Raw genomic sequence first — 72,089 nt, 5'->3', positions numbered from 1 at the left:
TTCCAAGCACACACACTCACCTAGACTATGACACACACACACACACACACAGTAAACATATAATTGACATAGAAAATCTTGTAAGGGGATGTAAGAGATGTAGACTAGATTAGAGAGTACACAGCAAATTAACCATAGCTTAAGAGAGTAGAGAAGAGAATCTGCAAGAGAAAGGCCTAAATCTAGCCCCAAACTCCACGGCACCTCTCTTGTGGAGTTGGTATTAAATATATTATTTTGAGTTTAAGGTGCCAAAAATTGAGGCCCCTCTTTTACAACCACTTTACTTTTGCAAATGAGTGAAGCTCATTAGTTCTTGCATGACCCATAAGGGGAGTTCCCACTACAACTATTTACAGAGCCATAGTGGCTTATTGAAATGATGTTCTAAGATACTGTGCAAATATAAAGTGGCCAAGAGTAGTTGCCGTCGCCTCTTCATCAACTCCCCGCATTCCACTCTACAAAATCATCATCAACTCAATTAGTAAAATAAATAGACAGCACATAATTAACCATTACGCCCAGCTATCCCAATTGCAGCTAACCACTACAACAGGAGGGTGCCCAGTCTTGTAACATCCCTCCCACTAGGGATAGCAACTGTCCTCAGTTGCTCAATAGAGAAATCAACTGGATCATGAGTGATGGAAAGTGTGGAGAAGGTCAGGAAAGTTGCGAAAAAACTTTTCAGGCATCCATTTGGCATCCTCTCTAGGGTGGCCTTTGAAAGTCAAAAGATAACCGTTATAAACCATTCCAATGCGTGTAGTTGTGGTCTCATGGTCAACTGTTTTGTCAGGGATGAGTTGCTCTTCTTGGTCTACAAGTGAAAGTCAAAAGATAATGGTTATAAACCATTCCAATGCGTGTAGTTGTGGTCTCATGGTCAACTTTTTTGTCAGGGATGAGTTGCTCTTCTTGGTCTACAAGTGAAGGTGGGTCTTCATAAATGTGGTGTGTAGGTAGGGAATGGGCGTAAAAGACTAATGTGAAAGGCATTGTGAATGTGCCAATGTGCAGGTAGGTCTAAACGAAAAGAAACATCGTTAATGACAGCTGAAATTTTGAAAGGTCCATAAAAACGAGGAGCAAGCGTAACAAAGACATTAGTATCAACACTTTTGATCCTTCGTTTTTCGATGCGAAGTAAAACATGATCACCTTCTTTGAATTGGTGTGCCTTGCGGTTCTTGTTAGCAGTCTCGTAACAGTGGTATCAGAGCGTCAGGTTCGAGGATTAATCGGCACCAGATTTCCGTTCTAAGAAGGAGTCCCTCTAATCGACAAAATTTCAATTGCAATTCATCAACCTTGCAATTCAAAGATTCAAGGATTTGTGGCAATTCCAAAACTAATTGATCGAATTTGCAAAAGAAATTTTGCTTGGGCATCAATTGTTGGCCAATCGGCAACTCATTGGCAACCGGCTTCTAGTTTCCACTTCAGGACGATCAAGAACGGGTATGTTCAACAGCTAAATTCAAGCATTAGCTAATCTTGAGTATATTTGAAGATACGGACGAGAAGGTGAACCTATTCGGAATTGAAAGTAATCGAGAAGCTTCAATTACGACTTTGAAAGAGAAGTTGAATTGGGTAAAAAGAAATCGGCAAAGCTTTGAAATCGGCAAGAAGAAGGTAAAAAGCTTGGAGAATCGGATGGGTTTTGGCTTCGAACAATTGGAAATTTCCAAGCTTGGTAATTTGCCTTGCCTTGAACTTCCTCATCCCCAAAATCCACCGGTTCAATTTTGTTGTGGGAAGGGCTGCCTAACAGCAAGTTAGCTTGAAGTTTCCAGCCGTGGGAAGGACCTCCAGCTCATGATGACGACCTGCATGAAACTAACTATAGCTGCCATCGATGTGGTTGCCTAGACCTGTCGGGTAAAAGCCCTCACCTCCTCGCGGTCCGAAGCTTCCCCTGCACGGCGTTCTGAGCAAAACCCCCTGCAGCGCGCTGCCCGCAGCTTTCAAATTCGCCATGCAGGCTATTAAAAGCATGTCCACACCTTTTTTTTTCAAACCAAAGGTGGAGGATTAAAAAGTTGGCCGGCCGCCCACTGCACAATTTGTAACTTTGGCCATTTACATTGGCCAGCCAACCAAATTAAGCAAAAACCCCTCTTCTTCCAACTCCAATTTTATTGGTCAATTTTCGCCAATCGAATTATTAGAAGACTTCAAGCCACCGACTCCTTCGGCCACACAAGCACTTTCTCTTGCTGTTCAAAGGAAAAATATGGGATGTCCATTCCTCGTCAACCGTATCGGACTCCAATTGGTGGTTCGGATTTTGTTATGATAATTTTCAGAATCATGCTCTCATTAACGATAGCCGATTTTACGAACCACAGTTTACAGTGAAAAGCTCAAAGTACCATTCTCTTCTTGAGGATATGGGAGGTCGAGCATTACAAAAATTCGACCAGCTAGCCGATGCACCGTCGGACTATCTACTCTCTGGCAATTTCCTAGCGCATCGCCATTCTGGACTGGACGCCACAGCTCTTTTTCAGCTAACCACTACAACAGGAGGGTGCCCAGTCTGGTAACATATGTAACGAGACTGGGCACCCTCCTGTTGTAGTGGTTAGCTGCAATTGAGATAGCTGGGCGTAATGGTTAATTATGTGCTGTCTATTTATTTTACTAATTGAGTTGATGATGATTTTGTAGAGTGGAATGCGGGGAGTTGATGAAGAGGCGACGACAACTACTCTTGGCCACTTTATATTTGCACAGTATCTTAGAACATCATTTCAATAAGCCACTATGGCTTTGTAAATAGTTGTAGTGGAAACTCCCCTTATGGGTCATGCAAGAACTAATGAGCTTCTGTGTGTTGTGAGTGGGAAACCAGTAACAAAATCCATGGAAATATGTTCCCAAGGTCTTTCAGGAATGGGGAGAGTGTGTAAAAGTCCCAATTTCTTATCGGTAGCTGCTTTGATTTTTTGACAACTCAAACAAGTTGACACATACTGTTTAACATCCATTCTCATATTAGGCCAATAGAAATCATGACATAAATTTTGAAAAGTGGCAGCAAATCCTCTATGTCCAGCATAAGGTGGTTTTTGCAATTCGTCAATAATTAATGTACGAAAAGGTTTAGTCACACACAATTTTTGTTTGAAATAAAGGAAGTTTTCTTGAATAGTGTATTCAAGGAATGTGTGTACAGAATTATCAAGCATGTGCAACCATGTCGTTTTGAAGTCATCATCATGTGCATAAGTGTCAGGCATAGTGTCAAAGGAAGTTCGCGTAATGGTTGATAGATGATTAAGTGAGGGTCTTCTACTCAAAGCATTAGCTACAACGTTTTCTTTACCATGTTGGTATTGAATGTTGGGCTGGAAACTTTGAATAAAAACGACCCACTTAATATGTCTATCATCTATTAAGGGCTTAGAAAGTAAATATTTGATACTTTGTTGATCAGTTTTAATGATCAAGTCAGTACCCATTACATAGTGTTTCCAAATTTTCAATGCATGTACCACAACAGTCAACTTTATCATAAGTACTGAAATTTGTTTCAGATGGTTTGAATTTACGACTTTCGAAATCAATGGGATGGTTATCTTGCATAAGGACTGCACCGATACCTTTCCCACTAGCATCCGTGACTACAACAAAGAATTGTCTTTCAAAGTCAGGCAATTGCAATACAGGTGCATTAGTCAAAGCATGTTTAAGTGCATTGAATGAGCTTTCTTGCAAATCAGTCCATTCATAAGGCGTGTTTTTCTTCAACAAGAGAGTCAAATAATGTGCTTTGTAAGAAAAATTACGAACAAATTTCCTGTAATAGCTGCAAAGACCAATAAAAGATCGTAGCTCATGCAAGTTTTTGGGTCTAGGCCACGATTGAATGGCTTCAACTTTCTTTGGATCGACATGTATTCCCTTACCCGATACAATATGTCCCAAATATTCAATTTCAGATTGGAAAAATGAACTCTTGTCAGGATTCAAATACAAGTGATTTTGTGCAAGCAGATCAAATACACTTGTTAAATGTTGCTTATGCTCTTCTTCAGATTTACTGAATACCAAAATGTCATCAAAAAATACAATCACAAAATCTTGATGGTCAATGAAAATGCGATTCATCATGCATGTGAATGTAGCTGGTGCATTTGTCAAACCAAATGGCATGACAAGAAATTCATAGTGCCCAGTTTGTGTTTTGAAAGCAGTTTTGTAGACATCATGTTCAAACATTTTGACTTGGTGATAGCCTGATTTAAGGTCAATTTTGCTAAAGATGTGTGCCCCTTTCAGTTTTTCTAGTAGATCATCCACTCTAGGAATAAGAAATCTATTCTTAATGGTGATCTTGTTTAAAGCCCTGTAGTCGATACACATACGAAAGGTTCCATTTTTCTTCTTAACAAGAAGTACTGGAGCTCCGTATGGTGAACTACTGGGTCGGATTAGGCCTCGGTCAAGTAAATCAATGTTTTGAGTTTGTATTTCCCTGTGTGCGGTAGGATTTACACGATAAGGTGCTCTACAAGGAGGTTCACTACCCGGTATGATGTCAATTTTGTGGTCTTCGGGGCGTGATGGTGGAATTCTAGGTGGCAGATCATGCATGAAACAATCTTTAAAGTGTGAGAGAAATTCGTCGTGTGTGGAATTACGTGAAGTTTCAGTTTCAGCAGAAATTTGATTTACCAAGACTAAATATGTTTTCCCCTGTTTTCGAGTTGCGCGTTTGGCTTGAGTGTGAGAGAGGAGTGGAAATTTTTGTTGTGCCAGTGTTGCTTGGATGGAGAAAGTTTTATTATTATGAATGAGAGACATTGTACGTGTTTTATAATTAATCAACGGGTCAAATTCGTGACGAAATGGCATTCCCAAAATCATATTGAGTCCATGCAATGGTGCTACTGAAAATGTACGTGCTTGTGTGAATTCACCAATGCAAACTTCAAAAGTGACTTGAGTTTTACAATTAAAACGGTGATTATTAAAAACAGTTTTGACCATGTGAGGTGATGAAATTTCAGAGAGTGATAATTGCTGTGCCAATCGTATGGAAATGAAATCATGGCTACTACCATCATCTAGCAGAATGGTGACATTTTCACCCCTAACAGTGCCTTGCACTTTGCACATGATCCTGAGGATGGGTTGTCATCATTATCATAATCAGGATCATATCCCTCACCGTAGTTAACTTCCACTTCATTGTCGTCGGGTGTAGTATCTTCGATGAGGTTAAGAGTAGCTCCGTTGGGGCGGTTGTTGTTGAAGGGTTTCTGATTTGAATTCCTGTTGACTCCATTTGAATGGCCATTGGATTGACCATTGCCCTTAGCATGACCATTTGGGCACTTGTCTGCATAGTGACCATACTGAAAGCATTTAAAACACTTCACCTTTTCGTTACCATTAGAAGTTGGAGGAGAACGTTGATTGAAAGAATTTTGGTTGCCTCGTTGCTGGGTGTTGTTGTTGTTGTTGCTTGTATGAGGTTGAGCAGTGGTAGGAGGATTGTCAAATCTTCGTCTTTTGAAAAAAGTACGGCTTTGGTGTTTACTTCTGTCAAAGTTAGGAGAAAAGGGAGGTCTTTTGTTGCGGTTAGTGTTAGCAGGTTGATCAGTGTGAGAGGAATGTCACCCTTTCTTCTTTTCTGCGTTGAGAGCCAAGTTAATGGCCTTTGACAGAGAATCTGGTTCGAACATATCTACCTCAGCACTAATTTGTAGTTCCAAGCCTGATATGTACTTTCGCTTCAATTTCCTGCGACTAACATGTTCAATAGCTTGCAATTGAATTAGACAATTCCAAAAACGGTCAGTGTAACCCTGTACATCTTCATTTCTACCCTGTCGAATTAAATCCCATTGACATCGTACACTTTGTACTGTGTGGGAAAAAATTGGGGCAAAAACACTTTTTTAAATGCATTCCATGTGCGTGGTCTTCTTCCATGTTGTTTGGTGGCGTTCCACCACAATGCAGGGCTGCTAGTGAGATGATTGGATGCACACTTTACCATTTCACGCTCTGGAAAGTCTTCATCATGAAAGTAGTAATCTAACTGACTAACCCATGCTAGAACCGTGCTAGCATCTTTAGTGCCATCAAAATCTTTGAAAGTAAAGGCTTTTCTGCTAATTTTGTTTTTCTTGAGTGCCAATGCAGATTCGATGCGTGCAGAATGCAATAATTTATCTTAAAGTTCTTGCATTCGCATGCGTTCATATGTGAGTGACTGCTGCAAATTTTGAAGTTGCTCTGCAATCGTGGGTGCATGAGGAAGATGTGCCATGATGGCGTGCTTTTCTTTTTCTTTTTTTCTTTTTTTTTGCTTTTTTTCTTTTTAAAAAAATAAATAATTAAATGGTAATGCTTAAAAAGGCTATTTGGTGATATTCACAGATGCAATATGCGGAATAAAATAAAATAAATAACAGAAATGTAAGGTACTTAGCTGAAAAAGAGCGGTGGCGTCCAGTCCAGAATGGCGATGCGCTAGGAAATTGCCAGAGAGTAGATAGTCCGACGGTGCATCGGCTAGCCGGTCGAATTTTTGTAATGCTCGACCTCCCGTATCCTCAAAAGAGAATGGTACTTTGAGCTTTTCACTGTAAACTGTGGTTCGTAAAATCGGCTATTGTTAATGAGAGCATGATTCTGAAAATTATCATAACAAAATCCGAACCACCAATTGGAGTCCGATACGGTTGACGAGGAATGGACATCCCATATTTTTCCTTTGAACAGCAAGAGAAAGTTCTTGTGTGGCCGAAGGAGTCAGTGGCTTGAAGTCTTTTAATAATTCGATTGGCGAAAATTGACCAATAAAATTGGAGTTGGAAGAAGAGGGGTTTTTGCTTAATTTGGTTGGCTGGCCAATGTAAATGGCCAAAGTTACAAATTGTGCAGTGGGCGGCCGGCCAACTTTTTAATCCTCCACCTTTGGTTTGCAAAAAAAAGGTGTGGACATGCTTTTAATAGCCTGCATGGCGAATTTGAAAGCTGCGGGCAGCGCGCTGCAGGGGGTTTGCCTCAGAACGCCGTGCAGGGGAAGCTTCGGACCACGTGGAGGTGAGGGCTTTTATCCGACAGGTCTAGGCAACCACATCGATGGCAGCTACAGGTAGTTTCATGCAGGTCGTCGTCACGAGCTGGAGGTCCTTCCCACGGCCGGAAACTTCAAGCTAACTTGCTGCTAGGTAGCCCTTCCCACAGCAGAATTGAACCGGTGGATTTTGGGGATGAGGAAGTTCAAGGCAAGGCAAATTACCAAGCTTGGAAATTGCCAATTGTTCGAAGCAAAAACCCGTCCGATTCTCCAAGCTTTTTACCTTCTTCTTGCCGATTTCAAAGCTTTGTCGATTTCTTTTTACCCAATTCAACTTCTCTTTCAAAGTCGTAATTGAAGCTTCTCGATTACTTTCAATTCCGAATAGGTTCACCTTCTCGTCCGTATCTTCAAATATACTCAAGATTAGCTAATGCTTGAATTTAGCTGTTGAACATACCCGTTCTTGATCGTCCTGAAGTGGAAACCAGAAGCCGGTTGTCAATGAGTTGCCGATTGGCCGACAATTGATGCCCAAGCAAAATTTCTTTTGCAAATTCGATCAATTAGTTTTGGAATTTCCACAAATCCTTGAATCTTTGAATTGCAAGGTTGATGAATTGCAATTGAAATTTTGTCGATTAGAGGGACTCCTTCTTAGAACGGAAATCTGGTGCCAATTAATCTTCAAACCTGACGCTCTGATACCACTGTTGGGAGAAGAGGGGGGAGATCGACTGCTTATAATATTCAACACAAGCTTTCAAGCCATCACCATCAAACTGTCCACCTCTTCTTCCAATTTCCAAGCACACACACTCACCTAGACTATCACACACACACACACACACACACACACACACACACACACACACACACACAGTAAACATAGAATTGACATAGACAAGCTTGTAAGGGGATGTAAGAGATATGTAAGAGATGTAGACTAGATTAGAGAGTACACAACAAATTAACCATATCTTAAGAGAGTAGAGAAGAGAATCTGCAAGAGAAAGGCCTAAATCTAGCCCCAAACTCCACGGCACCTCTCTTGTGGAGTTGGTATTTAATATATTATTTTGAGTTTAAGGTGCCAAAAATTGAGGCCCCTCTTTTACAACCACTTTACTTTTGCAAATGAGTGAAGCTCATTAGTTCTTACATGACCCATAAGGGGAGTTCCCACTACAACTATTTATAGAGCCATAGTGGCTTATTGAAATGATGTTCTAAGATACTGTGCAAATATAAAGTGGCCAAGAGTAGTTGCCGTCGCCTCTTCATCAACTCCCCGCATTCCACTCTACAAAATCATCATCAACTCAATTAGTAAAATAAATAGACAGCACATAATTAACCATTACGCCCAGCTATCCCAATTGCAGCTAACCACTACAACAGGAGGGTGCCCAGTCTCGTAACATTAGTCGAGTGTGTTCCCTACGCCTACGACTAGTGTGTCCCCTACACCGATGGGTGGTTCATCCTCGAGACGAGATAGGCGTCGTTTTGGAGGTGGTGGTTTCTATGGTAGCGGTTCTAGCGATGCGTCCACATCACCAAGAGATCATCCACCACCCTCTTTAGTAGATAGTTCACAGATTGGCACACCACATACACCTTGGGGATCACATGAGCATGATCCTAGCAAAGTGTACAAGAGCAGGGATGGGGCTGTTGTGGCGGATATGGTCGGAAAGGCCATGCGATCGACAGAGGACGCGGCATTTCAAATTGGTCACTTTGTGATGTAGATTTGGGGTAATCTCGACGATGAAAGAAAGAGTTATATCATCGAGGCCATTCACAGAGAGTACAGGTCGATAGAGGGGTATGATGCAGTCTCGAATGGCTGGATTTTGGGCGTGGCAAAGGCCACAATGTCACACCATGAGTGAGAGGGGAGAGATAAGTACAATGTCACAGTCCAAAGCCGGTATGGTTGGACGCAAAGGAGTGGGCGGGGATCGCACGAGAGACACAAGACAATCCTGACAGATTTCAGCAACAGAGATGCAGCCAGAGCACGTTTGGAGTCTGCTGAAGCGTCACATCTTGGAGTGGAGGCTATGATACACTTTGACATGATTTTCTAAGTATTATATATATGTTTTGTATTTTTGAAAATGTATATGTTATTTGAAGATTATCTCATGATTAAACCATAATTTTGCAAGAAGTTATCATGAAGCGCCTTCCGACATGCTGAGAGGAGAAGTATGGGCACAAGCATAGACTTGTGGCCTTTTTGACCCAGCTACAGGAGGAGGGAGAGGATGTCAACTAGGAGGCATTATCATGAGGGTCTTCTTGATACAGTCTTTTTTGTAGCTGTGGTCTTCTTGATACATTCTTACTCAGTGATTGTTTGCATGTACAGTTTTGTAGTACTTATGTTTATGGTTTTGAATTTCATTTACGATTATGATTGTGGTATGACAATTAGGTTATGGTTTTGCAATTATGGTATGGCACAAAGATTATGGTTATGGTATGGCAGCAGAGAGGTTTTGGTCATGGTTTGACAATTAAGTTATGCTTGTGGTTTTGCAATGATGGTATGGCAATCATGGTATGGGTAGGGTTTGACAATCAAGTTATGATTATGGTTTTGCAATGATGATATGGCAATCATGTGATGGTTATGGTTTGGTAATCAGATTATTCTTATGGTTTTGCAATGATGGTATGGTTGTTATGGTTATAGTATGACCAACAAGTTATGGTAATGGTTATGGTATGGAAAGTGGGTTATGTTTATGGTTTTGCAGTTTTCGAATCATGTTTTAATTATGGCTATAAAATCTTTATGCCGTTGTGCTTATGGTTTGGGAGCCGACGTCATGGTTATGCTTTTGAGAACTTGTCATGATTAAGCTTTTGATTTTGTGGTTTTGTTCTTTTTACAGTTTTGCTAATCTGTATATACTCACTCTTTAGCGTCAACTTCTACGTGTAGGTGGGGTGCGGTTACTTGTGCACTCTTCCTTTGGGCAGAGAAGGATGTCTTCTTTTGCTGCAGTACATGCAACATTAGTTCCCAACCCTCTCTATCCAAATTTTTTGTGCAGGTTTGGTCGTCGGTACAGAACTGGTACATGCGCCGGTATGAACCTTGGAACAATCATTGGTATATTAAAAAAATACTAACACATGTAACCGCGTGTGTTTTGGTGCATGCATTTCGGCGTTCATTCCGACGACACGATATCGGTGTGTATCCCAATGCTTATTACTTTAAAACAAAGCTTTGTCTCATCGATATTTGCGTCGATTTTTGTGCGACATGTTGTAGTGTCATTTGTATGATTGTACTTCAATGGATGATAGAGGGCTGGATTACTATGGAAAGTTACATTTACACATGTGCAATAGGAGGCATTCCAATGACCGAGAAAGTTTTTTGAGCAATCCAATAACCGAGAAAGACAAACCAATCATCATAGCTTTACTAGCTCAATTTCTATTTTGCAACATTCAAGAAAATATAAGAGTTTAGTGAGAAATGACCTTAAAAAGCATTTAACTCATTGGACATAGAGAGGGAATTTTAATGGTCAATCAAGATTTCTTGAGTAAATATAATGAGCCTGACAGGTACATCCTCCACCCTTTTTGCCACTTGCATGATTATTTTACCTGTCATGCGGCAATAAGCCCACTTCCACAAAGCAATTTCACAATTTGTAGGTGCCATGCACTAGATATACTAATTAACACTCACAATATCTAGAGAAACTTGCATTGAGGAGGTGAAGTTTTTGAGATAGTGATAAAAAATAAGAGTTGCATCTCTTTCAACCTCTACAGGAGTTGGAGAAGAAATTTGAGTCATTTGCTCTAAGTTTGGTGTGGTCCCATCATGTTTATAAATCCATATTTTTTTTGGAAAAAGGGATATATATATTATCTTTTTTCATTAAAAATTTTTCTTGGATATTACAAACCAAATCATGGGAAGTTTGAAGCATTTAACCCTTTGATAGTAGCTAGCAACAACGAGACTCAACTCTTTGTGGCACTTATGGGGGTTTTATTGACCCCCCACAAGTACCTCTTGTTAACACCTTGTTTTTATTGCCTTTTAAGCATTGAGCTCTCTAGACACTTGATGAGGCACAACTCTAACTTGCCGCAAATCAGAGCAATCCCTTGACGTCCATGTTTTGATTGGTGTAGTCAAATGTACATGGTTCTCATACCATTGTGCTATGAAATTTCACTAGCACCTTACGTTTGCACTACTTCAAAGCTTATGTGGTTCCCCTACCCTAATGTGTTGTAATCTAGACTTGGAGGACTATGGCTCCAACTTCCGGGCGCTTCTAGAGCGTCAAACTACTAGGTGTGACTTGGCACCTAAAAGCCTCAAAAATAGTTCACACGCCGTCGTGGACTCTTTTTTGGAGATTTTGCTATACAACTCATCTACGTCTAATGGTGTTCAATTTTGGTCTCTTTACGTTGTTGTTCTACAACCGTGATGGTGAGAATGTGTCTACTAGGTGTGCCTTGGCATCTAAAAGCTTCAAAAGTAGTTTGCGGCGGTGTGGATTGCTTTTGAAAGCTTTTACTATACAACTAATCCAATCATGAGAGTGTGGTGTTGGATTTTGTTCTCTTTACATTTTCGTTCTACAATCGTATTCATGAGATTGTGGCACTTCTAGAGCTTCAAAATACTAGGCGTGACTTGGCACCTAAAAGCCTCAAAATCATTCTGTGCCATCACAGACTGTTTTTGGGAGCTTTTTTTATACAACTCATCTATGTCCAATCATGAGGGTGTGGCGTTTGATTCTGGTCTCTGTACATTGTCGTTTTACAACCATGCTCCCTATTGCATGAGTATATATTGTTTACATCCTTGAGATAATATCCCATCTCTCCGCATCCATGGACCTTGCCAGCATTAGCAGTTACACATTGAATTTGTGCTCCAAACGAGTTGCACCTCCACTTTGCACTTCAAATCATGAGCATCTTCAAGTCTTCCATTGGTTGTGGCCCACCTTGCCAAAGCGAGCCAAGTTTCCATGTTGTCTGGTCAACTAGTGCAAACCAATATCCACTGCCAGTGGCTACTTTCTCCTCTTTGTTGCCTAAGCAACCCACCTCTTGTGCCTACCAAAAAATATCTCTCTACTCAATCGTTTTGTTATTGCCACTGGCTGCTAGTTCTTGCCATGGCGGCTTTTTCTTTAATGTCCATGTTCCTTCCTTGCATTATCTGTTATCATTTAATACCCTTCTCCATCATTAATGCACTTTAACTGCACCTGCACCTTGTCTAGATGTGCTCTATCTTCATCAACTTGATTAGGCTTCAAGTGCCCTTATGGGGTGTGATCTCCCTGACAGTCAACAAGGATGAAGTTTCCATATTAAGGAAGGAAGAGTAGATTGTTTCCATGCAACAAGGGACCATCTCTCTCCCACATGCAAGTCACTGACTCACCAAATGGGGAAATGCAGCCTTGCACCAAGTTGATTTCCTAGATACTACGTGCTACAACCTTGTAGCTTCAGTCTACATTTGTTTGACATGCGAGTTGTTTCCTTGAGACAGAGTGCAAGTGCAAAGGATGGATGTTTATAAAAGGAGGCGGCCATAGACTGAAAGAGAATGCTATTGAAAACATTGTCTGACATGTCTAGCAGCAAGCAGGAAGTGTAGATGTCTTGAGGTTGTCCTCCCGTGTATACACTCAATGGAAGTAGTGTCCAATGATAATGCTTCATGAGGCAAGTGTTTAGAAAGTGTGTAGGCAAGCCATGTGTTGATAAATTTTTTGCATGTAGTCTCATGTCCATGTCATAACAACCCAATCACCCCCATGTTTCTTTTTCCCAAACTTTTTGTAGACAATGTAAAGGCAATTTTCATGCCAGGCTTAGTTATGCCCAGTTTGAGTTAAGCAAAACGTGAACTTGTTGCCACATGACAGGTAAAATAATCATGAGAGTGGCAAAAATAGTAGAGGATGTACCTACTAATAGTATAATTTTTATATGAATCATTGTCCCTTGTTTCTTTTTGAATACAAAAGACATGTACAATATTTGTGTTCCTAACCGCCAAAAGAAGATCTTAGAGGTTTTAATATTTCATACAAAAATTGAGACATGAGATAATGAGGTAAGGGAGACATGCAAGTATGTTCACTTCTCATACAAGAGGTGGCGACTCCACACACCTTAAGATGCAAGTAGCAAGATGATATGAGTATGAGGAGCATTAGGAAAATTTTGAACTCATTTTTGGGCCTTTTAAGAGTGCCACATCATCAAAGTTGTACAAAAGAAAGCAACCCGGTAGACCCCTCTAAATATTGCTTAGAACCCCATGATATGACCTATCATTGGAAAGTTCTTGAAAAATGGATTCTAAAGAGCCAAGGTCCAAAAAGTTTGGATGACTTCTATGAAAGTTATGCTATTTTTTTTCAATCAGCCAGGTTTTGTTACCGTTACGGTAATCTAAAATCACCTTTTTCTAGATCTACATGAAGGCAATGTCCAATACATGCATGCTTTATATCAATAGATAGCATTTGAAGAGTAGATTCTAAATATCCAACCTCCGACAAGTTTGGATCTTATTTGTAAAAAAATTTACCGATCCCCACTTTTTGAAAGCTATGCCACATCAACAATTCTTACAAGGCCCATTTTTGAGTCCAAACTTTTCCTAATGGAGAGAGTGTGTGTATAGTGGCGAACTCGTACACCTTAACATAAGCAAAATGGAAAGAGCAAGCATAAACCATACTCACAATGAAGTGTATCCCAAACGACACAAGGCATGGAACCAAGATGGAGTGTGTTGATTGCTTGCAAAAGATGAATACAATAGGTAGCATAGGGAAAGAAGATGAGAAGGGGACAAGACCGTATGAAGCATAATGTAGGGATGGGAGTTGATGGTGACGAATATCATGAGTGTAGCCATCATTCCTCTTCTTGAAATTGTGTCTTCAATCCTTCATTACAAGTGAGTGGAGATATGGTGCTCAATTTGTGCATGGTGATGGTGATGGTGATGGTGTTGTGATTATGTGATTAGGGTTCATGCTATGTGTGTGTGTGTAGTGTGTCTGTTTACAAAAGAGGAGGCCTCCTTTTATAGTCCAAGAGAGTGATTAGGAAAGAGATTATGAGCAAGAGGAGTTATCACAAAGTAAACTCAGTTAGAGACATTCCCCCAATAAGAGAGCTCCATGTGCCCTGCTTATTGACCAATTTCCTCATAATCGGCTTCATCATGGCGAGCTTTGTCTCCATGCTACCTTCCATAGCTTGAGTCCAAGAGCTTCCTTATAATATTTGAGAGAATCTTAATAAAATAAGAGAAATAAAGAAACCAATAAGAAATTGTGTGTATAGAGTTGGATAATCATGACTTCTTTCCATGTGGACAAATAGGCTCCACCATTTTGGCCATATCTCCCAAACCATAGCTGCAAAAATTATATAAAAAATAGGGGTAGAATGAATAGCTCAACGCCTACAACTTTGCTGTTGGAAACTTTTTCCAATTTGGAATGAAAAAAATAGAGAAAAATCCCAAAAAAATATGCGTCCGTCTTTTCCCTTCCAAAAGTCTTCCAGGTGGTCCCCTCTTGACTCCATGTGCAAGCCTTGTGTCCACAAGTGAATTATGCTTGAATTTGATAACATTTTGTTGACTCTAACTCAATAATGCATAAGATTCTCCTCCCTTTAAATATTGACTCTTATTCTTCACCTGTAGTGACCGCAAGGTAGTGACCGTTAGGTAGAATCAACATCCAGTGATATTTTTTGGTTTCATAGGGTTTGTTCTTGCCTCTCCTTATTTTTGAGATCCAAATGTGTCAAAACAATAGCTAGGTACAAAATATACATAGATTACTTTTATGATTTTCATGCATCAGGTCCCTCCTCCTCTGCAAAGCCTTGAAGCCTTGCCATCAAGTGCATACCAAGAGAGAGGTGGAACAAAAATTTGAAAAGCGGCCCTCATTAGCCCTCCCTCTGAAACTAGAGGCATTTATGTATCTAGCTCTGTACTTGATTCTTCTTGAGTTGAGTTGGAGGAGTCTTCCTCGTCAAGGATTTCCATCATAGGTGCTTGATCAAACCTCAAAAAATACTTCTTCAGCCTCCATCCATTGACACATGTTTTGTGGAGCCTACCATCTGCATCCATCAACCGGTAATTGGCATTGTTGTAGCGCTTTCTAATGACAAATGGCCACTCCCATCTAGGTGAAAACTTTTTATCCTTTCTAGTGTCAAACCTGTTATCATACCTTAGGACCAACATACCTTTCTTGAGACCTTTTGCCCTAAGTCCCTTGCTGAAGGTAAGTTGATGTTGCTTTGCCTGTGCTGCATAATAGTTGATAACATCTTCTTTGTCTAGTCAAAGCCTCTCTAGACCAAGATTGAGGTTGTGATGATGAACATTAGGGTGTTCCATCTGCCTAGCTAGCACCCTACGACTAGCCAATTGTACTTCAATGGGTAAAATGGCCTACCATACACCAAGTGATATGGCCTGAACCCAAGGGATGTGCGAAATGAAGTGTGATAAGCCCAAAGTGTAGCCATAAGATGCTTGTCCCAATCACTTTTGTGATTTTTTACATGTTTAGTGACGATCTTGCAGATCATACTATTTACCGTCTCCACCAAACCGTTGCATTGTGGGTAGTAGGGAGTTGAGTGTCGTCGTGAGATACCCAGATTCTCCATCAACCCTCCTACTAGGTCTTTTCTAAACGTGGTCCCTTGTCAAAAATTATTTCAAGAAGAGTGTCAAAACGGCAACAAATGTTTTCAATTACAAACTTAGCCACTTCCTTAGTTGTAATCCGATTGGTAGCAGCTGCTTCAGCCCACCTGGTCAGGTAGTCCACACTCATGATGATATACAATTTACTTGATTGGCTCCTTGGTAAAGACCCATTGGCTTCAATTCCCCATTTCTTGAATGATCCATGAGAGATTATAGGAGTTTGTGTGGCTCATTTGTGAGCCTCCTATCCCCAGCCTTCTGACACTCTTTGCATGTTTTGCACCAATGATGCACATCTCTCTGTAAACTAGACCACACAAACCTCGCTTGTAGAACCTTTCTATTGGTGATGTCAAGTGCAAAGTTCCCTCCACAAACACCATCATGGCAACTTGAAATTATTTCTTTGATTTGTCTAGAGAGAGGTACATGTCTAAGAATTTGATCCTTACCCTTGCAGTAGAGGTCATCATTGATAAGGTGGTATTTTGTTTCCTTGCACACAAGACACTACTTTTGGCCCTTAGTAAGATCTTTTAGGAAACTCTCCTGTGTCCAAGAAACTCATGATGTCAGGCATATCATTGCAACCTTGGAAGAGAGGCAGCTTCAATTTGATAGCACCCACCACTGGAACATCTTGTAGCTTCTCTCTAGCTAGAGCATCTGCTTCTTGATTTTGTGCTGGAGGGACTTGATGTAATTGTAGAACTTGAAACTTCCCTAAAAGTTCTTTAACCTTGCACAAATAGCCTAGCAAGCTATAATTTTTACAAGCCCAAGTTCCTTGTATTTATTTTATTAAAAGCATGGCATCACTAAATTCCTTGTGTCACACACCACTCTAACCCAAGAGTTAAGGCTGCATATTTTGCCTCATTGTTGGAGTGGAAATCCAAGAGATGCCCAATGGAGAATACCTTTTCCCTTTGTTCGTTGAAGATGACAATGCCCGCTGCAGCTTTGTCCACTGTCCTCTTACAAGATCCATCAAACAAAAGAGAGTGAGCCCTCGCTATCTTAGGGAATTCCAACACAGGTGTTACTTTCTTGTCACTGGTCTTGATTTTTAGCTTCTTTTCATAGTGGCGATGGGTGATAATGCCTCCTAGACTAGCTCTTGTGGAGCTCTCCATTTGCATTGTGTAGTCAAACTCTTGCAACCTTGTGAGCCATTTGGAAATCCTAGAAGAAACATTCATGTGCTGCATTACATAAGGAAATACTCTATTCCATTGTTAATATTATGAATGATCTAGACAATAAATAAGAGCGACATTCGGTGGTAGCAAACATTAATGCAAGCACCATGAGCTCCACTGCCCTGCATCCGTTTTCTGATGGAGTCATCATGCGACTAGAGATAGATAGGACGTATGAAAGAAGTTTGAGGATCCTTTTGCATCAATACCGTCTCAAGTGTGTCATTGCTCACACTAGGGTTAACATAAAATGGCTCGTCCCACTTTGGAGGTGCAATGGTGGGAAGTGAGGCTAGAATTGATTTTACCTCATTGAATTGTTGTTCATTTTCTTCACTTCAAGTGAAGATCTCTTGATGGGTAACTTGTTGTACAGGGAGAACCACTTGAGAGAGTAGGTGAATGAACCTACTCAAACCTTCAATGCCCTTGGCAGAGATCACATGGCTAAGAAGAGAAACCTTGCTTTCACCAATGTGGCATTTCTCCACATTGAACTGGCCACCCAAAGCTTGCAGCCTAGCTAGACCTTCATAAACTTTCTCCATATAAAGAAAGAGGGAGCTATAGATACAAAAGTCATCAATAAAAACACGGAATGATTTTCCGAACAATGGATAAGAAACAAATTTCACATAGCATTGAAAAGTGGCCGGAGCATTAGTGAGACCAAAAGGCATAACTCTGTAAGCAAAACATCCCCATGGTGTGATAAAGGTTGTCTTCTTTTGATCTTCTTCAGTGATGCTAATTTGGAAGTAGCCTGAGTAGCAATGACATACCGTGTAGCGCTCATGTCCTGCTACCCCATTGAGAATTTCATCTTGGAAAGGAAGAGGAAAATGGTCCCTCTTTGTGGCTGCATTAAGGGGCTTGTAGTCAACACAAACCCTCCACTTACCATTCTTCTTTGGTTTGACTACCAGAGAAACCCACTCTGAGTGTTCAACATAATAGATGAAACGTGCTTCTAGCAGTATCCTCACCTCTTTGAGCAGGGCATCTTGTTGAATTACTCCTAGCCGCCTGAGATTCTACACTACAAGTTCACTTCCCCTCCTTGAGCTTAATGTGATGCTGAACTACTGTGATGCCAGTGATTTTATCATATTCATCAATGAAAAATATGGTAAAATTATTTAGCATCAAAATATAATCTTCACGCTCCTTCCCACACAACTCACTAGAGAGCATTCAATGTAGCTTACTTGCTTCTACCAGAGGTTGTATACCTGGTGTCTCCCCTTGGTTTGATGATAATGCATCAGGTTGCTCCATCCTCTTAGGGTCCTTGAGAATGACCCCCGTCACCTCAATCCTACTGTCGCTTTCCTCAGTCACTGTTGACTCCTCCTCTGAAGTGGTTGAAGAGTCACTACTAGAAAACTCATCCCCATAGGTTTCTAGATCCATGTCGCGTTGCCGACCTGTCTTCATGTCATAAAAGTATTGGCTTCCCTTTTGCATCCTTCATTTGGATGATGCAGGTGTCCTCGTCTTGCTTAGCTCTCATAGCCATAAGACAAGGCCTCCCTAGGATGATAGGATAGCCCTCCCCCTTGTGTGGCATGACAAAAATGTCCACTTCTACCTCGGTGTTGAACGCCTTTATCCTAACTGCATTTATAACACCAACACATTGAACTTTTACATTATTTTCCATTTTGGCTCGGCATGGTGAATGGTGCATCATTGTTTCACTCATGATGCATATTTGTGCGCCACCATTGATGTAGATATTGGAGATGTGCTACCGTTTGATGTGAGCATCTATCACTGGTAGTATGTCATCTAGATTCCTCCCAGAGATAACTCCAGCTATCTTTTCCTTTTTTTGTCTCGTGCTAACCATATTTGTCCATTGTCTCCTCACCCTAGATGCTAGGTGGAGTAACTGAAACCAAATGATTTTTGGGCCCTGCACAGAAACATCTTGAACCAAATCACATGGTTTAGAACATTCACCCAAAAAGAAATCTACTGTCAATTTTACGTCGTGACTTGGACGGATTTTTTCTAGATTCCCCTTTAGTTTTCATCTTTTCTTCCTTTTGGGAAGATTCACCATGCCTAGCACGCTTTACCTCCATGGCATCTACTCCTTTAACCTTGGTCTTACGTTTCGCCACTCCCTTGATATCCTCTTCCACTTTCTCTTTTCCCTTACCTTGAAGACTGAGATGACACTTACTGTCTGGTTGTTGATTGGTGGTGGGGGTAAGGGTGGAATGAGAGGTTGTGGTGGTGGTGGTGGTGGTGGATATGGTTGAATGGGTGGTTGAAGGATTTGCATGGGTGGTGCTTGTTGTGGTGCTCTCGATGGTGAAACCTAGTTTTGTCTGGCTCCTCTGTTGAAATTTGTTTTCCTTCGGTGTGGGCAATAATACATACCATGGCCATCCTCCCCACAATTGTAGCAATGGTATTCTTGGTTTTGCCTTTGTTGTCCTCTCCCTTGCTCTTGATTGCGGTTGTGTGCATGCCTTTGTTGCAAAAAATGAACAGATAGATTCTCAAGCTGAGTAGTGATGCACCCAACAAGTCTTGCTGCTCTTCTGCTGCCTCTTGTCGTTCGGTTTTTTGAGCGGTTGTTGCAGTCACTGTGGTTAGTTGAACTAAGCTTGATTTCTCTGACTCGTTGACTCTTGCTTACATGTGCATCTTCTTGTCTTTAAGACGGGCTACTTCTACTGTCAACTCATACATTGTAGGGAATCTCCCCTTCACCTTCTCTTTAAGCGGCAACCACAAGCAGCAATGAAACGGTCTTTCTTGAGGAAATTAGGTGCTCCTTCACCTTCCTCAAGTGAGGCAGCCCATCTCTCCCACAAATCCAAAAACGTGGACTCATAAGTGGCATACTCTAGTAGAACTCCCTGCTTTAACTCTATCAACAGCTCTTCCATAACTTTGCTGAGGTTGTGCCTCCACCAAACCTCTTCAAAAAGGCAACACGTAGTAAGTCCCATGCATCCTTGGTATCTTGGGGCAAAGCATTGTACCTAGACTTGGCCTCTACTTTCATTAGTAGAGGAAAGATTCATAGCCCTGAGGCATCGTCATCCTTGTTGGAAACCACACAAGCGATGTCAAAGTTATCCAAAAAATCAGTGGCAATGTCTTTTCCCTTCTTGCCCCACTGAATGTGGGAAAAGAGATACTTGTCATGGTAGTAAATCAACGAGCAGAAAATTATATATATACTTTTTTGAAATGACTTAGTGATTTATACAGGTTTATACATGGGTGGAAAACTTGAGTAGGAGCTAAGAAGAGCAAAGGCTAGAATAGAATAAAGATGCTTACATCAAAAGAGTGGTAGTAATCAAGAATGGGCAAGATGATGGAATGTGGGGATCTAAGGATTTCATCAAGCATCTCTTCTCCGAATAGGAAAACAATCTTTTGTTGGAAAAATATCTTCCTATGAATGTACACATTTACATGCATGTGTTGCAAGAAACGGAAAGGAAAGACTTCTGGCCTATTTTTATTATCCATGTTGGGTGTAGGGCAAGGCTTTGACCACAAGAGTTGTATACCTTAAGTATTGACAAGGTGACACCTTCAAGACTCTACCTCTTGTTAAGGTCCACATAATCCTCCATATTGGGCTCAAAACAGGTTGGGCGAGCAGTGTTTACCTCAATCGGCTTTCCATTTTGCATGCGGCGGTGACGCTTGGGTGGTCGTACTTGACTTGAACTCTCTAGGCCTAGAGAGAGCGTAGGTCCACTTGCTTCCACCAAATGCTTTAGGCTTTCTGGCTTGGACTTTGTGGTTGATGTAGTTAACAACTCTTGTCTGACCGTTGGAGAGAAAACACTGGTGCTACGCAGAATTTGACTGATGTGAGAGTGCTCATACGATTCTCAAAAGCAAAACTCATTGTTATTTCTTCACCTCCCCTATCGGAACTCATTGACATAATGCTTTAGCTGATAGCAGTGATGATATTTTGTAGCCCTCCCTCTTGATGCTCTTGATTTGCAATTAGCATGAGCAATGCAAGATGAGGAGCTTACCTCTTGGACATTGACGACACTAAAACCTTACAGTAGCACTTCGATGAAGGCCTTGAGTACTTCGATAGTCTCCTCTTCTTCAATGAGAGGTGGAAGTGCAAAACAGACCTGGTGGCCTCTGCACCAAGACTATGCACAATGGACTCATCATGGGAGGTACACAAAGGGGGCACCACTTAGCAAGATATGCGGCTTAGGATGCATACATATACACAATCAAACATGCCATGGAAAACAATTTCAAGATCCACGCCCAAGTGTGGGATGGGGTGGTCGGAAACAAGATGAGAGGAATGGTGAGTGAGTGAGAATGGGTTTGCTACTAGTGCATGTAGTAAGGAAGACGATGAGGTAAGGGAGACATGTAAGTATGCTCATTTCTCATACCAGAGGTGGCGAATCCACACACCTTAAAATTCAAGTAGCAAGATGATATGAATATGAGAGGGAGAGAGAGTGTGTGTATGGTGGAAAACTCGCACACCTTAACATAAGCAACATGGAAAGAAAAAGCATAAACCATAATCACAATGAAGTGTATCCCAAACGACACAAGGCATGGCACCAAGATGGAGTGTGTTGATTTCTTGCAAAAGATGAATACGATAGGTATCATAGGGAAAGAAGATGAGAAGGGGACAAGACCGTATGAAGCATAATGGAGGGATGGGAGTTGATGGCGAGGAATATCATGAGTGTAGCCATCATTCTTCTTCTTGAAATTGTGTCTTCAATTCTTTATTACAAGTGTGTGGAGAGGTGCGCATTTTGTGCATGGTAATGGTGACGGTGTTGTGATTATGTGATTAGGGTTCATGCTACTAGCATGTAGCACAAGGGTGTGTATGTGGGTATGGGATAGTGTACATCTGGGGTAGTGTGTGTGTGTGTGTGTGTAGGGTGTCCGTTTACAAAAGAGGAGGCCTCCTTTTATAGGTCAAGGGTGTGTATGTGGGTATGGGATAGTGTACATATGGGCTTGTGTGTGTGTGTGTGTGTGTGTGTGTGTGTGTGTGTGTGTGTGTGTCCGTTTACAAAAAAGGAGGCCTCCTTTTATAGGCCAAGGGAGTGATTAGGAAAGAGATTATGAGCAAGAGGAGTTATCACAAAGTAAATTCAGTTAAAGGCATTCCCCCAAAGAGAGAGGTTCCTATGCCCTGCTTTTGACCAATTTCCTCCTAATCACCTTCATCATGGCGAGCTTTGTCTCCATGCTACCTTCCATAGCTTGAGTCCAAGAGCTTCCTTATAATATTTGAAAGAATCTTGATAAAATAAGAGAAAATAGAGCAATAATGGTGAGAAACCTAGAGGAAATTATGTGTGTGGAGCTGGATAATCACGACTTCTTCTCATGTGGAGAGATAGGCTCCACCTCTTTGGCCATATCTCCCAAATTGTAGCTGCAAAAATTATATAAAAAATAGGGGTATAATGAACAACTCACTGCCTACAACTTTGCTGTTGGAAACCTTTTCCAATTCAGAATGAAAAAAATAGAGAAAAATCCCACAAAAATATGTGTCTACCTTTTCTGTTCCAAAAGTCTCTAGATGGTCCCCTCTTGACTCCATGTTCAAGCCTTGTGTCCACAAGGCTTGAATTTGATAACATTTGTTGACTTCAACTCAATAATGCATAAGATTCTCCTCTCTTTCACTATTGACTCTCATTCATCACCTGTAGTGACTATCAGATAGTGGCCGTTAGGTAGAATCAACATCCAATGATTTTTTTCTTTGTTTTCATAGGGTTTGTTCCTACCTCTTTTTATTTTTGAGATCCAAATGTGTCAAAACCATAGCTATGTACAAAATATACATAGATTTTTTTTTGTGATTTTCATGCAAGAGGTCCCTCCTCCTCTGTGAAGCCTTGAAGCCTTGCCATCAAGTGCATACCAAGAGAGAGGTGGAGCAAAAATTTGAAAAGCGGTCCTCACTTGTAGTGGACTTGGACACTGCTTTTGCCAAAGCTCACTGAAATCCAAGAAAGTGAGCATGCGTGTGCTGGAGTTGCTGGTGACTAAGCCCGGGAGGATGCAACCTACTCTGATACCAATTTTTGGAATTAGGGTTGCAAGAAAACACACACAACGTGGAGAAGACGAAGGGTACTCAAGGCACAAAATAGAGAGTGTGTGCAATAGAAAGATAGATAGCCCTAGAATGATGGGTGTATAAACAATGCACGAGGGAAAAAACCTCCTAGTGAGGGAAAAAATGCCTTGGTGGCCCTAAGGATGTTCACACACATCAGTACCACATGTATCTGGTAACAAAACAATGGGGATACACAATGGAAAAATGCAAACACTTTAGTGATTGATGAGACTTGGAGTGTACTAGCCTAATATGGAACGAAGTTTTCTTTACTATATTAGTTCATGTGACGTTTGTGCAATCGAGGCACCTATAGAATATGCAACACTATTTAGAATAGCAGTTGCATCATCCAAGTGGAGTAAGTACATTGTGGATTACTTGGAAAAAGGTGTCTTGCTAGAAAAGATGAGTAGATTTAAAAAAAACTCAATTCAGACTGAAGTTGAAAGCTACATGATAATTGAGAACCACCTCTACAAGTAAGGAGATGATAATAACCTATGAATATGTGCCACAAAAAGAGAGTACATACCAATCCTTGAGCAAGCTCATGCCACATAGGCAGGCGGACATTTTTTATCATTACGACCTATGATGGGAGCAAGGGATTTCACCAAATGGGGAATAGACTTTGTCGGACCTATCACACCTCTTGCATATAGGACTCATGCTCAATATATCATAGCGGCCACAGATTATTCGACCAAGTGGGTAGAAGCCAAAGCGGTGCAAAGAAATGATGCATGAACAATAGCACAGTTCTTGTATGAAAACATCTTCATAAGATGTGGGCTACCGATTGAGTTAGTGAATGACCAAGGGACTCACTTCCTAAATGACATGATTGGATTCTTGTTGAAAGAATTCATGGTGATTCATAGCAAACCATATCACCTCTCAAGCAAACAAACAAGTGGAGAGCACAAACAAAATTCTATGCATAATGCTCACCAAAATAGTGGATGAATCAAGAGCAGATTGGGAACAAAAGCTACATTGAGCTCTATGGGCATATTGGATTGCATACAAAACTACAATTGGAACAACACCTTTTAATACGGTCTTTGGGATTAATGTCATACTACCAATAAAATTCTTAATTCCTACACTTTTAGTAGACAAGAACTTGGAGTGGACATGACATGAATTGTCTGTAGGATCAAACAACTAGAAAGCTAGATGAATTGCATATCAAAGTAGTTTCTACCATCTATTCACAAAAATGGAACATGAAGGACTTCCACGATCAACACGTGATCAACAAGGTGTTCCAAAAGGGGGATTATTTTTTAGCCTACACCTTAAAACAACACTCCAAAAAGTTTCAAAAGAGAGGTAATGACCCATTTGTGATTAGCGACATATCACTGAGTGGTTCCATAGAACTTGAAACACTAGAGGAAGAGGAGATGTCTAACTGGATTAGTGGTTGCAGGTCAAAGAAATAACATCTATCAATAACCACTATAATGCTAAAAAAGATTCATCAAGCAATAGAACGGAAGCAGATTGCTAAAGCCATTCAAGCACACACAAAGGAGGAAGCAAAGTTGAGAATGTTAAAGCACAAAGAATGCCGATCCACATCACAAATTCAACAACTCTAAACTCTATCTCCTCTTATTGAAGCAATTTAGACAGATCCAGATTGGCTTGGAGGTATGGATGTACGTATCAATATACAGCTAACAGATGGATCAATGCAAAGAGAACTTGTTGATATTGGAGCGTGAGTAAATGCCATGAAGTATTCACCATACCTAAAGCTATAAGATGCGATATTGACGCCAATTCTGATTGAGCTATAGAAGCAAACAAAGGGACAATGGTCAGTTTAGGTCTGGACAATGGATTAATCAACATAGATGGCCAACACTACCCACCAAATTCCATGTAATGGCATAATACTGATCTTAATGTGGCAATCATCTTGGGAGTCTGGTGGATGCAAATGTAAAAAGCAGTTTTCAAGTGGCACGCAAAAACCTTAAAGAACAGCCTTAAAGACACCTCTTATGTCACTCCGTTGGCACCAAAAAATCACATTTGGAACATACAACCTGAATTGCAGTCGTAATCTGCTCAATAACTCCATGGAAAACAAATCACGCAAGCCTGGTGAAGAAGTCAATAATGGTGTACAAACCGAAAAGGATATGGTTACCCAAAACATAAGCTTCAAATATTCCTTCCAACTCAATCAAACAAACACCACTAGCATGTAACTTGAAACCCTCAAGGTAGTTCTACTTGGAAAGTAAAGTCACAATAGTGAACAAGCTCTATATCCAACCAACCTAGGTATAAATGGAGCCCCAAAAGGAAACTAGCAGCCAACAAACCAACTTGGCAATGGAGACTCAAGCAACCAAAGCAACAAACACTTTTGCCGTCTCAAAAACCAAAATACAAGTGGGTACCAAAATGGACCCAAAGCACAACATACATCTACTCAACAGTACTCACAAAAGCAGCAATCAAGGATCGAGCGTACCATCTTCAAAGATTTTATTCGGATAACATAGTTTAGATACAGCCTCACCAAAAAAATCCACTGAACAGTTAGTTCAATACCTGCATCTTGCATAGCATATTGTACCCCATCTATCACTCCCATTGGCATAATAGGGTCACATTACATGGCCTTGCATAGACATGCTGGTTCACGTCCATGCACATGCACAAAGCTTTGTCCAGGATGACTAAGAATGGGAAGGGGGAAGTAACACATTATGCTTGGTAGCTTATTGCAAGATTTGAAGTTGCAAGATGTCAAGAAATTCTATATAGTGTACAAAGCATATTCTCCCGCTTAAATTTTTCTTTTTTGTTGCTTGTTATCAAGATTTATCTCTCATCAAGCATAATAATGAGCCATAGTAACAACTTTTTGATAGACATGATGCTTAGAGTGAGAGTATGTATATATGAGTGTTGGGAATAAATTTGGCTAATTTTTTTGTCAAATATAAATAATTTTAACTTATTTTATTTTATTTTAAAGCTAATAAGTATTAAAATTTAATAAATTGAGCCAGGAAAGTTGAAATCAAGTTTTGAAAGCAAACATTAAATCTACAAAGCAACAGTTTCAAGCATGTCAAGTTTAAAACAATTTGGTACAAGTCAAAATTTGGGCCAACTTACAACATACCAACTTACAACGGACCAACATACCAAAATTTGGGCCAACTGACAACAAACAATTAGCTACCAATAATCCAGATGATGAACCATCTAAGCCACAAGTGGTATACAATGAGAAACCAAGGCAAACAAGGTGAGTGTACACTTAGCATTCTGGGAAGGTCAGGCACATATAGGCAAATTGGGGCAAGATAGAGCTCATCTGCATTTGACAGAGCCACACACACACATACACACACAGATCCCTTTGTGACCTAGAGATACCTGCTACTTTTTTGCCTACTGCGGACACCCAGGGATACTACACTAGACTCTCTCTCTTGCAAAAGTATTGTTCATGCCAAGTTAACTAAATGCTATGTTTAAGTTGCTACTTTCAATTAAGTTCACCCTCTATGCTCACAAACTAATTCTACAAAAGTACTTTCTCTAATTCCTCTACTCTCAAAGTTCATAGACCATTTCCATTACAATGATGTAGAGCTTGAGAGATCAAAGCTGAGCATCTCAAAACGATCAAACAACACAAATGCAAGAAAGAGGATGAAGAAGCTGAGCTAGCTGTGGCCTTCAGTAAAATATTCCTGATGCTCTAAAGCGCAAGGCCAAACAAAGGGAAGAAGAGGATACCAAAAGGCAAAGAATGAAAATTTTAGAATCCCCGATGGACTCACCACGGAGTCAACAATCTATGCACGGGATTCTCCTAAAGACAAAGCTACCATGGACCAATAAGAGGAGACAAGATTTGAGACAAAACAACTACAAGTCTCGCCTAAACTGCCAATCTCCCCCTCTTGCTGATGAGAAGAAAGAAGAAAAGAAGAATATGAAGAAAAGAAGGAGGACACTCAAAGTGAGCAAAAGAAATCTGAAACGAGAAAATATGATCAAGACAAGCCGACAGAAGAGCAAGGGAAAACAAAGGAATCCAATCAGCTAAACAAAGATCAAGTTAAGAAAGAACAGATGTTGAAAAGCTCACGTCAATCATCTACTCAAGTGCGAAGGGAGTTAACACCAATCTCAAGAGCAGAAGTGGAAGCTGTTGACAAATTTATTAGAGAGTTTGATCTAGAAGAGCATGTAGAGATGATAGTGGTGTCTAATCTACGGGAATTGGATGCTAGAGATGCAAAAGAAGAAGCAATCATGGATATCAGAGAGATTGAAAGTCTATGCCAACAAGTGGAATGCTTGCAAGAAGAGAAGGAGAATCTAACTGCCCTAGAACGAGAAAAAAGAGATGTGGCCAATATTTTCCATGATTTGAAAAAGCAAATTGAGGAAGTAGAGCAATAGGCACTAGAGGAGACTTTGGTAGGAGAACAAAAGAAATACTCAAAATTGTGCTAACCATTAGGGTTTGCCAAATAAGATTCTTTTACCTATAGATAAAAAAGATGCACTTGAAACTCTCTCAATTGTTAGGATTAGATACGAGGGCATACTTAAAACTCTCCCAAGTTTTTTGAAAAGAAAAAGATCTTTCCATTAGTTAATAAAAATTCCCAAAGGCTACAAACCACCTTTGCAAGAGAGGGTTACATCAGAAACATAGGGAGACTCTCTTAGTGAGAAAAACAACGTATGTACAATGAGGACTAGATCACATAGGTGGTTGGTAGTGCCATCTAGACACACCTTTAACCATGGTGAAGAAAGACCCTGAGCACCAAAGTTGCAAGAAAGGCTCTTGATTCTCTTATATGCAGTCAAAGACGTCTTGAAGTCCTGACACATGCTCCACACCTCTCAGAAACTGTTGACACATCAAACCACTGAAGAACAGAGACAATCTGCAGATCCCGACCAAGGGGCCTAAACCCTAATTGAAGAAGTAGGAGAAGAAGTATTACCAACTTGCAAAGTCTTGCTGAGTAACCTATTTTTTAAGAGGAGTTTCCACCAACTTATGGGACCCCGTTCGATGGGGCCCAAGTGACCAAAATGCATTAAAATAAGGCAAGCTCACATTCACACTCACACTCACACTCACACAAAAGACGTGTGGAGAATTGATGATGTGGCAGAACTGTATGGACAGGCCGTAATTTGCGTTGGATTGTTGACATGGCATATATACAAAATTTTGTGTTTTACACTGACTGTGATGATGTGGCATTTGTATGGATTTTTGTAATTTGTGTTGACTGTTTTTCATACAAGCTTTTGGACAAGATGATTTTAGGGTTTGATGATTTTCATGTAACTTCTTCTCATAGGTCAAGAGCCTTCAAATATGTGTAGAGGGCTCATACCCTGGCACTCTTTCGGGTGAAGGTGCAGAGCACAAGTACCGGCATTGTACTACATTCAAGCAAGCTAAAAAAATACCAAAAGGGGCACCAAGGTTTGGGGCTAGTGCTCTCTTGGAGTGGAACTCCGTCACTCATCATCTTGTGCATCATGCATCTCTGTTAGTTCATTGTTATTGAAGTGTTGAAAGTTGTTCAGCCTGTTCTTTTCCGTTGGCATGTGGTGCTTGTCTCCAATACATTGGTATCAAAGCTTCAGGTGTGTGCTTTTTTGAAAGCATACCCATCCTACCAAAGAGAAAAGAGAGCAAGGTGGTGCTTCCAAAGTTTACTGGAAATTCTTTTAAAGAATATTCAGCCCCAAACCCTGGGCTTATTAGTCCTCTTCACCCTTACTCCATCACGCATCGGGCGTGCCTTTGTCTTCGTCGCTTTGTCAGGATTTCTCTTATTGGGCATAAGCAATAAAGATCACTTGCAAGATAAGGATCAAAGATTTCTTGAGCCACTGTTTTTCTCAAAGGCAGTGCAATACAATGGGTGATGACTGTAGCTACCAAGCCACACACTCCAAGGACTTGGCAAGTTTTCAAGAAAATTTTTGCGCAAAGTTACATGCTTTTTGACATCTTTCTTTGGAGTGTAGCTTCTAGCAGAGTGGGGTATCCTGAAATTCCACGAAAACCCTAGCAGATTACAACTTGAAATTTCTTGACATCTTTCAATAGGTGTCTCTTCTTGTGCTGATAGCCTTGGAAATTGAGTGTGATTGCTATGTCTTGGGAATACCATCACTGCCATAGGAACAATATCTTTCGAGGCTTGTTTTGACTATTCAAGAGCTTATGGACCATACTGTGGTCGGCTACAACCTTATGGAAGAAATCTAACCCTAATTTTGGTGCAAGTTTTAGGACAAAATCCCTGTCGACTTTTGATCTCGACTGATGCCGAGAATGCTTTTTCGCCTTGATGTAGCAATTTTTTGAATTCTGTTTGAGAACTTGTTTGGTGATCTTTTTTGAATTTGTAAGAAATGGATAGTATCTATTTCAAGCTTCAGGACGGAAGCCCTATTGACTTTTGATCTCGATTGATGTCGAGAATGCTTTTTTGCCTTGATTTAGCAATTTTTTGAATTTTGTTTGAGAACTTGTTTGGTGATCTTGTTTGGAATTTGTAAGAAATGGATGGTATCTATTTTAAACTTGTCTTGGTGCCAATTTGAAATTTTTGATTGCGGTTTCAATATTGGTTTCAATGATTGGTGATTTACTCCGGGGTGAAGTAGTGAGAAATGACGTTTGAAAATGCTTGCACATACTCATGGCCCGAACCCTTGTTTTTATTTGCAGGGGAAGTATTGATTTGAAAAGTGTTGTTTTTACTCATGGTCTGGACCCTTGTGGTTATTTACAAGCGGAGTATTAAGAAGTCTTAGCAGTGGTTACTCTCATCACCTCAAAATGATGCATGTTGCATTCTAGATGATGTTTGGTTGTAAAAGGCTTCTTTATCTCATGGCTCGTACCTTTTTAGGTTATTTGTGCAAGGAGTGATGAGGGAGATTTTAAACACCTCATGGCGCAGACCAAGATTGTTATTTGTGGGGGGAGTGTACATCAACAACTTTATGTTTCTATGACTTGTAACATGCATATGTGAGCATTCATGTTGCATTGTGATGCACCAGCCACTGAATATATACCTCATTGGGTGAGATTGCTTGATTATGTAGTTTTAGTGCATCAAGACACTTGTTGGAGATCAACGCGGTCTGGGTGTGATGGCTAATTTTACTACATTAGAATATCAAGAGCTCCAATCTGGAATGAGAATATACTCTTTATTGGATGAGATTCTTTTGGGAATCCAATGACCCAGGACATCAAGAGCTCTAATTTGGAATGAGAAAAATGATTGTCCCTCGGAATGACCCTCAAATTTTTTTGAGCTAAGTTGAGTTGTTTTGCAATATGTTGTAATCACGAACGATTTCTTTCTTTCAAGAAGGGGGGATGTCATAAAATCCCAACGTGTCAAGCCACTGAAGAATGGAGCCAACCTATAGATCCCAACCGAGGGGCCTAAACCCTAAGTGAAGAAGCAATAGCAGAAGAAGTTTAACCAACTTGCAAATTCTTGCTAATTGGCCTATTTTTAAATAGGAGCTCCCAACAACTTATGGGACCCCGTCCGATGGGGCCCAAGTGACTTAAAGGTATTATTGAAATAAAGCAAGCTCTTAAACTTGCAAAAAAATCCGGTGAAACCCAAAAAGGACTTCACTTGGTGTACATCCTTTGGAATGGGCCACTCATACACTTTCTGAAGTTTCTCAAGATCCACATGTAATCCCTCACTTGAGATGATGTGACTCAACTATAGAAGCTCTTTCTTAAACAACTCACATTTTGAAGCTTTAGCATAAAGCATCTCGTGTCTCAATACCTCAAGAAACACATAGATATGTGCAACATGCTCCAAAAACTTTGATTGTATATCAAGATATTATCGAGAAATACAATGACAAGTTTTCGAGGAACGGTCTCAACAAATGATTCATCATCTACTGGAAGGTATCAAGAGCATTATTCAGACCAAAAGAAAGGACTACAAACTCATTAGTGACCTAGAAACCAATCCTCCAAATGTCTTCCAATTTGATTCATATCGAATGGTAACCTAATTGCATATCTATCTTTATAAAGTACTTCTCTCTATGGAGTTTTTTTATCATATCATCCATACAAACAAGTGGGTACCTATTCTTAAGACTGAGTTTATTCATGTCCTTGAAATAAGTGCATGGTATTATCTTTCTTACAAGAAAGCAATACGAGCACTCTCCACAAAGACTTACGGGAGTGAACAAAACCCCTATCAAGAGAGTCCTTTGGATGCCATTGAAGTTTGTCCTCTTCGGTTTCACTAAACCAATAAGGATGCTTTGAGAAGGTTTATCACCGATCACTACCTCACTAGCATGATCTACACCTCACGAAGGTGGTAATCCAAGATGTAGATTATAAAGAAAAACATCGTTGAAACCAGTCATGGTTTCACGGATAAGGGCAGATTCATTCAAATTTTGTAACTCTACTAAAGAATTTGAAACACTTTTTCAGAATTCAGTAACTGTGGTGCCACTCATACAAGAATCAAACCATGCAACTAGAATGCCTCGATACAATTCCACATTAGAAGACTTAATATTTTTAGAATTTCAAAAACAGACAGAACTGGTATCTATAGCCATTATCCACCATTGTAGTCTGATTACAACAAGAAAGAGAAACAGCATATCTTGTTTTACAAAAACAAGTGACTAATACACCTAGTCCATATACAAAGTGTCCTTCTTTGTAAACAAGGAAGGCATACCTAAGATAACATCAGCTCTGTCCAACTGCATGATGTGAAAAATCTACGTTCTTTCTATAATATGGTAACGTGAGAGTAAGCTCTAGAACCATCTAATTTCACACGTTTGTGTCCTCATCTCAAGCCATCTTCACATGATATTCATGATAATTGTCCCACGTTTGCAGGCACAATCTATGTACCAATTTTGCCTACACAAAATTATGTGAGCTTCCATTTTCAAGCAAAACAATCACATTATGACCATTGATCTTTTCAAGAATCGAAGATCACGTTAATCAAACACTTGGGTGTTGAACTTGCAACTTGTGCACAAACTGTGCATTAGAAGGTGAACTTCAATGTGCAAAAAGTTACCTGAGAGTACGTGAACATGAACCATTGGACGAGCTTGCGGTTTCTTTTTTGCACAACATTCCTTTGCCTAATGGCACATCACAATTAAGCAACCTCTTATCTTCGTTGCATCCTTGAGGGCCATCTTCTAAGCCTTCATCTGCTCCTTGCTAGGAGCAGATTAAGACTTATTAATACTTATTAAGTTGGCTAAAATTTAGACTTATTAAGACTTGGAACTGGGCCACTTCCTCAAATTGTCCTCACCAAAGTCGTGATCAAAAGAGGTCTTTTTATTCTCGCACAAATGTCCATTAATAAAATGGAATGTGCGAGCCTTTGCCACAACATCTTCCATATTTTCTAGAGGTTGATCCTTCATGAGATTCCATCATTAATGGACTCATAAAAGCCTCACACATACAAGTTAACATCATGGGTATGATCAACCTTTTAAAAGGTTAATGCCTCCTTGAAGGCCATTGTATACTCTTCTAATGGCAGAATCTTCATATTGAACTTCTCCACCTTGGCATACTTCTTATAAAGTAATCATCAAAAAAAAATTGTTCGTTCGGTTCATCATGTAAATCAAAGATCGTACTCCAATAGTAGAGTTAGTTCATCACGATAAATTCCTCTAGGGAGGTGAGAAGCATGTTCATCTAAGCTTGTGCATTCTACAGTGCAGTAATGCATTAAAGTGAGCCAATTCCACAATGCGTGCGTAAACACAATTGAAGTATTGTGTTCAGGCTATATCTACAAGCTAAAACCATAATGGATTATCAAGTCGCAGGAAAACAAGACAAAATGGTTCTCCACGATGAAGAGAGAGCATAAATTAGGGAGAAAACCACAAAGGCAAGAGCTGGCAGAGTAGAGCAGCAAAGAAATAGCTCTAAAGAAAAATTGAGTCTTTGGAGAGTGAGTTTGCAGATTTTCATTGGGGTGCACAACACCTCTCTATTGTGGTTGCAAGGCATCCATTGGTTTCCTGATAGCAGCCATGATTGTACCCCCTATAGCCGAGACAGCCCTAGACTAGCACCAAGGCCCTGTTGCTCTCAAGAGTGTCTCTGCATAAGCTCTAACCCCACGTATTACCACAATTTTTTGCACTGCCTAGTATAGCAGGGCACCACCATGTTCTCTCTCTACTCTTGTAGCCACCGGCTGCTAGGGTAGCCCATTGGCACCCTGTTATTAGTAATTGACTAATGAAGAATAGAGCTCATTACATAGATGAACTAGTGTCGTGTGCACACTGCAATTGTACCACCTGGACAAGCTTATGCTACAGTCTAGCGTCAATCTTAGTTTAGCTTAGGACATAACCTGGCACTTTGTGAGTCTCTAGCAAGAGGTGCATGCCTACGCACTTTAGAGTAGCTGCATACCCTCTCATTGTACATTCCATATAGCACAATTAGTATCAAGTATAGGTAAAACTGCATGTGAATCACCTCTTATTAATAGTTCACCAACTATTTAATAAGTGACATTTGAGCATGAATTATCAAGGTCGTGGGGGGCTAGATTTGTACTGCTTTGGAAGTACTATATAAATGACCCTTGGGAGGTCACTTCAAGGCAAGTAAGGGCGGGAGGAAGAGTATCCATAGCACTAGTACCTACAATATCCATCTTTTCCAGCACAACAGTCTCCATCATTTTACTTCAGGTATATCAATGTTTTTTAGCACTTCAACTCAGCGTTTTCAGCCCATTCCTCATCGCCGTAGTTTCCACCACTAGTGTTAAGAGATTTCAGCCTTCTCCTTCACCCTTGCACTAGCGTTTTGGTAATAGATCAACATCCTTGCAGAAGTCAGCCATCAAGAATCAAGAATTTCAATTTTCTAGCCATAGCATTTTCTGGAGCTTGCAGATTCCAACCGAACAGCCTGGTGTTTTCAGATTTCAACTTGCAGACTCTTCGTTCCATTGAGTTCGGGCTTCTTGTGCATATTAATCCCATGACCATTTCAACATATAGAACCGTTGTACCAACATTTGTGCAGTCTAAAGCAAATATCTCTCTAGCAATAGAGAGGGGAACTCTTGGAGGGGGATTTGGGACCCCAGCTGGTGTAGTCCTCTCTCTCTCTCTCTCTCTCTCTCTCTCTCTCTCTCTCTCTCTCTCTCTCTCTCTCTCTCTCTCTCTCTCTCTCTCTCTCTCTCTCTCTCTCTCTCTCTCTCTCTCTCTCTCTCTCTCTCTCTCTCTCTCTCTCTTTCTCTTTGTAAAAGGAACCTTGAGTACGCATTGAGAACTCATCCTAAGCATTCAACATGAATAGATTCCGTTGTGCGACATGGACAAGATTCTTCTACAGTCTAGCGTCAGTCTTAGTTTAGCTTAGGACCTAGCATGGTACTTTGTGAGCCTCTAGCAGGACGTGTATGTTCAGGCAGGTCATAGTTGCATACCCTCTCTTGCATAGTACAGTCTGCTTAGATACGGAACACTCAATTTGACTATGCAATATACCAAACGGTTGGGACATAACATGGACACCCAATTGCAAAACCTTACGTTCACCAAATAACCAGTCTGAAATTGTCCCACACTTGGACAACTCGTAAATTTCGTGCATCTCTAGCAAGAAAAACTCAGTTCTTTTTCCCATTAACCACCAGTCAATGTTGTCGCAATGTCCGGAAAACCTATAATAGATTGTGTCTGTGCTCTACCTCACTCTTGGGAAAATACGATGATGTAGTCAAAAAAGGACCTACACTTTGTGAAAATCCCGTCCATCATCCTATGAAATAGGTGCTCACAAATGGCCTACACTCTGTGAAAATCTTGTTCATCATCCTGTTGAATGTTGTAGGAGCATTCCTAAGACCAAAAGGCATCACCAAATACTCGTACAATCCAAAAGACGTCCTGAATGTTGTCTTGTAGACCTAGGAGTAGTTCGGATCCGATGATAACCACTCTTCAAGTCAATTCTACTGAAACAAGTAGAACCCTTAAGTCTTTCTAGTATCTCATCAATCTTGGGTATAAGAAATTTGTTCTTGATGTTGATTTTGTTGAGAGATCTATAGTCAATAAACTTTCTAAAGATCCATCTTTCTTTAAGACCAGCAACACTAGCGAACAATATGGTGTGATGTATTGGCCTAAATAAGACTCTTCTCAAGAAGCTCTTTCACTTGGGTTATATTTTTTTCATCTTGGGCTTGGCTAACTCGGTAAGGTGGCCCGTGCTACCGGGAATCAGATCAATGGTCTGCTCTTAAGGACGTTGAGGAGGTGCCTCTCCCAGTAATCCTTCAAAGAAACAATCAACCTGAGATTGCAAAAAGTCTTGTGGTTCCTTCTCTATCTAGGTTGGACAAATTTGGTGTTTTATTGTCATTCAAATCATTTAAGAAGATCGAGTGAACAAATAGACTATGTTCATTAATTTGGAAATGACCAAAGCCAATACAAGTGGGACGAACTCGCCCTTTAATTTTACATCAAGTACTTTATCTTTACCCTTCTCATTCTTCAACTTGTGCACGAAAATTTATCTTGGACATTCCAAAACTCAAGCAAAGAATTTCCCTGAAGTTGTGAAAAACTACTTGATCATAAGGATTTGCCTTCTTGTCGTAGCGATAGCGGAAGTTTTCATAAGTCATTCGTCCAATGCATTGTCCAGCCCATGGGCAATGATGGTCAAAGTGATCCACACAATTATTGCAGATAGAGTAATGTGAGCAACGGGGAGGCCTGTATAGCATGCATGTGTCACAAAACTTGATTTTCACAGCCATCCCATTCACAATCGCATCCTTTGTTCATGGAAGCCTTTGCTTTGGTGTTTGCCCGCCACTTCACTCGGATGATGAGTAGCATTCTTCCTCTGGTTCAGGTGGATGTTTATTACGTGGAATTATACCAGGGTCCCTACCGGATGGCAGCAAGAGAAAAATTAAGACACCAGATGTAAAATTTAATGTAACCACCAGGATTGATATACCACCAAAGTGTGAAAAATCTTTCACAAGGTGCCTTCCAACAAAAATACCAAACACCAATACAGGGGGACTAGGATGAGAACCAAAGTCAACAGCAAGATGCAACATCAGGCCCAAAAATCAGCCTTCCACCAAATACGAACCTATTGCTACCCTTCCAAGTCTGATAGGCACACTTAACATCAATTGAAGTTTTGGCAGGCCTGGGTAGCCTTTGAACGTATGTTGCGATCTTGTTGGCATATCCATTATGCAAACATCAAGCAGAACCTTGTCTTGCTAACTCTCCAAAGTGGGTATTTTTACACGAAGAGGCTGTGTCTCGTGCATCAGGCCCTGTCCAACAGCTACATGCATTCATCTTAACGAGATTCCCTTTGAACAACGCTCGAAAACTTCATTAAGAAGTCAGACATGAAAGCGGTAACTATGGGGATTTGACCTCACTTTCGTTGTTCAATGTATCAAGTACTGTCAACAACGATGCTGCAGTAGGTGAGGCCCAACTCAGACAAATGAGCTACCAATGGCCTAACCTTCAAAGTCTCTCTCTCTCTCTCTCTCTCTCTCTCTCTCTCTCTCTCTCTCTCTCTCTCTCTCTCTCTCTCTCTCTCTCTCTCTCTCTCTCTCTCTCTCTCTCTCTCTCTCTCTCTCTCTCTCTCTCTCTCTCTCTCTCTCAGATCAAGCAAAAACAAAGAAACCCTTGCAACAAATTGAAAAACAACAGAAAAAAAACGGAGCAGGGGCTGACAAAACAGACAGCACAAGAGGAAGAGACAAAAACCTCAAGCAGCAGAACAATGTTGACTTCGATAATGGCTCTTGAAACAGTAGATCCTTTGTGCAGCACCAACAGAGGGAAGGATGGTGCAAGAGTGGAGGGGTCTCTCTCTCTCTCTCTCTCTCTCTCTCTCTCTCTCTCTCTCTCTCTCTCTCTCTCTCTCTCTCTCTCTCTCTCTCTCTCTCTCTCTCTCTCTCTTGCGGGAGGTGAACATACTCCGGAAACGCCCCTGCTGTGCTTGTTGCTGCCTAAGTTCGCCTGCTCCATCATTTCTCCCCTGCATAGGAAGCGACCAGGTTTGCAACGTTCACCTTCCCTCACAAATTTGCAGGATAAAACCCTAAATGCATCTAGATTCACACATATGGCAAGGCAAATTCAAACTAGGGCCCTGGGCAATAGCAAAAAATGTAAAATGAGTGAGGGTTTGTGGCTACACACAACAAATCCATGCACTCGCCTCCAATCCAATGGTGGACAAGTCCACTTGGAATAGATCCTTGATCACTAGAGAACAACTACAATGCCACATACATATACAAGGCAGCTGAAAGATCACTGAGGTACAGAGCGACATGACATCTGAGAGAGAGAGAGAGAGAGAGAGAGAGAGAGATCTCGGAAAGGCTCCCCATACTGATAAAATACCTCAAATACAAGTGACCAAGAGTGGTATTGCATAGACTTGGCATGCCCTTGATGGATAGACCTTACGTGAGCATACATCTTGAGCATCTCCTCCTAGCAAGAGAATTGAGCTAGATCTCAGATGAGAAACTCTGTGATTACATGACCACAAAGCCTATGTAAGGTTGTCCGGAGGAGGGAATTGCATCGTAGAGAGGTCGCCCAAGATTGCCCCTGCTACCCAACAAAAGTGCTAGGCAGATCTAGAAAATGCCACAAGGCTCATCGAAAATGCTAATTGCTTGCCAAGTGCGCTAATCAATAAATTAGCCTACCCAGACTTTGACAAATAAGTAAAACAAATACCTAAAAGCCAAAATAAATAATGGGATCACTTTGGGTAGTTCACTTGAGATGCCAAACCTCTAACACCCTCTTTGCAGCTCATAGTGGACATAAGAGACCAAGTCAATGAAGAAGCTATGCCCTTGAAAATAGTGCCATGATAACAAGAATTTTTTAATGTTTGTACATTTTTACAAACCCCCTCCCCCTTTGTCTGTAGTGTAGAGAGAGATAACATTTACTTAGCTTTTCTACATTGGGAAGATTTCTCTATCGTTGTTGACCTTGGTACAACGTAACAACAATATGGCGATCAACCCCAAGATATTTTACATAGGGTAGCTAATAAAGTTCTAGTTGTCCTTTATTAAGAATGACAACACCAAGGATCTAGGTGAGAATAAAGAGTTTGGAAATCTACTAAACAATGCACGCACAAGCAAAGATTGGGAAACTTATTATAGATTACAATGATGGTGGTAAAGCTAGTATCATGGGTGCAAGAGAAGCTCTTGATCATGCCATTGGTGTTTCTACTGAGTTTGCATAGAAGAAGAAGAAGAGAAGAGTGACTTGGACGATGTGCAAGAAGAAAACAATAAATAAAATGAGGGTGCAGATGTGGAGACATAGGCTAAGTACACGGTGGTATTGATGATGATGATGTTGAAGAGGCTAATGATGATTTGAATGTCCAAGATATTGATGCCTACTGACTACACAGAAGAAGATTAGTCAAGTTTATGGTAGCATCAACCCCAACAAATCTAGAAGCTTGTTGAACAAGTCTTAAAGATGTTAGCTAAGGGAAAGGACAGGGAGGTACTATACTTTCTCATTGGTATAGCTATCTTAGTTTGCTAATGGAGTAAATTAACTCTTTAAAATACCAAGAAAACACCCTCATGTGAAAGATTCTTTAATTGGCTTGTTAGGGTATGTGTCTTATGGCATAAGCACTTAATATCCCTCTCCCCCCCCCCCCCACCGCGCGGGGTAGGTCCCCCCCTCCCTTATGCATACGGTATGAGCATGAAATAATGGGGAGCTACCCCTATTGTATACGCTTATGTCTAACCTCTAAAAACCCCCCTCTTGTACACTCATGTGTTACCATACGGAAATCCATAGTGAATCCCCCGGGGCTCCACCTAACCTGATTCTTTTAAATAATGAGGAATTTTTCTATTTAAACCCTCATTTCTCTATGTTTCTCATAGTTTGTGAGTGGCCATTACCATTGGTAACCATCATGACCGCTGCTCCACAACACCATAGCATATTTTCAACCCTTCTCTACCTCGTCCACTTGTACATTGCTAGGTTATGGTTTCCAGGTAACCCTTTGGGTTTTTGTTTGCTCGGTAGCCCCTCTGCGATGCACACTGCTCTTTAGCCGTACTGGCTTCAACCTCACAATACAAGTTTACGAGTCTCTCCCTTTCAATCATCTCACACACACACACACACACACACACTTATCTAATTGACAATTTATTGACTAACCCTTGGCTGACTTCTTCCCTCTTTGGTAATATTGCTCTCGCTATCTGGGCGATAATGTCTTTGTTAAACCTTGGCTGGCTATAACTAAAGCTTGAATGCATTGGTATACTTTATCCATAACCTGTTCAGTTTGGAAATTAATGACCCATGTCATTAGAAAAATGTTTTTTTAACTTTGGGCATCATTATTCTCATGAGTATGTCATACACTAGCTCAATTATGAGCATAGCTAGCTTTATAAGGCGATATTCTAGAGCCTATATAGAATCCCTATAATAACTTGGCAGGAACCGATCCTCCTTGGATGACGGGATAGCGCCATGACCCAAGGACAAGTTGCTTCAAATTTTGGGCCTACATAGAGTCCCTACACAAACTTGGCATGATCCGATCCTTCTTTGATGAAGGATAATGCCATGATCCGAGGACAGGTGGTGCCACATTTTGGGCCTTGAATGCTCCATATTTTTTTAGTACTTAACTTAGTAAATATAAAATCGTTATTAAAACCTGCATATGGCTCTCTTCATCACATGGCAGTGCACTGCTCGCCTCGAGTTGCAAAATCATTGCTCTCTCTCTCTCTCTCTCTCTCTCTCTCTCTCTCTCTCTCTCTCTCTCTCTCTCTCTCTCTCTCTCTCTCTCTCTCTCTCTCTCTCTCTCTCTCTCTCTCTCTCTCCACACACACACACACACATGCACTCGCGATCTACTTCTCCCTTGATATGACCATACGACACCAAGGCTTGCTGGCTCTCAACTGTCGAGTACAATATGGATTCTTACAACCAGATAGGAAACTCTGCCAAGTGAGATACACGGTGGTTTGATAAATGACCATATTAAGTAGCTTTTCTTGTGTGAGTTATGTCATTTGTCCAAATTGTTAACATAATACAAAATTGTTTGGGGATTTTGGTTTAACTCAAAAATGTGCAAGTAACTCTACTGGCTTTTCTTTGTAAGTAAGTATTTCACAAACATAAACTTGCAGGTCGATTGAGCATCACACATGTGTTATCAATAATATCTCATTGAAAAGGTTTGTATAACTCTCAAGTACCTAGTTGTAGTTTATGTCTAGGAAACATAGAAATGGTTTTTCATTGTGGAGTTCATTGCCCTTACATTAGCTAGAATACGTCGTTATGCATTTTGCTTGATGCCGACACACTAAAAGATATGTGTACTGGTCCTTACAATAGCTTGAATATGGCATTATGTATTTTGGTCGATGCTGACATAATAAAGATATGCATGTTGGTCCTTTTTGGACAAAAAATTGTGCTAAAACAAACAAGTTACTGGGATTTTTTTTTTTGAAATTCCTGACAGCGGCTGGTTTTGAAAATTGGTTTTTTGGCTTCTTTCTAGACACATGTGAATGCACGATCAATAGGTGGTGACCTACCAGCTAGATTGCAGCTTGAGATGATGTTGAAAGACCATATGATAGCTACCTCATAAAGATAGTGCTATTGGACTTTTACGTTATTGTGACAAATGAGATATTCTTTCTTGAAATGGTTTGGTGATGGCTTTTAGGCTAGTTCAAATAGATGGATATACAATCCACGTGATTTCCATTGTGAAAAGATTTACATATTGAGCTCTTTTTGACAGTTTGTCACTAAAACCAACAAGATGTCGGTAAAATTTTGTTGGCTTATAGATCAACAGCTAATGTGGGTAATTTTTTTAATTTTTTGCGATAATTGATGATAATGGTCACTCTAGTCCCAAGATTTACGCTTTTACCTTTTTGTCATATTATGATATGCTAGACTAAATTTGCTTAATGAGAATCATTGGCTTCATTGACACTTAGATGGGGATTCTATCGTCTTTGTAGGAAACAAGAAGTTACATTTGAACTGTTGGATGTCTACATTGGACAAGTGGATCATTGAATCAGCACTTGTTGAAGTTCATACATTTTACTTGGATTTTTACATAATGATTGGCATTGAATAAGCTAAGAAATAATGATTATTTGACTATTGAAAGTTGTCAATTTAATTAAAAAAGCCTTAATCCTCCTGTGAGGGTCTCTTTAGAGATGACAATTACTGGTTTCTTTTGACATTTCTTCAAATACAAACAAGATGTTGTCCAATTTTGGCAAAGAAGGCTACTTCTTGATTCTAGTGATATATTAGACACATGTTTATTTTGGTATTGGTGATACTAAATGATATTCCGTAGGATAGACTGTAAGTTAATTTTGTAGTTGTGACATGGATAACAATTGGACCCAGTTTTGATACTTGTAATATGCACAAGCATAGCCAGTTATCATTGAATGCTTTTGTATGGATGCAGGTAATTGTTGAATCCTTCTCCTTGTCAAGTTAGTGGAGGTTTTTCTCTAGGGAGAGGATATCGTCAAAGTGGATCAAATCAATAGCAATACTTGAAGAAAGGAAAATCTACATTAAACACTTTTTCATTCAGTAGAGATTTTGGCTAATGTAAACTATTAAAGTAAACAATTGACAATGTGCTATATACATGTAACTTATCTCTTGAGTATATTGTAATTGTCCTTGTACATTTAATTACCATTGTCCATATGTAAAATCTGCTCTACTCCATTGTATGGTTCAATACTTTGTATAATCAAACTATGGTTAGCCTTTTCATTTCAAACACACACACACACATACATAGATCCGCGTAGATTGGCAAAAAAAAGGGAAACAAGGACTCGATCAAGATAATCCTTGCCCTTGCTGGCTATTGTCATCTGCTAGCAGCTTCAATTTTTGCAATACTCAAGCCGGTGGAGTCAACAACATAAAAATCAATCATCAAGACCATTTAGGAGCAGGAACACAGACATCAGGAATTTGAATGATTGTTGCCGCTATGAGGTGAACTTTTTTGTTATAGGCCTCAATGGAAACTCAAATCTGGGAATCATTTTTTATAGAATACATGGTCAACTCCATGAACAGGTAGGTGCCCATGCACCTACTTAGAATCTGAACATGATCATATCAGTATTTTTTAGTTCTCTTTGAACTATTTTTGCAACAACAAGCTTGACCTAACAAATTAGAAACTAGAACCTATGTGTATGAAATTTTTATTCTTTTGAATAAAGAACATTTTGTGATTTCTAAGTGCCATATTTGTTGGGATTCAGGCTAACTGGCCAGACATCCCACTTACTACTAGCCCATCTACTAACTTAATCATTATACACTTATTCTTTAATACAATAGAATAAGGAGTTGCAACAGGATAATGTTGATGTGTGCTCCACCCAAAGCAGCTCTCTCTCTCTCTGCTCTTGCACTTGCGCTCACACACGCTTCTCGCGGCACCTTCAACTGGTATAAGAGCAAGGTTTGTGCTTGCTGTTTTCGCGTCCGTGCGTGCACGCACTTTCAAAAGTGCAAACAGGCTTCCGATTTTAGCATCTGAAAATTCAGCATTCCGAGAGTGTTTCCACCAAACGTCCTAGGGTTTTACCCCCCTTTTGAAGCTATTTGTGTAGTTGAAAGCTTCATCCGAGCTACGCTTCAGGAGTTTTATTTTTCAACTCCACTTTTGCTACAGCTACATGTACAGGTACAGGATACAGGTGCACATTGTTCAGATACTATTTTGGGATGGTATATAGCCGTTTTATGGCTATTATGTGTTACTGAGATGGTGTTTATGGGCTGATTAGGAGCACTTTTTGGCATCGACATTGTCTCGGGTTTTTTAGGCATCCATTTCCTCACAGGTTCTTGAATACATACAAGACATCCAAGTTTCTTACAGGTTGCAGTGTTTTGCATCATCACAGATTTCAGTGGGAGTACTTGATGCGCATATGCATTGTTTTGGCACTTTTGATAGTGCTTGAGCTCTTTTGAGAGCGGTTTTACTCCCCGCAGGGATTTGTTTACTGCTTGCACATTTTGTTTGACGCCTGTTTGAGCACGTATACTGCACCTTGCAGTATTGTTGGCTGTGGATGTATGTTAAATTGCGGAAACTGCCATATGTACCTTTTGTGGAGCTGATTTGGCTTGTTTCTGGGAGTCTCGACCGTTTCTAAGACTTGGTTCGGAGGCCCTGTTTGAGACTGGGTTGGTTTCTTGTCTACATAACCTTTTGTGAGGGCCGATAGCGTGAGGTTTTCTTGAGCTGGGGATTTCTCGAATGTTGAGATCCTTTTGCTGATACAGGTTGCTTGAGTACCCTTTTTCATGGCCTCACCATAGGACATGTATAGAGAGGGCTAGGTGCATTTGACGCCGTGTTGGCAGTCTTGGGTCAATTTTTTGACTTTTCATGCACAATTAGTGGTCGATGCGCCTTTCTTTTGCTCTGAGAGCATCAATTTTGATGTGTTACTGATCTCTTGTGACAATTTTGGATTGAGATTCTGTCAGCTTTTCTGGGGAAACTCTGTCAAATTTTTCTCAAAATTACCAGTGTTTATTGCCATATTATCTTTAGGTTGCAGCCATGTCATCTAGTGGTGAAAAGGATATTTACAATATCCAAATTTTTTATGGGATGAATTTTGCTATCTGAAAAGAGCAGATTCAAGATGTTCTTATACAAAAAGGCCAGCTGGATCCTATCATAGAGCGCCCAGAGGGTGAGTATACAGATGTTGAGTGGGAGAAACTTGATGTTAAGGCCAAATCTACCCTCCGTTTGCATTTGGCCAAATCTGTGTACTTTACTATAGTTGAAGAAAGGACTGCTAGAGATGTATGGGATAAGTTGTGTTCCAGTTATGAGAACAAAAGTGCCACTAATAGGGTTTTCTTGATGAAGAATCTATTTGACCTTCGTATGAAGGAAGAGGGCACTATTTCTACTCACATTAATGAGTTCAATATCATTTTCACTCAATTGACTACTCAGGGTTTGGTCTTTGATGAGGAAATCAAATGTATCTTCTTGCTATGCAGTTTACCCTCGTCTTGGGATACGTTCTGTACTACGATTAGCAACTCAGCACTTGGTACCGGTCTAGTGTACAATGACATCCTTGGGAGTCTGTTTACCGAGGAGATTCGCAGGAAATCTCTCAAAGGCAAGAAGGATGGTGATGCGTATGTTTCTAGTGATATATCGAGGGGTCACACTCAAAGTCGTGCCAAAAGCAAGGAATGTGGGGGCTCATACAGTAAGTCTTGGGGTTCTATGCATAATGTTGAGTGCTATCACTGCCATAAAAAAAGGCATGTGAAGAAGGATTGCAAGAAATGGCAGCAAAGCAAGAAGGATAAACAATCCAGAAATGGCAAAGCAAAGTTAGAGGAGATCAATGTGCTAGAGTCTTCAAATGCTCATATTGTAGAGACTCTTCCAGTGGTTGTTATGCCACTTACCTTTGACGTATTGGTCTTCACAGCAAATCTACCTGTCGAGGCTCTTGTTACAGAAGATGCGTAGTATGCATAGAATTGGATAGTAGATTCTGGTGCAAGTTTCCATATGACACCACATAGAGAGTGGTTCTCTACTTATTCTCACTCTTGTGGCAAAGTGAGACTTGGTGATGCTTATGAGCTAGACATTGAGGGTGTTGAAAATGTCAAATTGCATCTAAGGAATGGCACGCACTTTACTTTATGTAATGTCAGACAAATGCTTAATTTCTGTTGGTCAGCTTGATGATTTGGGCTACAACACCACATTTGGCAATGGTTCGTGGATAGTACGCAAAGATAATCTTGTTGTACTCAGAGGTCAGAATCATGGTACCTTGTATTCCATGCACGTGTCAGATGTTGGTCATGATTACATATCTATAGGCGAGTTGCCGTCTACTAAGTTGTGGCATTCCCGGTTAAGTCATATTAGCCAAAAAGGAATGAGAACTCTGACTCGTTTTGGCTACTTACCTGTCTTGTATTATGTTGATTTTCTTGTTTGTGAGCATTGTATCTATGGCAAACAAACTAGGTCCGTTCACTTACCATTGGGTCAAAAGGGAGTTGAACCTCTAGATTTAGTACATAGTGATGTTTGTGGTCCTATGTCAACAAAATCTCTAGGGGGGGGCAGTTATTTTGTGACAATCATAGATGACTCTACTTGAAAGGTGTGGGCCTATCCTTTGAAACATAAGGATCAAGTTCTTCCCGTGTTCGAAAAATTCTTAGAACTTGTTGAGAATCAGTCTGGCAAGAAACTCAAAAGGTTGCGGACTAACAACGGTGGAGAGTATGTCTCCAAGGAGTTTGACAATTTTTGTGCTAAAAGGGGGATTAAAAGGCAGTTTACTGCACCATACACACCAGCTCAGAATGGAGTTGCTAAGTGCATGAATCGTACAATTCAGGAAAGAGTCACAGTCATGCTTTCTAGGGCAAATCTCACACAAGGATTTTGGACAGAAGCCATCTTGACCACATTGCACATTATAAATCGTTCACCTAGTACGCCATTGAATTATGATATTCCAGAAGAGTTATGGTCTAAACGTAAGCCCCACTATGACCATCTACATGTTTTTGGTTGTGAAGCTTATGCTCACATGCCTGAACAGAAGTTAGAGCCAAAGTCACACAAATGTATTTTCATTGGATATGGTGCAGATGGAGAGATGGGATATCGTCTCTGGCACCTGAAATCTCGCTGAGTCATCCGTAGTTCAAACGTGATCTTCAATGAGTCAAAGATGCATAAACAACCTATCAAGGAAATAGAGATTCGGAGAGTCACTTTTGTGGATGTTGCCTCAGAGACAGTGAAATCAACTCAGCAGGCTAGTGATGTACCTTCCAATAGCAATGCTCCAGAGGGAGCGGATAGCAATGGTTAAGGAGTGAGACAGTCTACTAGAGTCAGTTGTCCACCTGCACGTTTTGAGCCAAGTCTTGATTACATCATGTTGACCAATTGCGGTGAGCCAAGCTGCTACCAAGAACCATGATGACGGATAATGTGGTGAAGTGGGCACAGGCTATGGAATCTGAGTATAACTCAATTCTGGCTAATGACACTTGGACTTGGTAGAACTACCAAATGATGAAAAAGCTTTAGGCTTGCAATTGGGTTTACAAGAAGAAATTTACCTCAGGAGATCCAAATCCAAAGTACAAGGGTAGACTTGTAGCCAAAGGGTTCAAACAGCAAAAGGGAGTCAATTCTGATGAAATCTGCTTGCCTGTGGTCAAGATGACAACGCTTAGAAGCGTACTTGGTCTTGTAGCAATTGAGGACATGGAACTTGTCCAAATGGATGTGAAGACAACATTTCTTCACGGGGATCTTGATGAGAATGTTTACATGCAGCAGCCTGAAGGGTTTGTTCAGGAGAACGCATCTCGTGAGGAGCTAGTATGTAAGCTCAAAAAGGCACTTTACGGCTTAAAGCAGGGTTAAGGGCAATGGTATCATAAATTTGATGCATGTATGAGCTCTCAAGGATATAAAAAGAGCGAAGAGGATCATTGCTTGTACACAAGAAAGCTAGATGATGGCTCGATGATCATTCTAGTTTTGTATGTTGATTACATGCTTATAGTTGGGAAATCCATTGCGGAAATTGCCAACTTGAAGAAAACACTTAGCAATAATTTTGCAATGAAATATTTGGGGGATGCTACACACTTTCTTGGCATGTGAATCAAAAGAGATCACAAACTTCGTATTCTTGAGTTATCTCAAGAAACATACATTGAGAAAGTTTTGCAGCATTTCAATATGCACGGGGAGAAAGCATTGAGTACCCCAATGCAGGCATTCTTGAAACTCAGCAAGGAAGATGCACCCAAATCTTATGCTGAGCAAGCTGAAATGGCTAAGGTACCATATTCTTCGATAGTGGGTAGTCTCATGTATGCTATGGTAGCCACAAGGCCAGACATTTCTTTTGCAATGGGAGTGGTGAGCCGATATATGGCAAATCCTAGCAGCAAGCATTGGGAAGTAGTGAAGCACATTCTTAGGTACCTCAAAGGTACGATCGATAGGTGTTTACGCTTTGGGAACAGTGATGCATACATCGTGGTTTATGAGGATGCATAATATACAAGTTGTGTTGACAATAGGAGATCGACATCTGGCTATGTTTTCATATTTGCTGGAGCAACAGTATCTTGGAGATCATGTCTTCAAGATTGTATGTTGTCTTCCACTATGGAAGCAGAGTACATTGTATTGTTGGATGCAAGTAAAGAGGCTGTATGGTTATCTCGATTGGTCAAAAGTCTTGGCATTCATGAGACTCAAGTGATATATTGTGATAGTCAGAGTGCTCTTGCATTGGCAAGGAATCCCGTGTTAACACTCCAAATCAAAATACATTGAAGTCAGGTATCATCTTCTGAGAGATTTCTTGGCCAAAAAGCTCATTGATTTGGTCAAGGTACACATTGATGACAACCCAGCAGATACTTTGACGAAAGGCTTAGGTTTGGAGTGGTTTACACATTGCAGTGAGTTGATGGGTATATGTTGAAGCCAGTAGATTGCTTCATGGTTGTACATACCAGGTCACTTGGGCTACGTTGGACTTCAAGTGGGAGTTTGTTGGGATTTAGGCCAACTGGTCGGACATCCCACTTAGTACTAACCCATCTACTAACTTAACCATTATAGACTTATTCTTTAATACAATAGAATAAGAAGTTGCAACAGGATAACATTGTTGTGCGCTCCACCCAAAGCAGGTCTCTCTCTCTTTGCTCTTGCACTTGCACTTGCACACGCTTCCCACGGCACCTTCAGTATTGTGGATTCAGAGATTGTAATATTGGTTGTGGGATGGTATTATGGGATGGTATTAATGCAGATTCATGATGGTACATATGTGCTAATGGTTTTTTTTTTAAAGAGCTCTGCTTGCAAACTGAGGATGTTTTAAATTACATATCACCTTAAAATGGCATGACATAGACTAACAAAATCAAGGATAATGGAGACCTTCCATATGTAACACACTTTTTGTTCTATTGTTCGAAAGTTGACCTGGATAAGATGAATTTATCTGACATAAAATGATGAATATGAAAGATAATGTAGGTGAAGAACTTTACAATTTTACCTTTTGATCTAGACTTGATGGATGATACTTGGGAAGATTCTTCCTGAAGTACGATGCATGTTGATACACGTGATATTTGTTAATTGTGTTATGGTAGCCTCAAACCTTCTGTGTAGGGTCTATTTGTGAGATTGCATATACTGTTTCTTTTGAAAATTTCCCCAAAATACGAACAAGACTCTGTCAAAATTTGGTCAAACACCATGTATCATATTAACTTATAGCTCACCAAAAAGGGTAATCCTCTTGAGAAGGGTCCCTATTGAGATACCTTTGAAAATTTGTCCACAATGGTTTTTGGGATGCTGTCCTACATGCTTCTCTAAGACACTAGTTAACAAAATTTGGATGACAAACATCTTTATGGGATGTGGGAACTATCTTATAACTTGCTAACTTGTGTGTGTGGGGAAAGTTAGAGAAATATGATTCCTAAATCAAAGTCTATTTTATTTGAAAAATTCATCTCAATGGTCTAAACCTAGGGTAAGTTGTAAACTAGGTCTACAGGTGTGACATGGATAGCAACTGGCTCCAGTGGTGTCGACACTTGCAATACTCACAAACATAGCCAGTTCTAGCTGAGTGTTTTTGTATGGATGCAGGTAACAGCTAGATCCTTCTCCTTGTAGGTGTAGTGGAGGTTCATCTCAAAGGGGTGGAAACACATAGAATTAACAAGAAAATGCCAATTTGTAATGGTCAAAGATCCTAGATGATCTTATTGATTATCAAATGCCGAGTGGTGTATGAAAGAACAATATTCTAGACACAAAATTTTTATTCTGTTATGAAATCGTTTGTATTCACTTACATCTTGTTTTAAGGTATTGTTATTTGATGTATTATTTAATGCAACTGTTTAAGTATGCTTCATTTATGAGGGGATTTCCATACATAAACACACACACTCTCTCTCTCCTTGCTAGTCTTTGGTCGGACTAGTACCATACTTAGCAAATGTATTTAAAAAATAATGTATTAATTAAGAATATAGTTACTCCAATTCATCCTGACTTCAATCAAAAGGTTTTTGTTAGGATATGGGTATACATACCCTAGGAATTGGAGCACTTAATGTCTATTAAAATTTATCCTATAGTTGCTACCCCAATTTATCCAGATTTCAATCAAATGATTTCTACCACAATATGGGTTTTATGACCCTAATAATGGGGGTACAATTAGGCTTACATATCTTGGTGAAATAAGAGCCCAAAAATATTGGGGTATTTTTCTTTTATACAAGTAGATAAAATCTTCTAGACTATAATGATGTACATGAGATATTCTATCTCTATGCAAAGGTGTGTGCCTGCAACTATTTCTTGTCTTGCAGGAGTGGGGTTTATTATACTGACCAACACAGTGACATATGCTTTTTGGCTTGATATATCGACTGGAAGCATGAGAATTCAGGTACGTCTATTTCATATTACCATATGCTCCTCATATGAGGACCCCTTTATTGGACAACTTGCATATCGAACGGTCTCAACACATAACATATCAGTTGGAAAGGAACCTGACCCTTTTGAGCAAGATAGCACAACCTTGTTACTTTTAACCATATATTGTTGCAATTGGTGGGGGATAGGTCCACTCGGTGGACTATCCTCCACCAAGTGGATCTCTCTTTTGGGATGGGGGAGGGCCACACACACACACACACACACACACACACATTTACAAAGGATGTTTTTTGGTGTGGATGACCTGCATACCTACTTGACTATATACATTTTTGGATGATATTGCCTTATCTAGAGCTTTGAATTAGGATTGCTCTTATTCTACTTACCAAGCATGTATAAAAACAGGGCATGATAGGGATCTAAATGCCTTCCTGAATATTCCTCATACAGGATTACATATTGTTTATAAAATAAGGCAATTGATGATGAGTAATGCATTACTTAGCTCTCTTTGATTTTATCCGCGTACACCTCATAGGAAAATCTCTCGGCACACTTTATCTCCACACTTACATAGGAAGTTCTATAATGTGGATGACTTACACACCTCCTTGACTATACACACACATAAAGCACCTAGCTTAAAGAAGATACATGGATGACCTATCCCGAGCCAATCTTGCAGTACACTGAAGCACATGATAAGGATTGAAAACATCTTGGCTGGCCCAAGTTGTCTCCACCTAACCTGATTCTTTTAGATAATGGGGAGTTTTTTTATTTAAACCCTCATTTCTCTATGTCTCTAATAGTTTGTGAGTGGCCTTTACCATCGCTAACCATCATGATCGCTGCTCTACAACACCATAGCATATTTTCAGCCCTTCTCTGCCTTGTCCACTCGTACATTGCAAGGTTATGGTTTCCAAGCAACCCTTTGGATTTCTATTTGTTCAGTAGCCCCTCTAGGATGCACATTGTTCTCCAACCGTACTGGCTTCAACCTCATAGTACAAGTTAAGTATGCCTCTCGCCCTTCAATCATCTGACACACACACACACACACACACACACACACACACACACACACACACACACACACACACACACACGCACGCACACACACGCATGCATACACACATCCCTTGATCCTTGTAGATCAATAAAAAAAGGGGGGACAAGGACTCAGTCAGGATAATCCTCGCCCTTGTCCTCTATCGTCACCTACTAACAGCTTCAATTTTTGCAATACTCAAGCCAGTGGAGTCAACATCATAAAAATCAATCATAAAGATTATATGGGAGTAGGAACACACACATCAAAACTTTGAATGATTATTGCCGCTAAGATGTGAACTTTGATGTTATAGGCCTCAATGGAAACTCAAATCTCGGAATTGATTTTTACAGAATACGTGGTCAAATCCATGAATAGGTAGGTGCCCATGCGCCTACTTAGAATCTGAATATGATCATATCATTAATTTTTTTGGTTTTTCTTTGAACTATTTTTGCAACAACAGGCTTGACCTAACAAATTAAAAACTAGAACTTATGTGTATGAAATCTTTATTTTTTTGCATAAAGAGCATTTTGTGATTGCTAAGAGTACCGTATTGTGGTTCAGAGATTGTAATACTAGTTGTGGCATGGTATTAATGAAATCACGATGGTACATATGTGCTTATGGTTTTTTTTTAAAAAAAGAGCCTTGCTTGCAAACTGAGGATGTTTTAAATTACATATCACCTTAAAATGGCATGACATAGATTAAAAAAATCAGGGATAATTGACACCTTTATTATGTAATACACTTTTTTTCTATTGTTCAAAAGTTGACCTGGTTGTGATGAAGTTATCTGACATAAAATGATGAATATGAAGGATAATGTAGGTTGAAAACTACACAATTTTACCTTTTGATCTAGTCTTGATGAATGATACTTCGAAAGAGTCTTCTTGAAGTACGATGCATGTTGATACACGGGATATTTGCAGGTTGTGTTATCGTAGCTTCAAACCTACTGTGTAGGGTCTCTTTGTCAAATGGCATATATTGTTTCTTTTGAAAATTTCCCCAAAATACAAACAAGACTCTGCCAAAATTTGATCAAACACCATTTATCATATTGACTTATAGCTCACAAAAAAGGGTAATCCTCCTGAGAAGGGTCCCTATTGAGATACCTTTGAAAATTTGTCCCCAATGGTTTTTGGGGATGCTGTCTTACATGCTTCTCTAAGACACTAGTTATTCAAAGTTTGGATGAAAAACATCATTATGGGATGTGGGAACTATCTTATAGCTTGCTAACTTGTGTGTGTGGGGAAAGTTAGAGAAATATGATTCCTCAATCAAAGTCTATTTTAATTGAAAATTCATCTAAATGGTCTTAACCTAGGGTAAGATGTAAACCAGGTCTACAAGTGTGACATGGATAGCAACTGGCTCCAGTGTTGACACTTGAAATACTCACAAACATAGCCAGTTCTAACTAAATGATTTTGTATGGATGCAGGTAACAGCTGGATCCTTCTCCTTGTAGGTGTAGTGGAGGCTCATCCCAAAGGGGTGGACACACATAGAATCAACAACAAAATGCCAATTTGTAATGGTCAAAGATCCTAGATGATTATATTGACTATCACATGCTGAGTGGTGTATGATAGAACAATATTCTAGACACAAAATGTTTATTCACTGTTATGATATCGTGTGTATTCACTTATATCTTGTTTTAAGGTATTGTTATTTAATGTATTATTTAATGCTATTGCTAAAGTATGGTTCATTTATGAGGGAAATTTCATACATAAATACACACACACACACACACATGCACACACACACACACATGTATTTTTGCTTTGATAAAAACATGTTCTAAAGAAACTATATTCTCTCTAATATGCTTTAAAATATCCCCTTGTCAAGGATACAAACCATCTCAATTATTTGGCTTGGCTCCCACTCCTCTTGTTTCAAGACGAGATATTGGAACAATGGAAAAGAGTCGCATCAACTATGCACATTATGCTCACTACAAGTTTGAGAATATAAGTGCCACATACTACTAGAGTCATCAGCTTTTATGAGAGAGAGAGAGAGAGAGAGAGATAGATAGATAGATTTTATCATCGTCCTTAGAGGTCAAATATGACCTATGGGACCAAAGTTACATGTGATGTAGTATGTGTATGGCTGGTCAGTGACTCTTGATGCTCCAAAATTGTGGTGATGAGAGTCGCAATGAAGAGCCCACATTGTGGCTGGGAGAGGAAAGTGTGTAGGTCTAAGTCATGGGTGAAAATGTGAGAGAAGAAAGTTTGGATGTGAGCAAAATCTGAGCACTCTAGTAGTGTGTGGTACTCAGATTCTCGAACTTACAGTGAGCATAATGTGCACAGTTGATTTGACTCTTCTCCATTGCCCCAACACCCTGTCTCACATCGAAGGGAATGGGAGCTAAGCCGGATGGCTGTGATAGTGCATATCGCCGACAAGGGGATAGACTCAAGCATGTAAGTGTGAGTACGGTTTCCTCTTTCAGCAAAGAACATGGTTTTGTGGTTGGGGGCGGTACGGGTGGTGTAATGTATGAAGCGTGACCACCGGATTTCTCCCAAACCGTAATACATTGGCGTTGTAGAAAAGCTTCATTCACTTGGGAGTCAATTGAAGCATCATGTAGCAAGTGTAATGCATCCCATCTCCAAACCACTTCTTTATGTGGTGTCCAAATCAAAAACTAAAAATAGTTGTGGACTCAGCACATCAAGGGGAATTCATAATGTAAGAATCCAGGCAAAATAGAGCAGGAGACATCCTACGCGTAGGATGTCTACTAGGGCTTAGTGAAGAGAAAATTTGAATGAGCTTAGACAGTGAGGTTCCATTTGGCTTAAGGGTTCCATAACTTCTTTCAGAAATGAATTTGGACCTTGTTTGGCCATTTGACGGATCAAAGACTGAATTCGGACTTTTTCATGTAAATTGACCAACATCCGAGGGAAGTACAGTTCTAGATTAGTAGATTTAATCCAGAACATTAAACGCTTGTGTACAGGTATATTCAGCAGCAAAGCAAGAAGTTGTGCGGAGACTGATCCTTTGCCAGGTGAGTGGTTAGATTTGTAATAAATTGCATTCATAAGTCTGATGAATTTAAGGTCAAGAAGATACATTTTTAGAGACCAAAAGGTGGCAGGTGACCAAAGTAGCTTAGTGTCCACCGAGGAGAGTGTAACTCAGGCAAGGCTAGATCCACTAGCACCGATTATTGAGGAGGGTAGTGATACTGACACTTCATCAGACAAATCCTTCTTCATGATGGGTAGTCAACAGCCAGGAGGTTTCACCTATGATAGACCAATGCCAGGAGGAAGCCCCTCCCTAAATCCTTTGAATGATTCCAAGTTCACTGTGATCTTCTTAGAAGGAACAAACTCGAGGGGAGCCTTAGTCTATTCTGACTATCGAGGACGCAAGTGTATTTGTATTGAGGAAAGGCCGGCTCAGAGACTGGAGATAATTCGAGTCTATGATGATGGAGATAGATTCCAAGACGAAAAGGGGAACCACTATCTGATAGTTAGTAACCTTGAAGATTACAATAGATATGGAGACAAACTGGCGAAGGAAAAAATGGTTTCAGAAACTCAAGAACCACCTCCAAACATTGATCGACCTGGAGCAATTTTTATGTATGATAAGAAAACAACCACGGTTTCAACTTATAATGAGAACGAGCATGAGAGTGAGGGAATAGTCTCTTACTTTTGCTACAAAGAACCATACCCAACCGAGTTAAGCAAAGATAAGGTTCTTTACTTTTTCTCTTATGAAACTGCTATGGGGAAGGATATTGTTTTTGTTGATAGGTACGGGCGAGAATACCAACGGATTCTCCCAGAGGAGGTAGAAAAGGTAACAGTTCCAAGAGCATCAACATATGCCCCTGATGAAGTGCCAAGAGCCACCTACACCCCTAGCAAGTCGACAAATCCCTTCTCAGAGGAGTATGACGCGACCTCACATTCTACCCGACCGCAGACATTCCACAACCAAAACCAACCAACAACTCAACCAGCATTGCAGGCATGGCTTCGACAGAGTGCAACATTGGAACAAGACCGAAACCGAGATGGTTATCAAGTGTTGAGCCAGCAGAGGATCACACCCACATTTTTGCTCACACCCATCATTTTGTAACCATTGATTGTAATAAATGTCTTTCCGACATTTATTTTGATTTGAGCCATTCATTAAGTAACGGGACTCAATTGAGTTTCCAGCTTGTAATCCCGAAGTAATTTCACCTGTTGATGTAAATAATTAGAGATGTTCTCACCTCCAAGGCTGAGGTATATAAGCCAAAGTTTTGTAACCTAAAGGGAGATTCAATTATTAATCAAAGTGAGTTTTTGAGCGCCGTGACTGTGTCTGAGAGAGAGAGAGAGAGAGAGAGTCTTATCTTCTTGCTACGCGAGCTACGGGGCCGCCATTGGAGAAGCGACACCGCCATTGTGTTAGCAACGGTGAGAGCTACGCACAGATACCAAGAGTGCGCGCTATCGGCTTCTATGTGTGGTAAGTTCCTACGAGCTTCGGTGTGAGCTTTCTTCCAACCCGTGTGTCCGAATAGAGCGTGCAGCATATCTATAGAACCGCAACGAGTAGAGCTACGCATTAGTACCATCGGGGTCAAGTTTCGGTCACCTGTAATTTTCGGCCTGTCTTCATACGCGTTTGCCGCACGGAGTGGTTATAGGTTGATTTTGCAGTTCAAGTCTTTAGGGTGTTGTTCTTACCTAGTGTATAGACTTCCCCTTGAGTTTGAGATCGATTCAATGATTCTAGATCCTGTTTCGTATAGCATTCGTTCGTAGTACGGATTTCAGTCACTTGCGTATTTTAGAACTTAGATTTGATTTCCTTAGTAGTGATTGTCATTAGAAGGTCGAGTAGGTGATTTGACACCCACCTAGTTGTTTCCATGCGCCTGCGGGTCAAGCTTCATCCTCGTCTGACAAATTCTATTGTTGGTTGAGTTCTCGCTATTTAGCTTCCGCTAGCGGCGTAACCGCCTTAACATTTGGCGCCGCTGCCGGGGACGAGAGCCCTAAGTAGGTGACCTTAGACTAATCCTACGAGGTGAGTCGTATAAACTACTTTGTATACTTTAGTTAGAAAAGATCTAGGAGTGGTGGACTCCGAAGGTCTCGAGAGATACTAGGAAGTGGGGTATTCCTGGGTCTTCCGTGTTGACAGTATTTTTAGTTTAGCTTAGATTAGATTGTTTTTTATGGTGTTTAAGTGGTTGTTGACATAAAAAGCATTTGCTACTCCTTGTGTGGTAGTAAATCTCTTTATATTTTCAATTGCAAAAAATCCATTTTATGATTAGAAGTAGCTTAGGTAGGGCCTGATTTGATCCTGATCTAGAGCTATCAATTGGTGTTCTATTTGCTTGATGTGTTTGATTGCATGTTAGATCACTGAAAAAGTCGCTTTGGTAGTGAAATATGCAATAAACAAAGTTCAGAAAAATTTTCTGTGTAACTGATTGTTGTTGAGCACTTAGAAGAGCTATTGGAAGAGTTCTGTGCTAAAAAACTGGAAATCTGCAACTTTAGACATCATACGCGTATGATGTCTTAGGACCTAAATAGAGACTAAAATTGAAAATTTGACATTGCCAGAGTGTTTAGAAGGGGGGTTTTACCCTAAGATCAACTTAAAACAAGAGCATTAACACTCAAAGAAACCCAAAAAGACAAGTCGGAGTCCAAGAAACGCAAAGAATAGGAAATTTTGGATTCAAATCTTGTTTTTACATTCAAACCTGACAAAAACACTTGAAACTCAATTATAAACATTGGAGAAGGCTTAAAACCAAAAATAGTCAAAATCTGGGACAAAAGACATCATACGCGTATAATGTCTTTTGGCACTTCCACTACTTATTTTTGAAATCTGACCTGACAAGATTGTTACAAACACTGTAGAAAGCATAAATATCAAATTTGGACCCAAATTGATGAAAAAGACATCATACGCGTATGATGTCTTTGACCTAATTTTGGACATATTTTGATACTTTGCTAACACAGATCCATTGTAATAGCTGTCTAGAGGTTATATTTCAAGTTTCATCCCATTTGGATCACAATTGACCCAAAAAACAAGTCAAAAGCGAAAAATTGCCAAGAAAAGCCTAAATTAGCCATAACTTGCTCAAACAGAGTTCAAACTGAATTTTGTGAGGGAACAGAGCATAAAGGGGCCACTGAGAGTGAGCATAACCAAAATGGTCAAAATCTGTGAAAAAAGACATCATACGCGTATAATGTCTTTTTCAGTATAACTGCGACAAAATTCTCACTTGATGAAACAGAAGTTGTCCAACTGACAAGATTAAACAATTGACCAAGTATCAGTCAGTTTCGATCAATTCTGACCACAAAAACTTGGGGAAAACAAATTGCCGAGACGAAAAAGTTACAGTCCTTTAGGGGAATTGATGAATTTGAGATCGGGCAGGAATCTCCGGAATAATCAACCAAAACAAGGGGAACCAGCAAGTGTCATATCAACCGAGGGAAGTGTAAACCAAAGTTGGGTGCAACCATTAGAGCCGATCTTTGAAGGAAGTGTTTCTGATACTTCTTCGGAGAGGTCTTACAAGATTTTCACCGAACACTCGAACAGGAACAACAGAGAAAATATGGCAGCAGGATCATCAAACCCTTCCGCCACCATGAAGCTATTGTTCATAAAATACCAGTACGACAATGAGCAAGGTGCAAAGATCTACAAAGATGGAATGGACCGCTATTGTGTAAAGATAGAAGAGAGACCTAGTGAGTTCAAGGACTTAGTGCCTGTGAGCTATAGCGGAGATAGATATCTAGATGACGAGGGTACCATGTACTTGGTAGTCCTAAACCCTAACATTGTGGACAAGTGGGGATTGATGGGCACCAAAGCCAAAATAGATGAAGAACTCGAGGAGAAAGCACCAATAATGAACTTCCCTAATGCGAGGTTAAGAAGAGAGAATGAAACTACAAGGATCAACACTGATAACATCTATGTGGGGCTATACAAATATAATAATGGGGAGCAAGATCTCTATTATAGATGTGAAGAACCCTACACCGGAGAGTTGACAGACAAAAAAAGACTCTATGTCTTTACCTACACAGAGGGATCGGAAGTGAAAATTGCCGCTTACGATAAGTATGGCAGGCAATACTCAACAATGGGCAAGAAAGAATTAGAAGGATATACATACTTTGGGGGACCACTACATCAGTATTATGTTACTTCTAGCTCACATAGACCAGCACCAACAACTGGAGTGCAAAACTCAATGACAACAGGAGGACAAAGAACGCAGGTTGCTGACTCTTTCAGCCAACCTCAGTACTCGAAGCCCGGACCAATGGGATCATTACATTCCAGAGAGTCAATGGAGACGAATCGAGGTAGTGCAGTTCCAATCCCCACCTATACCACTCCAGGTCCAAGGTTTGAAGCGGAACCATCACATTTACCTCCTAGTAGTAGATTCAGGGTGGGGGAACCGACAAGGGTAACCCATGAAGTCCATGATGCTAGAGAAAGCTTTAGCCGGGACACAGGAGCAATGAGATTGGTAGCAGATCATAGACGTATGAGACCATCTCAAGTAGCCAAGTGTATGCCAAAGAAGTATGGTGGTTCAGGAGATCCGTATGCACATGTGTCACTCTTTAAGCAAGTCTTAAGAGCTGAGCAGATAACAGATTTCCATACACAATACGAGGGATTTGGTCTTACTCTAGAAGGTACTGCATTGACATGGTTTCAACCAATGAACATAGGGGGATTCCATGACATTGACCATTTGCTAAGAGAGTTTGCTGAGGAATTCTCAAAACGAGGGATTAAGCACAATACGGTCTCACAAATATATGCTTTTAAACAGAGAGAACACGAAAAAGTGAAGGAGGCTTCACTTCGCTTCAAACAATACATTGAGATATGTCCAGTACGTGAACGACCACAAGATGACAGACTATCTATTCTCTTTATTGAGGGACTGAGGAACGACACTCTCAAGAAGGACTTGCACTTGAAAGCTTGTACAAGTTTCGAGCAAGTAACGAGAGAGGCATTGTACTTAGTGGATAACTGTACGGTTTATGGAGAGGTGTCAGCGGATACAGATTTTGCATCCAGTAGCTCCTCCTCCGTAGCGAGCGAGACTACCACTAAAAAGAATGTTCAAACAACAACCATGCCAAATGTAGAGCAAATGATAGAAGATGCTCTAAAAAGGATGGCACCATACCAAAAACCATTGCCAAAAACACTGAAATGGTGTGCTATTGAACAAAAATGGACAAATCATCCAACAGAGGAGTGCTATTACAACAAAGGGTATGTAAGGGAGCGCCAGTATGCACCACCTCAGATACATCCAGTACCTCGATACCCAACGGGAAATGTACCAGGACCTATGGAGATAGAAAGACCGCAACCGGTATTGGGACAACAACCACCTTTACCAGGAGCAAGACCAGTGGGCATTAGATATGCACCCACCTTAGAGAATCAGGAAGAACAAGCCTTAGTGCATGTTCAAGCCTATTATGAAGAATCTGGTGCACACATGTCTCCAACTATGTATTACCCACCAGAAGAACGCAAACAACCAGAACCATGGGGCATGATTGGGAATGTTGGAATACCAACAATTACAAGTGCTTCTGATGAAGAGAGATACAATTTGGATGCAAGAACATTGATGTTCATAGCTCATGGAGGGTTAACAGGACAAAGACCATCCTATCCACAAAGGACGAATCAAATGGGACCAAGACCAGCACTAGGACCCTGTTACAAGTGTGGAGGTGACCATCTGATGAATGTTTGCCCACATACGGAAATCATTAGAATTAACGCTTATTGCACTGAGTGTGGGGTTACTCACTTCATTGAGGATTGTTCAAAGAATCCAAACAAAGTGCAAAAGACGACATTGAATATGCTAGAAACTATTCCTACCAGCAGTGGGTCTGAAAATGAAAATCTGATACCAACGCAAGTTGTTACTAGAGCTCAAGCTAAGAAAACCACTAGAGAACCTGAGAATGGAAAGTTAGCGACTGAAGTGGTTAGTCAAGGACCGCGGAGTCAGAAAAACACATGGAAAGCTAGAAAAGCACGCATGAAGTTGAGAAAAGAACGTGAAGACGCTATTCTAGCTGAGGAACTAAAGCAAACTAAAGCTAGATTAGAAAAACTTGAGAGTCAAAACGGGAAACGAGAGATGAGCCCGGAAAGAACGAAACAAAAGAGTATCAAAGAAACAACGAGCTTAAGCTCAGGGGGATCAGTGCTAGTCGACAAAGTACACGAACCATTGGACGCACTGATGAGAGCTTACGAAGCTAGGTTAAAGAACAACCAAACACAAGAACAGAGGTGGATGACATACCCAAACTCGGAATTGGAAAAGCAGAGACTTGAAATGTGCCAGAGAATGATCGAGACTGCACAAACCTTATTAGAACCACCAAAAGAAACAATGAATTGTGGAAAGGAAAACCCAATTCAGCAAGAGACTATCGTTTCACGGGTAGCTGAAAAGACTCCCAGTGCACAAAAGCCTGAAAATACACAAAAGGATGACCGCATAGTATTGAACACAACCGATCAGGAGATAGAGAGTTTTCATCCAGTCATACAGAGGATTTACAGAAAAGATGAGGATTACAATGAATTTTGGAAACAAGTGAGAGAGGCAAACTTTGCAAACGAGCTAAGTTGCCAAGCTAATCAGACAAATTGGGAAAAGGACATCAGGAATCCTCCCATAGTGGAATTTGAGGCAGGATCTCAAGTAGACTTGGATCTGCAATCTTACTGGGGAGATGGGGGCTCTGTTAGAACAATAGAGAGCAAACCTCATTCACTGAAAACCTTACCTTCATACTTAGGAGAGTATGAAGCAAAATCCGAGATTAGAGCACTTCCCTCACGAAAAATCTCATCAGAAAAAGTCATGGACTCGCAGGGATTGATAGAGATTTTGTCAACACCAGTGACATGCACTATCACTCTAGCTGAGCTTTTGAGGCTAAGACCACATATGTGGACCACTGTAGGAAAATTCTTGGAGAAATTCGGGATAAAAGATCCAACATCGAGATTGCAAGAGAGCATTGAGGAGCTGAGCAAGCCACAAAAGAACGCTAAGCCTGTACCCTTAAACAAGGTCGGAGAGTATTGCGAAGGTGAAGAGGGGAATACAACCTTACCAGTTGAATTCCAAGGAGTGAAGACAATGGCAATACTAGACAGCGGAGCAGGGGTAGCCATTGCTACAAAAGAAATCTGGAAAAAATGGGGGAAACCGGCAATAAGGAAGACTAGGTTGAAACTCCAATTAGCAGATGGACACATGGAGAAACCTATGGGTTTATTAGAGAAAGTCGTAGTGACTTCTTGCGGCATTGAATACGAACATACTTTTGCTATTGTCGATTTTGCCAAGGAGAATAACTATGATATCATATTGGGAAGACCATTCATGAGACAGTTGAAAATGGTCCAAGATTGGGGCTACGATCACCTATACCTGAGAAATATGGAAACCACTACACGTGTGAACCTGAAAGACCATAGCTACAAAGATGTGAACCGAACACCGGTGGAGGAGTTTGATTCAGCTACTTTGGCGGGATCCGAATTTCCAGCTTGGTTAGGTAAACCCAAGGAGTTATGGATGTGTGGAGCTTCGAAATGTGGAAGTCTGAAACGAGAAGAATGTGTTTTAGAAAGGGCTATCGAAGATGAAACTTATGTAGGAGAACCCTTTCCAGAGGACACGTTTGAACCATTAGAATGGACACACATTCTAGCAACCCTAGATGTTTGTGCAATTCCGGATGGTCCCACAACGAAATTTTGCGACAAGGACGGGTACGACGTGGTTCCGTATTTCATGTTGAGAACTGTACTCGAAAAAGAAGCTGAAAAGAACGATACACTGGAAAAGGAAGATGAAGAAGAGGTGTTTCACGACATTCCCAATCATCCAGAGTGGGGAAATGAAGCAGACAACGAGTCAACGGACAATTCAAGCGGAAACGAAGAAACTATAACGGATGTCCGATTTTATGATTTTCCGAACCAAACAAAACAACGCCAGAAACACTGTAGAGCAAAGAAAAAAACAAAAGGGGTTAGAACCAATCCGATGCCTAGAATAAGAGGAAAAAATCAATTCCTAATGCTAGTAAAGGCTGAAGATTGTGTTAAGGATAAGATTTCTGGAAGAATGAGAGGCAGTGATCAAAAGAGCTTACGAAAAGACAGAGGCTCAAGAAATCAAGTTCAAAAGAATGGAACGAAAACTGAAACAGAAAAATCAGAAAAGAACAAGCGCAACAAAGAATACACGGAGTCCAAGTTAGAACGTAGAAACAAGTACGGAGAGCTCAAGAAAACTCTGAAGGAAGTTTGGACGACAGAAATTGAGAGTGGAGAGGATGAAAACGTCAAAATCAAGGAAAACATGGATGTTCCCTCTCACTATAGGAAATTCACAATAGAGGATAGGAAGGTGATATTAACCCCACCTATTCGAGAGAGAAAGGAGAAAGAATCTTATGACGGACCGGAGGATGCAAAAAAAATTGATTTAGCAGCTCCAGGTGAGACGCCTAGACCGGTGTACATAGCCACAGATTTGTCTCCAAGCGAGGAAGAGAGACTTTTGAGTCTTCTCAGAGAGTATAGGGATGTGTTTGCATGGTCTTATAAGGACTTAAAGGGAGTTGACCCATCGATATGCCAACACTCAATCCCACTGAAACAAGACGCAAAGCCTAGCAGACAGAGACCATACACATATAATGATACTTTTGCTAAGCGAATCAAGGAAGAGATAGATAAGCTAATGGAAGCTGAATTCATATACGAGATTGAACACACTGATTGGGTATCTCCGATTGTGGTAGTACCTAAGAAGAACGGAAAACTCCGAGTGTGTGTCAACTTAAAGAAAGTGAATGCTGCAACAATCAGGGACAATTATCCCCTGCCGATAACTGATCATGTTCTAGAGCGTGTATCAGGGAAAACAGCATACTCCTTTCTTGATGGTTTTTCAGGATATAACCAGCTAGCCATAGCACTGGAAGATCAACATAAAACAGCTTTTGCAACGGAGTGGGGGATTTATGCTTATCAGGTTATGCCTTTTGGTCTAACCAATGCTCCCGCAACCTTCCAGAGGCTGATGACGCATGCTTTCAAAGAATACTTAAGGTTGTTTCTCGAAATATACATGGATGACTTATGCGTACATTCTCTACTGAGAGATGAGCATCTAGAACACCTAAGAAAAGTATTTGAGAAATGTAGGACATATCGCATTTGTCTCAATCCTGAGAAATGTGTGTTTATGGTCCGCCAGGGCAGAATTCTGGACATATTGTCTCACAAAACGGAATATCCACGGATTTAGAGAAGATAAAATTTATAGTGGATATGCCTAGACCAACCAATGCGAAACAAGTACAGAGCTTTATGGGACATTGCGGATATTATAGACGATTCATTTACATGTACGCTATAATAGGCCAACCACTTTACAGGCTAATAGTGAACTTTGAATGGATAGAGGAGTGTGAGGAATCGTTCAAGAAATTGAAAGAGGCACTCATTACTGCTCCAGTCTTGAAATCACCAGATTGGGAGAAGATATTCCATGTGCATATAGATGCTTCGGCATATGCAATAGGATGTATTCTGGCTCAGCCAGAAGTGGGAAACATGGATTTTCCTATCTGTTACGCCAGTCGACAGCTCAACCATGCAGAGAAGAATTACACCACAACAGAGCGAGAAGGATTAGGAATGATCTATGCTGTGAAGAAATTTCGGCATTATCTTCTAGCCAACAAGTTTGTGTTTTTTACGGATCACCAAGCCTTGCTCTACCTAGTGAATAAACCATGCAATACCGGGAGAATAGTGAGATGGTTCATTATCTTACTGGAATTCGACTTCACGGTAGTAGTAAAGAAAGGAAAAACACATCTTAGAGCTGATCATCTTTCACGATTGACGAATGGAGAAGACCCTATAGGAGTAGATGACGACATGCCAGACGCGTACTTGTTCAACATAGAAATGATACCGAAGTGGTCTCAAAATGTTGTTAACCTATTAACCTATGGAGGAGAGTTCGATAGAAGAGAATACAACCAGAAACATATTGCTAATCAGCAATCCAAGAATCTTCAATTGGTTGCAGGAAGGTTGTATCAATTGGGAAATGATCATGTTTTACGACTATGCATCAATCCTGAGGAATATAATATATATCTGTGCGAAGCACATGTTCAGGAATGTGCATTTCATTGTTCAAGAAGGAACACATATAGGAATTTGTTACAATTGGGAGTCTATTGCCCAGGAATGAAAGAAAGCGTACATGAATATGTCACTGTATATAACCTATTAACCTATGGAGGAGAGTTCGATAGAAGAGAATACAACCAGAAACATATTGCTATTCAGCAATCCAAGAATCTTCAATTGGTTGCAGGAAGGTTGTATCAATTGGGAAATGATCATGTTTTACGACTATGCATCAATCCTGAGGAATATAATATATATCTGCGCGAAGCACATGTTCAGGAATGTGCATTTCATTGTTCAAGAAGGAACACATATAGGAATTTGTTACAATTGGGAGTCTATTGGCCAGGAATGAAAGAAAGCGTACATGAATATGTCACTGTATGTATTGTATGTTCATCAAAACCGCCAGCCGAGTATTCGATATTATATCAGATAATGATCGCTCCAGAATGGAGTCAGTATATTGTTGAATATCTCACAAATAGAACTTTCCCAGAAGGAACGTCAAAAGCTCGTCAGAAATCTGTAGAGACAGAAGCTAGAGAGTACGCTTTAATAGGAGATCAACTCTATAAGAGAGGTAAAGACAACCAGCTTAGGATTTGCGCATCAGAGTCTGAGTATGTGATAATCCTGGAGCAAGCTCATGGAGGAGTAGGTGGAGGCCATTTCTCAGGTGATAAGACAGCAAAACTTGTCTTAGCCGCAGGAATATGGTGGCCAACATTACATATGGACGCTGAGGAATACGTTAAACGGTGTGATGACTGTCAGCGGACCAAAGTACCACTTAAAAGAGATGATCTGCCGCTTAGACCAATGATGGGGGCAAGAGCTTTTGCAAAATGGGGGATTGATTATGTCGGACCCATTTCACCTCCTGCATATAAGACTCATGCACAATACATCATTGTGGCTACAGACTATCTAACAAAGTGGGTCGAAGCAAAGGCAACTCAAAAAGCAGATGCCAGGACCACGACACAATTTCTGTATGAATACGTCTTTGTACGATATGGATTGCCAATAGAAATTGTGAGTGATCGGGGCACACATTTTATAAATGAGGTGATAAATATCCTTCTAGATGAATTCATGGTAATCCATAGGAAATCAGCCCCGTATCATCCACAAGCAAACGGACAAGCTGAAGCAACAAACAAAACCATATGCACGGTCCTTACGAAGATTGTATCTGAGTCGAGAACTGACTGGGACCAGAAGTTGCATTCAACATTATGGGCATATAGTAGCATATAAAACATCAATAGGAACGACCCCATATAACATGGTTTTTGGGCTAAATTCTATCTTACCAATAGAATTCTTGATTTCAACCTTAAGGGTGGCTAAGGATCTAGAGTGGACAGGGCACGAGCTCTCTGATAGAATAGATGACCTGGAAAAGCTAGATGAGCTTCGCCTAAAAGCAGTAGCTTCCATCTATGCTCAAAAAAGGCGACAAAAGGAATTTTTTGATAGGCATGTGCGAACTAAAGAGTTTAAAGTTGGGGACTATGTCCTAGTTTACACTCTGAAACAGCATGCTAAGAAGCTTAAAAAGCGAGGGATGGGACCTCTGGTGATTAAAGATCTATCACCAAGTGGAGCCGTCAAGCTTGCTACATTAGACGGAGAAGAAATGCCCAATTGGATTAGTGGATGCAGAGTGAAAAAGTATCTATTGCCGCTAACACAAGACATGCTTCTCAAAATACATCAAGAAAAGCTGCGTGTCCAGAAAAAGAAAAAGATTGAGGAGGAAGCGCAAACCGAGGCGAAGGAAAGAATGGAGAAAAGAAGACTACTGCGTCAGAAACAGCGCAATGAAGGAGCAATACGAATAAACGCAGTCAGTATAACAGAAATGGGGAATGACAAAGAAGAACCCATCATTGAATGCAAAGTAGGAACCAACCAAATCAAAGCCAGAGCTCTATTGGATTCAGGAGCTCAAGCTAACCTACTTTCACTCAGTTTGTATAGACAATTGACAAATGACACTAAACTACAAACTGCCAAGCAAGAGTTAAAGAGTTACTCTGAGAATTCAATCAAAACTGTCGGATGCACAGTTTTACATATACAGATTAACCAATATGTGTATCCTCATATGTTTTACGTGGTTGAAGACCAAGCTACACAACATCCATTATTGCTAGGACAACCATGGCAGAAGCAATATAATGCAATGATTGACTGGAGTTCTAATTCAGTGCTTATCAAATACGAAGGTGAAAGTCAATCAGTTAAGTTCACCAAAGGAGAAGAGCCAACTCCAAAGGACGAATCCAAAGACAAAGATAAACAACAACCAGAGAAAAAGAAGAAGATATGGCAACCAAAAGTTTCTATACAACCGGATTACTCTTCGACGAGGAATTCTCAACAGTGGATAAGGAAGACAAGCAATAATATAACAGCTCAACCTTGGAAAACAACGAAGTCAAAGTTGGTATGGAGACCAAAAAAGGCTGTGCTAGAGAACAAAAAGGTGGAAAACAGAGTCTTCAATACCAGACAACAGAGGGATTCCAGACAATCCAGGACAGTGAAACAGATCTAGATTCCAAAGGAGTTCATGATGGCACAAAGCTATAGCAAGCAAATTTGGATCCCAAAGATTTGTAAATGGGAACTCCCTTCAATACAATCAACGGAAACTCCTAGGTATTTCAAGGCGAGGAAATCAACACACAGAACAAAGCAGGTTTGGGTCGCAAAGAGTTTGTGGCAAGCACAAGCAAAGCGGAATCAGATTTGGATTGTGAAAAAAGACAACAAGGTAACGAAGAATCCATCTACTGATTCTACTACCGAAGTGCCAAAACCAACCCAAAACCCGACCACCAATCCTTCAATCAAACAAAGAGCAGCTTTATTGGAAAGAATGTTGTATCGTCGCTCTACAATTGCATTGGGAACTTATGACCAAAACAACTACAATGCTTCACCCACAGACACTTCATAGTCGTCCGGGAGGACTCAGACTAGGAGGGGGGGAGGTATACAGGAGCTACAAAGCAGCTACAAGCGGAAAAAACAAAGAAAAACAAAAATTATATTACAAGGGCAGTGTATTACATGATTTTGCAATTTTTTATGTTTGATTGCGGATATTGATAATATTTATGTCCTTATATACTTTGTTTTGCAACAAGAAGAGATCAAATGATGAATTTGGGTTTCTAGATGTGTAAATATCACTAAATAAGAGTGTTTTTGGAGCTAAAAAGTGGAAAAAAGTGGTAATCCAAGTCCAAAAATCACAAAGAAGTGTATATTCATATACACAGGGTTACCAGCTATTTATCGTGTATGTTTGGAATTTTTTGGCTTCAATTTGATATTTTCCTTTATTTTTTATGATTTTCTTAATAAAAGTAAAAGAAAAATTAAAAAGCAGGTGAAATGAGATCGGAAAAAAGAAAAGAATAGACGGCGATGATCCTAATGACAAGGGCAACCCATGGTAAAAATGGGGTACAATTCTGAAAAAGTTGCGGAAAGCCCGAAATGACAGAATTTTGGCAAAGTGGACGGATTTCTCAGAAACAGGTCAAACGGAGTCCAAATTGAGAAATTTCAAATCCTAAAGTGCATTTCACGACGAGATAGGAGCACATGTCAAATTTGGTAACAAGTGATCCGGGAAGCCCGAAGTTAAGTATTTTTCACTTCACTATCAAGCTCATTTCCACTATTACCTTCTTGGAGAGAGCAAAGAGCACACAGGAGCATCCGACCTTCTACCACCTTCTACGACTGCTACGAGAGCTCAGAGGACACCAGACATGAGAGGTAGACTCGTTGCCATAATCTTTTGATGCTTATCGTTAACTTTTGTCGCGAAAACTCACCAAAACCAAGAAACAAGAGCAGACGGGGAATGGGGAGGAACGCTAGGTAGGGGCACAACCGCCTAACCAAACATTGCAAGAACTTAGAGGTGGGTTACCCTAGTATAGGAGATGAGTTTCTAGCACTCAAAGCTCGAGAAAGAACGACTGGAAAAACCCTAGGTCAACAGAGCCTGCAAGAGGCAAACAGAAAAAAGTTATCGGAACGACACAAAACTTCTCAGGAAGCTTAACAACATCGAGGGCAATGCAACCATGGAGTATCTCCAGGTTTGGACCACCAAAAGTAGGTCGGAACAACCGATTCGGCTGTGGACACACAAAGCGTCATTTTGGCATAACGGCTAAAATTGACGACCAAATGACATGAAACTTCACAAGCAGCTTCAAATATACATGGATGACTTATGTTTGCAAGCAAAACCCAAAAGAAAGCTGATTCACTTACCGATGGTGAAAAAGACGCTTTCGGGCAACCAAATGGAGAAAGATGGAGAACGGGGAGCCAAAGTCAAGTTCAACCAAATAGGTGGCTTCACAACATATCCAATGAGCTGGAAATGCAACTCTCGAGAAGAAAAGTTGAAGAAATTCAACTCCAAGGCAAAAAGACGACTTCGGAGACTGAAATGCCTATAAGGGGGCTTTTTAGCTAAACTGATGACTTTTTAAGTTGAAAACTAGTTAGCAGGGCTTAGGGCACTAGCACAAAGCATTCTTTGCACAAAAAGAACAACATTTCAAGAAAAGACATCATACGCGTATGATGTCTCACAGCATGATTTTCACATCCATTTCAACATTTGAGTGCATAGCCTCATTCCACATGTTAATCACATCCTATGAACCAAGTATCATGAGAATTGGAGTTAGAAAACCCAAGGAAAGCCAAAAAGACGCAAAGTAGGCCATAAAATTGATTTTTGGTCCTAATTTTGTCAAAATAACTCCAAACTCATTGAAACTTTGTAGGATTGTTGATTAACACATCTACAAGCTATCTGGAACCAAAAAGCACTATTTTGACACAAAAGACATCATACGCGTATAATGTCTATTTGCACTTACAGAGCCAAAAATGCTCATTTGTCATCATACATCCATTATATATATCTAATACATGCTACATATGAAGTTTGGAACCATTTGGTCAGGTGGATCACCCCATTAGCCCAATTAAGAGAAAATCCTTCATACAAAGCCTATTTTTGTCCCAAATCCAACATATTCAAGTCCAAACCAAGATTTGAGTATAAACAGTCCTTCACTAGCACATGGAGAGTCCACAAAACCAATCCCATGAAAAATTGATGAAAAAGACATCATACGCGTATGATGTCTCCAGAGCCATTTTTAGTCCAAATTCTATCCAAACTTGATAAATCCACTGAATAAGCCTATCTAAAGCCAAAACCAAGCTTATAGAGAAAATTGGTACAAAAATGCACTAAAAGACATCATACGCGTATGATGTCTCACTATGTGATTTTGGCACCTCAGGGCTTCAACCACCAAACAGAAGTGTTCTACATGCCATTTGAAAGTAATCCACCAAGTTTTACCCAATTTGGATCATAAAATCCATTTCCCTTTCAAAATTTTGCCAAGAGCCTGAACTGGACTAAACTGGCCAAAACTTGACCAAATGGGATCCAAACTCAAATCCAAGCATATGATACTCATGTATACACTATCAGCTACAAGCACAACCAATATGAAGTCATTTTGACACAAAAGACATCATACGCGTATGATGTCTCAAGCATGTTTTTGAGCCCAGTTTGCATGTTTTTTCACCTACATTGCATCCTTAGGCCCTGAATAGCTCATGTTTCAATTTTCAAGTCATTTGAATAGTTAAAAGCTTCATTTCGGCTTTCAGTACTAAAAAGACGCTAACTTCTGAAATTGGAGTTACAGGATCCATGGATTCCGCTAAGTCATCGGCAACTAAGAGAAAAAGACCAACCATCAAGGATGCTCTTGCAGAAGCAGAACCTTTTGATATTCCAACAGAAACCCTCAAGCCAACCAAGACTTGGGTGGAGGAAGCAGTACTAGAAAAAGAGGGAATAAAGATCTACCAGGGGACTTTCAGAGATCCTCAAGGGCAATCGGTCGATGTACCTATGATCCCACGAGAATTAGTGGATTATAGCAGATCAGAGAACATAAGCAGATACCTGGAAAAGGCTGACTTACACAGGTTCTTCACCTCGAGACCATCAGGTGTAGACACAAGAAGAGTGTATGAGTTGGCAACATCCATTCAGAAGGATGGGAAAGCCACGTTGACAGCCATGGATGGAAAAACAGTTGAAGTACAGATCACTCCACAGCTCATTGCAGATGCATTGAAGCTGCACAACAAAGGGAGTTCTATCAGAGAAAGAAGGGAGGCCATAGAGGTCTATGGATCAAAGAAACAAAATACAACCTACGGAGATATGGCAGATCAACGAGCGGCAACCCTTTGCCGATTATACAACCAATTTTTCCATGTGTGCAGTAAAAGACCGCAGAAGTATACTACACCACCCCATGCCATTGCGACTACCATCACATGGGCATTGAAGAGCAACATGCCAAAAGAGGTGAATTATGTTCAATACATCCACGAGCAAGTAATCGCCATGCACAACCAGAAGCCAAAGTACATAGGAGGAGGAGAAATCCTAACAAGAATAGCTTATGAAGCTATTGGAGCTAGGGATCAAGGGCCACGGGTTCCCTCCCAGAATGAGTGGCTTAGAGAAGCCGATGAAGAGGAAGAACAGCAAGAAGTATCCAAGAGGGCGTCCACAAGAGCACGCCGAAAACTAGAAATAGTTTCAGAACCTGAAGAGGCTGTGGACGAGCCGCTCAAGAAGAAAGCGAAGAAGAAGGCTGATCCCAAGCAAACCAAAAGTCAAAAAGCCGCAAGAATGGAAAGGCTAGTGGAGCAGTTTAGAGCAGAAAGAGCTCTAAAGGGGGACTTTGAAGAAATGTGGGTGCCAGACCCCACTAAAGTCGGAACCAGCTCAGCCAGGCCACATGTTGATCAATATGATCAATATATTAGAGCTTATGAGGAGTCGGAGGCCATACTGGAGCAGCAACCTGTCGAGCCTTATACTGAAGAGGAAGTACAGCTTTTAAAAGCTGAGCTGCAAAAGGACGACAAGGGGAAGAAGAAAGTAGATGAGTCTACTGAACCTCAAGAGAAAGACGGGCAAGCAAACAAAGGGAAAGCCAAGATGATTGAGGACAATCAGCCCTCTTTTACTGTTGTACCAAGCCCGAAGAAGATGGAAATTATTGTGGAGGAAACCACAATAGAAATAGAAATAGAAGTTATGGAAAAGCCGGAGGCCGGGACCAAGGAAAAGGAGATAGATCCAGTTCAGCAAAAGAAAGATGATTATGAGGATCTCGTAGCGATCGGATACATTGAAGAAGAGGCCCTGGAGGCAGTTTATGGGATATCCCTACGAAAACAAGATGATCGGAAAGGGACGAAGGAAAAGACAAAAGGTACAATGGAGAGTGAAGAGAAAATGGACGAACAGAACATATTAGAAGAGCCGAAGCCATTGGAGGTGGTGGCAGAAAGAGCTGTCATGTTGACAGATGAAGATGAAAAAGACATGCACATGGTGCATGAACTGCTCAGCAAGATGAAAGAAAGATCCAGAGCAAAGGAAGTAGCAATTGAGACAGCAAAACAAAAGGAAGCAGAGTTGCAGAAGAAGTTAGAGAATGCTATGACTGAATCTGAAAGTCATAAAGCATCACTCTACGACGCAAAAAACGAGAGAGACGGCTTGATACTCCAACTAGCCGAAGCTTCAAGAGAGGTAACAAGTTCACAGGAA

The 72,089-nt window shown here is 40.4% G+C and overlaps 1 pseudogene; it reads right to left on the bottom strand.

Moving 5' to 3' along the window:
* Window positions 1-35,785: 35,785 nt before the first annotated feature.
* LOC147424302 (putative protein S-acyltransferase 7 pseudogene) lies at window positions 35,786-36,622 on the bottom strand (annotated as a pseudogene).
* Window positions 36,623-72,089: the final 35,467 nt, after the last annotated feature.

This window comes from Adiantum capillus-veneris, chromosome 25 (assembly GCF_014529385.1).
Source record: "Adiantum capillus-veneris isolate H3 chromosome 25, ASM1452938v2, whole genome shotgun sequence".
NCBI lineage: Eukaryota > Viridiplantae > Streptophyta > Polypodiopsida > Polypodiales > Pteridaceae > Adiantum > Adiantum capillus-veneris.
The sequence above is the reverse complement of the archived record's forward strand: the minus strand, read 5'-3'. Positions and strand labels throughout refer to the sequence as shown.